The sequence below is a fragment of the Nuphar pumila genome, chromosome 6 (assembly GCF_984573655.1).
Source record: "Nuphar pumila chromosome 6, dmNupPumi1.hap1.1, whole genome shotgun sequence".
Lineage (NCBI taxonomy): Eukaryota > Viridiplantae > Streptophyta > Magnoliopsida > Nymphaeales > Nymphaeaceae > Nuphar > Nuphar pumila.
In genome coordinates this window covers 117,533,983-117,606,071 of record NC_143254.1, presented here as the reverse complement: position 1 = coordinate 117,606,071, position 72,089 = coordinate 117,533,983, and the positions used below count along the sequence as shown (strand labels likewise).

General features: G+C 36.9%; 4 protein-coding genes across 6 annotated transcripts; 2 read left to right on the top strand and 2 right to left on the bottom strand.

Moving 5' to 3' along the window:
* Positions 1–17,949: 17,949 nt before the first annotated feature.
* Positions 17,950–29,718, bottom strand: LOC149835874 (Ribosomal protein L14p/L23e family protein). Of its 2 annotated transcripts, none has more exons than XM_090010702.1 (4): positions 29,582–29,718; positions 29,164–29,241; positions 18,753–18,847; positions 17,950–18,567 (listed from the first exon to the last, which is right to left on the bottom strand). In XM_090010702.1, exons 2-4 carry the CDS (start codon positions 29,195–29,197, stop codon positions 18,193–18,195), a joined length of 504 nt encoding a protein of 167 aa, XP_089866828.1. In that variant the 5' UTR covers positions 29,198–29,241; positions 29,582–29,718; the 3' UTR covers positions 17,950–18,192. The 2 variants fall into 2 exon arrangements, with proteins under 2 accessions (XP_089866828.1, XP_089866829.1); XM_090010703.1 differs by having other exon boundaries at positions 17,950–18,564.
* A 4,717-nt stretch (positions 29,719–34,435) lies between these two features.
* LOC149835873 (histone H3.3) lies at positions 34,436–36,292 on the top strand. 2 transcript variants are annotated; one of them, XM_090008800.1, is made up of 5 exons: positions 34,436–34,532; positions 35,298–35,390; positions 35,481–35,557; positions 35,639–35,729; positions 35,851–36,292. In XM_090008800.1, the coding sequence occupies exons 2-5, from the start codon at positions 35,319–35,321 to the stop codon at positions 36,019–36,021; spliced, it is 411 nt and encodes a 136-aa protein (XP_089864926.1). In that variant the 5' UTR covers positions 34,436–34,532; positions 35,298–35,318; the 3' UTR covers positions 36,022–36,292. The 2 variants fall into 2 exon arrangements, with proteins under 2 accessions (XP_089864926.1, XP_089864927.1); XM_090008801.1 differs by lacking the exon at positions 34,436–34,532 and adding an exon at positions 34,601–34,615.
* An 11,236-nt stretch (positions 36,293–47,528) lies between these two features.
* LOC149835872 (cell growth defect protein) lies at positions 47,529–66,731 on the top strand. Its single transcript, XM_090008799.1, has 3 exons — positions 47,529–47,640; positions 66,012–66,200; positions 66,340–66,731. The coding sequence occupies exons 1-3, from the start codon at positions 47,542–47,544 to the stop codon at positions 66,421–66,423; spliced, it is 372 nt and encodes a 123-aa protein (XP_089864925.1). The 5' UTR covers positions 47,529–47,541; the 3' UTR covers positions 66,424–66,731.
* Positions 66,732–68,070: 1,339 nt separating this feature from the next.
* On the bottom strand, positions 68,071–69,619 carry LOC149835871 (uncharacterized). Its single transcript, XM_090008798.1, has 2 exons — positions 69,375–69,619; positions 68,071–68,740 (listed from the first exon to the last, which is right to left on the bottom strand). Exons 1-2 carry the CDS (start codon positions 69,531–69,533, stop codon positions 68,222–68,224), a joined length of 678 nt encoding a protein of 225 aa, XP_089864924.1. The 5' UTR covers positions 69,534–69,619; the 3' UTR covers positions 68,071–68,221.
* Between the last annotated feature and the right edge of the window lie 2,470 nt (positions 69,620–72,089).

Below are 72,089 nucleotides of genomic sequence, written 5' to 3'. Positions count from 1 at the left end.
GCAAAAGGGTCCTAACGATGTCAGGTATTTATGATTTTGGACAAGAAAATATCAAAAATTATAGGGTTTTAGAGAATCGTTCAAATCATCTGTATAATACGGTCCTTTTTCATTTTTTAACTCATCTATGGTTAGAGCAGGATAAGAAATCATGGTTCACGGCCTTTCTAGTGACCCTGCAAGAGCTCTATAAGTATATAATGATTAAATTGTTATTTTGCTCAAAAAGAGAATCAAATAAACTTGTGGTGTACATGAGAACCTAGAAAAAAAATTAATAGGGTTTCACATGTAACAAATACATGCTTTGGATACAATTATAACTTACTATGGGTTATCTTTTATAGACCTCATGAAATACCCTGAACTCATAAAACCTTGTAACTTTGTTTAAGTAGAAACCATATAATATTGAAAACTAAATCATCTATTCCTCATATGCATTGTATGGTGAAAAAAAAAGGATTGTACTCTCAATGAATATATCAATAACTTTAAAAACAACTGCCTGGCTCTATAAGGAAGCCAATTGAAGATAACAACAAAGTTTTTTGGTTGTTGAACTGTCTCGGTTCAAGCTATGAATCATTTGTGGCTGCTATGATCAAACCACCAAGACCACCATATAATGATATGGTTGCACTGCTACACAATCATGAAACTAGATGCAATGCGCATGCTGAAGAGGAAGGGGTGAATCATCACACGGCCTTTCTAGGCCAACGTGTAGGGAATAAAAAAATTTGATTCCCTAACAAGAATAGACAATTCAGCTCAAAGGGGTGTGAGTTTACTCAGGCCGGCCAATAAGCCAGTCGAAACCAGAATATTCCAAGATCAAAATCAGATCCTAGAAACAATCAATTTGGATATACGTCAAAGTCCAACAAGGATAAGGGTGTTATTTGTCAGATTTGCAATAAACCAACTGTTGGCATAGGTTTAATCAAACCTTCCTAGATGATGATATCCCTCGGGCCCTAGCTGCTATGAAGATCTTCAAAGGTCAAGATCACATCAGGTGCTTTTGTCTATGTTACTTCGAATCCAGGTAAACTCGATAAACTTTATAAATATTTAGGATCAGAAAAAATTATGATAGGTGATTAAAGCAAGTTGAACATCACACAGAGATGTGGTGATAAGTCTATATTTAGAAAATGTTCTTGTTGTCCTGGACATGAAAAAAATCTTATCTCTATATTAGTCAATTAACTTTAAATATGCCTTACATTGTTGAATTCTCATCTGATGGTTTTTTTATTAAGAATAAGAACAACAACAAGGTGATATTGACATGCAGTAGGACAGAATATCTCTACGAGTTCAGCCTTATAGTCAAGGAGGTTTTCTTCTCCACCAAGTTTAGGACGGCTAAAAAGGAGGTGTGGCATCAATGTCTTGGGCACCCTCACAAGAAGGTAGTGGATTTTTTGGTTAGAAACAATTTTATCTCTATAGTTAATAAGGCATCTATGTGTGTCAGTTGCCAATTGGGAAAGATGTGTAGACTTCCCTTCATTTGCATTGAACTGTTTGATAAGGTGCATTGTGACTTATGAGGACCAACTCCAGCTATTTTCTCACAAAAAATCCAATTTTATGTTGTGTTTGGGGATGAGTTCTCACGATATTCTTGGCATTATCCTTTGAGTCAAATGAGAATTGTTTTTCAAGTTTGTTGAATTTCATAAGTTGGTAAAAAAACAATTTGGCAAAAAATATAAAAATATTTCAAATCGATGAGGGTGGTGAACTCAATAGCAAAGAGCTTGAAAAATATGAAGGACAATGGAATTCGACATCAAAAAGCTTTTCCAAAGACTCCCAAACAAAACATGATGAAAAGGAAATATATCTAATTAGGCTTGACTATGATATTTCGTAGTGAAGTTCCAAAGTGATTTTGGGTAGAAGCCTTTGCCATAACATGTTGGTTGATAAACACACTTCCCGCACCAAATATTCAAATGAAGTCTCTGTTTGAGATGCTCTTTCAAAGAAACCAGATTATAGTAGTCTAAGAATGTTTGGGTGTAGAAGCTTTCCCTTCCTAAAATATTATATATAACAAAAATAAATTTAAGCCAAAATCTAAGACTTGTGTGTTTTGGGGTTATGATGTCATACATAAAAGGTACATGTGTTTCTATCCTTCAATTGGGTGTGTGTTCCTTTCTCGGCACATTTCTTTTGATGAATCTATTTTTCCTTATAGAAACAAGGGAAATTTTTTTTGGCAGCCAAAAATTGTGGGAAAATGATAAGTTTTTAAGAATAGGAAAATAAAACTGTGCCTGAAAAATATGTTGATTCCTTAGGACATGACACTCAGGATGTCCATACGGATGGACATAAGAGTGACCAAGCACAAGATGTGACTGTCTGAAACTCCCACATGGACCAACAAGATTATCAAAATGAGGTGTTGGAATCACCACATGAGTATGTCCCTACCAATAATCACATGACTAGTGATAACTCTCATGCCCCCATCACTAGATCGAAAGTTGGGATTGTAAAGCCCAATCCTAAGTACTTTATTGCCCTTAGTATTTCTCTTGAGCCAAGAGGAGTTAAAGAAGCCCTGAAAAATCCTGGTTGGGTTTAAGCCATGAAGGATGAACTAGAAGCTCTTAGTCAAAATGACATGTGGGACATTGTGCCTAGAACTATTGATATGAATGTGATTAGTACCAAATGGGTTTATAAAACAAAACTTAAGGGCGATGGTAGCTTGGAACGATTAAAGGCTAGATTGGTGGCAAGGGGGTTTAATCAAATCCCAAGAGTCGATTTCTTGAAAACTTTTTCTCCCGTCATTAAACCGGATGCTATCTGGATTGTTTTATCGATAGCCTTGATCAATAAATGAGAAATCTATCAATTTGATGTCAAAAATGCATTCTTGCATGGATATTTAAATCAAATTGTTTATATTGGACAACCACTAGGGTTCATTTATCCCACTAAGTCAACCTGAATGTGCAAGCTTAAATGTGCTCTTTACAGACTTAAGCCCGCCCCCAGAGCATGGTATGACAGATTCAAAAAAATTCTTGTCTCAAGGGTTCTATTCTAGTGCGGCCCATTCTTCACTCTTCATATGTCAGCATGCTAAGGGAATTTTTTTTTTTTTGAAAGGCAAGTTGGGATCAGGCAAACCTCTACAAGTTATACAACAATACCATTGGGTTTTTAACCTGCAACATTCTCCTATTATATATGAATGACAATTATCCTTGTTGGAAGTAATTCAAGACTGTTTCAAGATTTTATCTAGGTTGTTAGCAAAGAATTCAGTATGAATGATCTTGGACCGCTTTATTTCTTTCTTGGTGTTGAAGTGTATCAGTTTGCCCAGGTCTATTTCTCAATCAAAGGAGATAAATGCTTTGATCCAAACTTGTTTTCACTCCTATGGTCTCTAATCTGTGATCCACTTGAGAGACAAATCTGAATTTTTTGGATCCTACTCTATTTCGCAGTTTGGTAGGAGGCCTGCCATACTTAACTTTTACTAGGCCTAACATATCATTCAATGTTAACTGTCAGTCAGTTTATGTAAAAGCCTTTTGTCTTTCATTTTCAGTTAGTCAAGTGGATCCTTCGATATATTCATGGGACCATTGATTTGGGCATTTGTCTTTTGGCTCTGTCCTCCATTGAGTTATATGCTTTTTTAATGTTAACCGGGCAGGTTGTCCTCTTACTCAAAAATCTACTTCTGGGTATTGTACTTTTCTTGAAGCTAATTGCATTTAATGGAGTACCAAGAAACAAGCTTTTGTGACCCACTCCAATTCTAAAGCAGAATACAAAGCCACAGCCTTTACCACTGCATAGTTCATGTAAAAATGATTATGGTAGTGTTCCTTTCCGTTTTGATGGGCTGTTTTAGGTTTCATGTTGTGTCGAGTAACTTGTTTTTGTTTCATATATGGTGCCTTGTACAAATTGTTGATGCTTGAAAATCATTTTGTCACATGAATACTCCATTTTGATTTCCGTTATCCATCCCTTCTATGTTGATTTCATTGGATTGAAAATGTTACTAACCTTGCTTTTTTTAAGAATTTTAGGGTTGCTTGAAAGGCTTCATCTCTAATGGTGGAATTTTGATCACTTGATGTATGATTTTTGTCTTCTTTAATGTTGTTGGATTGACTATTGAGAATTACTTTGGAAGGGAATACAAGGTTTATGTATGAGGAAGAAGATTTCCCAAGAATGATGATAACCTGCACATGGATGAGCTTATGCTTGCCGAGTTATTAAAAACCTATTAATGTAGACTTATAACTTTCTAGAACTTTTGTTTACTTGATGTTCTTGGGCTTGGTTTTAAATTTTTAATTGACCACTTATGTGATGTAGACTCTCAATCTTGTTTCTTCATAATATTTATTGATGGATAGAGATCCTTGGTGGGTTCAACACTTTAGATATTGTCTTCTGCCAATTTTTTTCTCCTATATGTGGACTTTTTTATTATTAAATATATACAATGGCAGGTTTCACTTTATTCTTATATTTTAGCTATGAAGGACATCTTTTTTTATCAAGTCATTCCTCTATGAATTCATCAAAGGCAACAAGCCTACATAGTTGGAGCCTTTGTCACAAGGATACTCAAATTTGCTATAGTATCATGATCTCGTGTACTATTCATAGTTTAAATTCACTCGGGAATGGTGTGTCTCATGTCCATTTTATTGTGTCCTTGTAACATAGGTGGTGCTAACATTATATTAGTTATTGTGGATAGTTGTGGGGAATGTCGATTTTTAGCCATTGCCTGTTTGGTTTTTGTAAACGGTGCAATGGGAGCTCTATAAAGCTTGTCTGCCTCTCTCTTCCATTAATTAAGAAAAAAAGACTTTTCGTTTGTTGTACATTTCAATGCAAATATGGTGTCTATGTTGGATTTGTCTTCTTGTATTCTATGTTTTTAGGTGTTTTGCTGCAAAATTTGATGTTAGGTTGAGAAAACCCTTACTGAACCGTAGGAACTTTTTCCACATCATTGGGATATGCCCATTCCTAACTATATTATACCTATGGTTTGCTTGTTTCTTATTATACTTGCTTTTTATGTGTTTGAACCATGGTTGCCAGTTGAGGAAGCCGGAGCGGGAAGCGAGAGCGGGAAGCGGGAGCGGGAAGCGAGGCACTTTCAAAATTTTAGGAAGCGGGGAAGCGTGGGACTACTTAGGACCGATTCGGGAAGCGTCTCGGAAGCGACCTAGGAAGCGTCTCGGAAGCGACCTAGGAAGCGAGGGGGAAGCGAAAAAAATAAAAATAAAAAATAAAAAATACAAAAAATTGAAAAAACAGGGAAAGCGTGGGGGAAGCGTGGGGGAAGCGAGGGGGAAGCGTGATGGGAAGCGCGCTTCCCATTAAAGGGAAACGCGCTTCCCAAAAAAGGGGACGCTTCCCCCCACGCTTCGGAAGCGCGACGTTTCGCGCTTCGGGGAAGCGCGCTTCCCCTTTTAGCTAGGCGCTTCCGGTAACTCTGGTTTGAACACATTTTTAAGAATGGAAAGTGAGTTTTAACTATGTTATTTTATGTTGATGAACCCAAACAGTTGATGGTAGATTTTTTTAAATCCTTGGCCAGAATTTTTAGAGGTGCTCCCAAAGAGGTAACCTTGAGTAACACCCCCAAAATCTAACATTTTAAAACTTTCACATTTTGAAAAATTTGAAGTAATTTTTTTTATTACATTGATTGGTTAAAACTTTTTGAAAGTAATTAATCAACAGATTTATTAATGGCTATGTTCCAACTGTACCAAATGCTAGAGGCACTGCATGAGCGTAAGCGCGAGCATATTATTATGCTACAAGCATCAAGTCAAGTACGAGACCACCCATAATCAAACCCGATTAGACTTTATTACACACGAAGAGTCACAACAAAAAGCAATCTTAAGATCATATAGAAACAAATTATTCTCAAAACAGTTAGATCTTGGGTGAGTCACGAGGGAATAATTTACAAGTAAATCATGCAAAAAATTTCAAACCACAAGGAAATAAGGAAATGAACATTCATAGAGTTCTATCATTCCAAACATAAATGTTTATTAGTCTTTACAAGTCCTTTTAATGAAAAGCAAGAAAACAAAGACTGAGACTCCCAAAGACCGTAATAGCCAATAGTGAGCCACAAGGATGCCGTTCGACACGCTCTTCGCATCAATCATCTAAAATAATATATGTAAATATTGTTGGGCATTAATTCAACTTGCCCAATAGAAAACAAATACCCAACTTAAAAAAAAACAGATCAAATATTCAAAGGCATAAACATGATGTTTCATACAACATTAATTAAGTGATGGACAAGAATAAATGTCTCGTCCAAGCAAGCATACATAATACTCACAAACAACATCCCATCATGAGCATATCATTCGAAACATAAGCATAAACCTTAGGCATTCATAACACAAGCATATCTCATATTCATTCACATATAAGTGTAACTCTTTCTTAATCTAACATATGACATGTAGTTATCTCATATGCATGCATACATCTCACATTATATCATCATGTGACATTCCACTAGCATTTGAACTTACGCAAATGCCTATATATAAATAGCATTTATCAATAGTGTTATACTGATATGCATATGCATTCTTTGAGTTATAATTTAACATACTTGCATGTATCAGCATTCATCAAACATCATGCCCACACATACTAGCATACATCAATTGCATCATGCTCATATGCACTAGCATGTATTCTAACTGAACTACATGTTTTAATCATGCTACCAATGCGTATGATGCTAAGTTACTAATGCATTGTTCATTCTTGTATTATTTAAACTCATCTGATACAAAAGAGGGTTTAGTCACCTAGAAACAACCATTGAGATGTTCATTATACTATGTGTTTTAGTATTTCACTCGAAGGCTTAACTAGGCCTTACCCCGAGCTATCAATCTTGCAGTGCAGTAGTTGAGAGATGGAGTCCTCGTATCGGCTTCACTTGATACATTTTGGGGCTAAGATTCGGCATGCATCCCTAACTCTACAGAGTTGTGGTACTATCGCCTAAGACTCACAGGTAGACACGTCTCCTAACCTATGTGAAACAAGGACAAGAGGAGCCTCTAGCCCTCTATAAGTTTTCAATGTCCCACGAGGCTTGTACTGCCTACCCATTCTCAGGTAAAACTTGAGACACTAATGTCTAGTGAGATAAGGATGGACCCAGTCATCTCGAGAGCTCATGTCATTGATGCCTCATAATGGACCAATTGTCTAAGACTGTCTTTCATTAAGGTCATAGGTCACATTTATAGTGTCATTAATTCGTTTGATGACCATTTGCATCTTGCATTCAAAGATAGCTTAAGTTCACATATTTTTCACACACAATATACTCTTATGCATGATTCATTTCACCACTGATTCATGCTCTTACGCATGATACATGTCATAATTTATCCATGCTCTCATGCATGATGCATGATACAATTCTTTCATGTTCTTATGCATGATACATGTAAGTTTATCCATGCTCTTATGCATGATATAATTTATCTATGCTCTTATGTGTGATACATAGTATAATTTATCCATGCTCTTATGCATGATTCATTCATAACATATTCACTTTATACATCATGCTCTAATGCATGATATTCTTAATTCATACAACAATCATATGGTATTATATGGTATGCATGTCATATTTCTACACATGGCATGCTTCAACACTCATTCATTTTATTCAAGCATTACAAAATCATGGGTTTACCGCAAGCAGATGCACAGCCCGTAGCTTACGCATAATTTCAATTGAACTTGCAAAAGCACTCCATATTTTCTCTACACTATGTCATGCTTCGCATGACTTCAAACTTCAACAAGCAAAACACTTCTATTTTCATTCATTCATTCATGCAATGGCATGACTCCGAACTTCACAATTATAATTATAAAACCCGTACATCTCATTTATGCATTACATCACTCCAAACTCCATTCATGTTGCAAGATTCTTTTATCATGCTACTTACCATTGCATCATATTCATTTTGACATCCTTTCAATGTCATACAGATTTTCTTAAAGCAATGCATTATTCAATGCCCTATGGGCTTGTATGCTCATTCATACATCCATGAATTCATGTGTACCTGTCAAGAACACATCTAATCATACATAATCAATATCGATCATAATGTTTAGTCAGTCTCATATTGAAATCCAATTTTCAGATGTGAGCCTTCATGCACTCAAGTCTGAATTTCAGAGTTACGCAAGCACATACTAAAATCTGGATTTTTGTTGTGCACAAATACATTCAAAACAATACTTTACATATGCATCTAAACATATTAGGAACTAGCATTTAGATGTGCATAATAACATACTCAAATATAAATTATAGATATGTTCATTTGCGTACTCAAAACTGAAATTTAACTGTGCACTTTAACATATTCAAAACTGAAAATTAGATGTGTACACTAACACATTCAAAAATTAAATTTTATATGTGCACATAAACACATTCAAAACCAAATTATTGATGTGCACAGTCCCATTCAAAACTGAAATTTAAATGTGCACACTCATTTCAAAACTGAAATTAAACACATATACAACATGGTGAAAACGTTTTTCCAAAACATGTATGCATGTATTCCAAAACATGATTTATCAATATAGAAAACACTGTTGTGTATGCATTAAAGTTTCTTCAAAACCCCAATATATATACATCATGAACCTACATTAAAACTGAATTTACAAGCATGAGAATATTGCTAAAACATTCTCCAAAAATCTCAAATAAAAATTTTTTTTTTCTCATATAGACATTTCATTAAATACTTGGCATGTAGACACAAATCCCAATGCAAAACTAATCTCCAGCATACATAATGATCATAACAGAATTTTATATACATCATAAACCATTTAAATCATTTAACTAATCAACAATTTAAGCATATAAAAATCTACAACATTCATTTAACACATAAAACATCTAGTTAGACATAAATATCACTTAAATACACATTAGTAAACTAATTAGAGATGGATTAATACATGCTACAACCTTAAAACCCCTAATCATGGTTTCTACAAGTAGGATAGAGGTAATCCTACCTCAAAAATATGAAATTTCCAAAAAACTGATAAGAATAGTAGGTAAAACCACCAAAATCGATGGTGGTGGTGGTGGTGGTGCTCATAAAAAATTCTTCAAGAAAATCGGCGGTGGTGATGAGTGGGTGTGCAGCCACCTCCAAATTAACCTCCAAGGGGCGTCCAACACGAAATAGGGAAGAGACAAAGTCAGTTTTGGTGGCTTCTCTACCAAACTGGCAAGAGAAGTCGGTTTGGTGGCTCCTCCAACAAACTGATTTTGATTTCCCCTAAAAACAGAAGAAGAAGGTGAATAACAAGTGTTGGTCAGCCTCCACGAAAAAGGTGAGAGGAAGATGGAGATGGATAGGGTTCTCTAAAAAATAAGAAGAGAAGAAGAGGGTAGGTTTTGGTTTTCTCAAAGCAAGGATGAAGAAGGGTTTTCCTCAAAACAAAGAGAAGATAGGAGAGAGGTGATATGGCTGTTGGCTGGGGTCGGGGAATGAGTAAAGAGAAGAGAAGAGAAGGGGTCAGCTAGGGCTGGAATGAAAGGGAGAGAAGAGTCGGGTGCCCTTAGGGATGGTAGTGGAGTGGGGGGAAACGGGGCCCCGCCCCGTTTGGACTGGGATGGAGGTTAAAATCAAAACCCATACGGGGATGGAGGTCCGAATTTTGAGACAGGACGGGGGTGGAGACCTTGTCCCCCGCCCCGGTCCACTGCCATCCCTAGGTACCCTAAGTGAGTGGGCCCCACTCTTCATTTCTCTGACATGCGCCTAGCCCAAAACGTCATCAATATGGGTCGGTTCCCACTCCAAACCGGGTGGGAACCCAAGCCAATACACACACAAAAAACTAGAAATAACCCCAACAACAAAAAATAAAATAAATAACATGAAATAAATAAATAAAAGTCAATTTGAAAACCCAATAACAATCACATAAAAATCTAAGTATTAAGTCAAAAACCAATCATAAACACAATATTAAATTGGGTCCAAACCCATTTGGACACCAAATCCTTTATGTCTAAAAAATTTCAAACTTTGCTAAAATTTAAGATTTTCCATTCAAATCTATTTAAATCGTAACTAACCATTAAATTTAATTATTCAAGCTATGCCCAACGTAGGTAAAAAGCTCATTTTTATCAAATTTAAATTTCTTAAAATTTCACAGGTCTTACACTTAGAAATGCCAAATATAGAGAATTTGTGAATTTCCTAATTGCCTATTTAGCTATCTTTGATTGCCATCTCTCAAATAGGCCTTAATGAAATTATCTTTGTATTTTGAAAATGGTTAATGAAAATATGAAATTAGCATCACATTTTTCATTTCTCAAAAGGATCCCTACCTCTTTCAACGTTAGGATGGTCATGTCCTCCTAAAAGGTGCTTTTGGAAATAGATAATGAAAAGTTGAAACTTCCTTTGAAAATGCAAAAAGTTAGGATCGATTTGAATATAACACTACAATATAGTTGTCACAAACCAATCTCTTATGCATTGTTTGGTACGCAGGTGAAAGAGGGCACCCGATGTTTGTTTGGGGACCAATGTATATGCATAGTCTAAGGGAGAACGGACCTTGTCATTTGCAGTGGGCGTTGCGGGGTAGCATTGAGGGCACCACCTATATATCATGTGGGTGATGAAAAGGTATTCGACGTTCAGGTAGACGACGGGTGTTGGGCAAGAGTTGTGTGTGCATTGTCTTGTGCTATGCGAGAGTTGGAATATGGCAAGCGCAATGTTGAGCGCCATTGAGTGAAAAATACATTGGGTGTAGTAACAAATAGTATGTGTTGGACTATCAGTGGTGTACGGTGGTAGCATGTCATGCGATTGACAATGATATCTTGTTGGTATGACGGTATGTGACAGCATAGATGTGGATTACCGTTCGGTAAAGTGTTGGGCCAATAGCTTTGAGGATGTTGTCTTTGGATATTTGGTTAAGTACCTCTTTTCTTGGATGAGAAATATTTTCATGCATAGTGTAGATTTGTACGGGGTGCGTGTGGGTTAAGGCTAATTTTCTCAAAAACCATATTATGTGGTCACAACTGCATATGGTGATGCAGGGCTAGGCAAGTGAATGCCTAGGTGTAAGTAAATAATCTGGGTAGTGTTGCTTACTATGATGTACAACTATCAACTAGTCACAAGGTTGAGCAGTAATGAGAATAATTTTCCTTAATCCATTGATATACTAGCAGGTCTTTTGAGTGATGCCTTTAGGAGACCGCATCGCGGCCTTGGTAGTGTGACATTGTTGTTGAATTTAGGTTGTTGGTTTGGATGAGCGTGAGTGTCGCCCCTCCTCGAAACTTGAATGATGACTACTTCAATGCATTCATTGAGGAGTATTGTGGCACTGCGTATAAGGAAGATACGTAAAGTCGTGGCTTGGGCTAGGTCATTACGCATGAGGTGGCACATGAGGTCGAACATCTGTTAGGCAGTTGGGCATATAGGGTGGTGCGCAGTGATAATGATTGAATCGACAAATGTATAAAGGGTTTGTGTGAGGCCTAGGGTTGTTAGGCTGGCCATATTGGATTATCTGGCACAACACGGGCTTGCAAAAAGTTTAGCCCGTGACAACTGGCATAAGAGCAAAATGATTCATGGTGATGTTGTATGCGCTCTTGTGTGAGGAAGACACTTTGAGGTAGGTGGTGTTTACAAAATCTGCAATGGTGAAGTGAAGGTTGTTTTTTATTCATAATTCAGCTTTGGAACTGCCAGCTTGATGGATTGCAGTACACTGGAGGTTTGTGTCATGGCAAACGGGTGCTTGCGAATTTTGCAGCGTGAGATTGTTACAAGTGGTTTGGATCGAATGGAAAAGACTTGTATCTTCGATCGTGCTGCAAAGGAGCATCGATCCATACTTGCTTGAGGGAACTTTTGGACCATGGACATGCCATTTGGTTTCAAATGTTGTGGTGGTAGTGTAGGGAGTTGTGAAGCAGTCGGCTCTTGTGTAGGGACTCAAACGTGCTGGGATGGAGTGGAGTGCACGGGTTTAAGGAAAGACTTTATTGGAGTGATGCTGTGGACAAAGCAAATCGTAACACTCTGTTTGTTTGCACTCTTGTAATTGTTGGGAGATCTCTTGTTGAAGTGGTCAGTTGTGCTTCTTTCAAAGAATTGGTTGAGGTAGTCCTAGAGTTTTTAAGGCAGCAGAAGGTCGAGTAACAGAGCTTAGTTAAAAGGATGAGTCCTTGGTTGGCTTCTTGCCCTCGGTAGGGTTAACCTAAGTCGTGGGCGAGCGAGGCACCCAAGTAAAGTTGAGACTGCCCTATGTGGTGGGGTGAGGATTAATTTGGGCTAAAGAAGTAGCCGAAGATGGGATGAAGGCTCGAGCATCTGAGTTAGATTGAGAGTCGGAGGGCCCTAAGTGAAAGAAAAGTCAAAGTTCAGTCTAAGAGAAATTGGCAAAAGATTGTGAGACCCCTTCTCTCTACGTGGTTAAGAGTTTGACGGGACATTGAAGACTTGGGTGGGGGAGAGTATTGAAGACTGATTTTGTAGCACGACTGAATGTATGTGCAGAATGAAAAATTACTACGTCCAGGCATACGCGAGCACAAAATGGGACATGTTAGTGTGTGCATGTATTGCAGAGTTGGGTAAGTGATAGTGGGTTGAGGAAAAGCACTACAGTGGGTAAGGTCAAGGTTTAGTGATTCCTTTGGAGAAGGATACTCTTCGACTTGTAGGTGTTCACAAAATGCTACGAGAGTAAAAGAGGTAAGCATCGGTTTTGTTGGAATGTAAGGAACTAAGGTTTGGGGCATGAGCGTGGCAGTGGGCCACAAGAGAAAGTGGTGAACCGTTGTCAAAGTGACTTGAGGTGCGTCATGGTATGGGACATGGCAGGTTGAAAGTTGTAATGACAATGGGTTCAAGCCAAGGAAGGATGCACGATGAGTTGGAAGTCCATGTGCCTAGGAGTGGAACTGGACACATCTTTGTGGGAGCATAAGGCATGCCTAAGGTTCAGGGAGCTCGGTTATCACTTGTAATGTTGAGGGCAACATGAGTGAAGCTCGGTTGTCGCTTGTGGATGTTGAGGGCAACATGAGTTGAAGCTCGGTTATCGCTCGTGATGTTGAGGGCAGTGCGAGGTGAAGCTCAGTTGTCGCTCGTGGGTATTGAGCGCAGCACAAGGTGAAACTCGACTATTAGTCGTTGAGTTGAGGGCAATGTGAAGTGAACTCTTTGATTGACGCTCGTAGCTAGGCGCAGTGTGAGAAGGATTTCCTCGATTGTTCATCATGATGGCTCTTTGAGAAAACCAAAGACACTCCATGAAATGAAGTGTAGGCATACCCTCCATGGATCACTGCCAAGAGGGCATACCTCGTCCAGCATGGTCATTGTCGATGACTCTCGGGGTAAACCAAAGATACCCCAAGAAGTGACTTGTAGGCATACCCTCCACGGATCATTGTTGAGAGGATATATCTCATGCACCGTAGTCACTGCCGAGTGAAATTGATTGAACCTGAAATGACTGAGCTAGAGGAATAAACTTCACTTTTGTGGTGGGCAGTGTATGGGCTGCGTGTATGCTGAGTAAGTTGTAAAGTCGGAGCAAAAGAGGTACCCAAAGTTGGAAAAGTGTTGGTCATGCACAATGAGGCCGTACGTGCAAAGAGGGATCCAACGTAAGGTTGAATTTTGTGAAGCAAAGAGGGAAGAAGTAAAAGAGAACCAAAGATAAGTGCAAAGAAAAATTAACAATTTTGTTTTTACCCACACCAACATTGGCAAAGACGACAATGAGTTGAATGAGGGAGAGTGTCACATATCAAGCTCATATGCATTGTTTGGCACGCGGGTGAAAGAGGGCACCCGGTGTTTGAGGACCAATATGTATGCATAGTCTCAGGGCAAACGAACCTTGTCGTGTGCAATGGGAATTACGGGGTAGCATTGATGGCATAACCTGTCGTGCTGGTAATAAAAAGGCACTCAATGTTCAGGTAGATGATGAGTGTTGGGCAAGAGTTGTATGCGCACTGTCTTGTATTGTAAGAGAGTTGAAATATGACAAGCCCAAGAAAAATGCATTGGGTGTAGTAATGAGTGGTATGTGTTGGGCTACTAGTGGCGTATGGTGGTAGCATGTCATGCGATTGACAATGATATCATCGTTAGTATGATGGTACGTAGTGGCACAAACGTGGGGTATTGTTTGGTAAAGTGTTGGGTCAATAGCTTAGAGGATGTTGTCTTTGAAGATTTGGTTAAGTATCTCTCTACTTGAATGAGAAATATTCTCACATGTAATGTAGTTTCACATGGGGTTGCTGTTGGTTAGGGCTAATTCTTCCTTAGATGACATTATGTAGTCTCAACCGTGTGGTGATGCAAGACTAGGCGAGTGAATGCCTAAGTGTCAGTGAGTAATCTTGGTAGCATTACTTAATATGGCATATAGCTATCAACTGGCCGCAAGGTTGGGCGATCATGGGAATGATTTTTTCCTGTCTATTAAAATAGTTGCAGGTCTTCTGAGTGACGCCTTCAAGAGACAATGTCGCAGCCTTAGTGGCGTGACACTGTCGTTGAATTTGGGTTGTTGGTTTGAAGGAGCGTGAATGTCACCCCCTCCTCAAAACTTGAACAATGACTGCTTCTGTGCATTCGTTGAGTACTGTGGAACCGTGTGTATAATGCACAGAGCCATGACTTGAGCAAGGTCATCGCACATGAGGTGGTATATAAGGTCAAACATCCGTTAGGCAGTTGCAGTGCCAATGATCGAACCGGTAAACGTATAAAGAGTTTGTGCGAGGCCTATGGCCGTTAGGTTGGCCAGATTGGGTTATCTGACACCAGATGGGCTTGCGAAAAATATAGCCCGTGACAGTAGGGATGATGAAAGAAAATACCCAGATATTTGTCATTAATTGTGGTGGTAGGTGCCACTTGAAAACGAGTTCTCAATGAATTATTGTGTTTTGGGAAAGTGCATGGGTAGCATGAATTGAGAAAGTGATTCCAGCATCTTTAGAAGAAAGAGGGGAGAATTAAACAGGTAACTCGGCAAGAGAGTGCTTCTAAACTTGATTGATTGATACGCAATGGAATTGTTGCATGATTCGTGGGAGGGTAGTGATGAGCATTATAGACATTCATGAAAAGGGAGTAGTAGACATGAAAGTAGGTGAATGAAATGGTAGGCTGTGTTCAATAAATCCCAAGGGGTTGTCTTAGCTCCACATTAGACACAAAGACAACCAAGTCCATGATAATTAAACTTTAAACCCTTTGAATGTTGCAAGGTTCAACTTGGTCTAGCATGATCCAAAAGAGTACTAGAGTTGAATTAGCCAGTCTTATCTTATTGGTCTAGGCCTTTTGATCAGCCAAAGGTTTTTTTAATCAAGCTCCTTGTCAACTTTTGACTTGGATTGGGATATGGTTTTGACATGACTCAAACTGAGTCAGCTAAGCAGTGCATGCAAAGGCTTGGCTAAGATTAGGGCTGGGAAACAAGCAGAGCTGCTCCTGGCTCGGTTCATGTGCTGTTCATAAAAAGCTCGTCCAAACTCATAAAATAGGCTAGACTCGACAAGCTGAAAATGAACAATAGGTATTCGGCTCTGCTCAACTCATGCAAGCTCGTTAGATAGTAAGAATGCATTTTCAATCAATTTTACAAGTATTTTTTTGTAATCTTGTTTCCTTCCAGCTCTAAAATAATATGTTTCTTCTATAAACAAGTCAGCTATAACTCAAGCTCATTATGAGCTCGAACTCGGCTTGGCTCTGCACAAGAATGAGCCAAGCTTGGCTTGTTCAGCTCATTTTACCAGACCTAGTTGAGATGGCTGAGAGAGATCACAATGGTAGCCATGGACAGGTCAGTATATGTCCACCCTAATCAACCACCCTTAAACAGAAACAGCATATCAATCACCAGTATGGCAGTTTCATTCAGAATTTGCACTATAACCAAAGGTCCAAGCCACAAATTCATCCAAAGTACTGTGATAGAGGCAAAATAAGAATGATGTTTCGTTTAATCAAAAAACTGCTGGATCACATCATTTCCACCTAGGCATTCCATGCTCTGTAATACTGATACAAGTTGATTTTCATCTCATAAGTATGGGAAAGAAAAGTGCAGAAGAATCAAATTGGTCCACCTCTGTAGCATGCATATAGATGGAAAAGCATTATATGTGAGAGGGTTATCTTAAAACTTGTCAGATAAGAGAGAGGTATATGACAACAATCAGACTATAGACCAGAGTTACCGGAAGCGCCTAGGTAAGTGGGGAAGCGCGCTTCCCCGAAGCGCACTTTGGAAGCACGAAACGTTGCGCTTCCAAAAAGCACGGGGAAGGGCCACTTTTTAATGGGAAGCGTGCTTCCCTTTAATGAGAAACACGCTTCCCTTTTATAGGAAGTGCGCTTTCCATCACGCTTATCCGCTTTTTAGATTTTTTTGTATTTTTTATTTTATTTTTTTTTTGCTTCCCCCTCGCTTCCTAGATCGCTTCCAGTTTGCTTCCTAGGTCGCTTCCGAGACGATTCCCAGCTCGCTTCTAAGTGGTCCCACGCTTCCCGCTTCCTAAAATTTTGAAAGTGCCTCGCTTCCCACTCTCGCTTCCCGCACAAAAATATCACTAATTCCAGACAATGTGATTGCACTGTTGATCATTTGCTGCACAAATGAAGCCTCATTATGAAAAAACATAGGAAAAAGAGAAGGATTACAGATCTAGAAAGATGACAAAAATTGGATAAAAACTGCAGTCTATACTCTGGCAATGTTGAAACAATACTTGGGAGGCCCAATGCCAGAAATGTCAAAATTGATTTTGTTCGATCACTCAAACTAAGATGAATCAGAAAGAACGAAACTCAGGTTGTTTAACTCGAGCTCATTATGAGGCATCTGTGGAGGCATTGCAGCCACTGCAAATTGAATCTCTAATCTGGTTGCTGTATATTTCTTCTTGTCACTGATAAGCAATTGGAACTGCATGGACTTTATGCTTTTCGGATTTATTTCACTGATTGCATTAATGTTTGTTATTTTTGTTCCGGAAACCAAGGTGCTGCCGATTGAAGAGGTGGAGAAGATGTTAGAACAGAGGTCTGTCAACTTGTCATGATGCATGCAAAGACCACAACAGTTCAGGAAGGATGAGTTTTGATGGATGTATTGTAACTGCTAGCATGCATATAAATTTGTTAGTAGCTAGAAGGATCTATAGTCGGTACCTGGTAGCAGTTTAAATTTTCTAATAAAGGAACAGTATGTTAGAGGAAAAAAGTAAGAAAATGAAAAGAGAGAACCTATGATGAGTCTTAACATGATTATATATCAAATGGATAAATGGTTATTCCAAGCCACAACACATTACCACAGAAACAAAATTGGCTGCCTGCAACCCATATGTGCAGAACAAGTTCTCCAATAGTGTAACTGAAAAATACTCCAATTAATCAATGGTAATCAAAAGTTCCATTACATCAGTTGAAATGGTCGTCAAGACAAACTAACCCAATAGCATTTAATATATACTACAACCACGTTTTCTTTATCATGGAAAGTGAAGCTTTAAGCCACTATTGAGTACAATTAGCGACACTGAAACCCAGATATAGTGAAAAAGAGTTGGAACTTCTAATGACAAAAAACTATGAAATCTAGGAAATAGAGAATTCCCTATGAAAATGAAAAAACACTTCATAGGCCCAAGCAATTATGACATCCATCAAGCTTCGGGTTAATTTAAAATTTTAAATGGGCAATAGCATTGCAATTTTAAATGAGGGATGACACATCAGCGAAAGAGAATGAAATGGAAATGCTTTCTTCCAAACAAGCAAGTTGCTATAGTTCATGGAACTGCTCTGGAACTCCAGAAATTTAGAAAATAATGAGAAAAAAGTACATTAAAATTGTCAAAGAAACCTTTTGTTTCAACCTGATTCCTAGTAATTTGAGAAAAGTTTCCCCACTTAAAAAAGTCAACAGTCAACAGATAATCTTTCACCCTCAACCAACAAGGGAGAAAACACGAAATAGATTTCAAGCAATATGTTCTGCTAAGGTCAAAATTTTGACGTGCTTCATCTTCCTAAGCTCGTGAGGTACAGGACCAAAAACTCGAGTTCCAATAGGCTCACCTTGTTTGTTGACAAGGACAACTGCATTGTCATCAAACTTTATCTCACTACCATCACAACGTCCACGCTGCATGGCTGCACGAACAACAACACAATAGACAACCTCTCCTTTTTTGACCTTGCCACGGGGTTGGGCCTCCTTTACAGAAGCAATTATGGTGTCACCAAGCCTTGCCCCTCTTTTGCTCTTCAGAGCCTGTATGCACATCACACGCTTTGCTCCGGAGTTATCCACAACCTTAAGTTTTGTTCTCATCTGTATGAATGTCCTTTGCTGCTGAAAAAGGCCACATGGAACACAATTTCTATGAGCTAACCCTGCTAAATACGCATCAACAAAAGAAAGATAGTCCAACTGGAGTTGCTTAGAATGTTAATGCATCCCAAGCTTAGCTGATTTGATATATTAATTGATTATTACTGTAAACAGATCAGAAAAAGAAATGAAAACAAATTACAAACCTGTGACCAAAAAGGACACCTTGCTGTGACATTGGAATATGCACTCGCTATTCCTGTGCAATTGCTAGCAACACCGCTCAACAATGAGCGACCAACTGCCAGAATGAACATGAATATATGCTGAATTATGACCAAAGGCATCAGCAAGTGATCTAGCATAAAATTTACTTGGGTGTTTCGGACATCAAATCATATAACACACACACACACACACACACACACACACACACACAGAACAAGGTTTAACAATTTAGTAGACATAAATCCAATACTATAGAAACAATATAGAAGGAACAATGAAAGGCAGATGCAAAGCTGCACGTTGAACAGAAAAGTGCAATCACAATCAGCATCATAAAACATTCATCTCTCAGTTCATGCAACCAGTCGTCCGTGCTCCTGTTCAAATTGTTCGTGCACATCCAAAGCCTCCTCCAGCTTGTGCACCAGAACGACAATGGCCACAACACAGATCGAGGTGGACCCATGGATCCTTATGAATGATGAGTTCCGGTCAGAGCATCACGCAGATCTAGATGGGAGATGTCCAAAGCGCGTACAAGCCTATGATATCAAGTTAGATCTACCAGAGTTCACGGGCCGACTTGATGTCGATGCCTTCTTGAAGTGGTGTGTAGCAGTGGGGTGACAGTAGAACTACCATCATGTACCTGAGCATCGTAGAGTGACGCTAGCTGTGTCTTGCCTGCATGATTTGGCACTAATTTGGTGGCCAGTTATGCTCCAAACTCAAGAGGAACAAGGATTGGGAGTCATTGAGACGTTATGTCACACAGACACTCCATTTTTGTCTATGTATCGTATCCCCTATATACTAGTCATATTAGAAACTTCATAAATAATGGTGGTATCCCCGTATCCATAGTTGTATCCATGTGACATGGGTGGGACATGGGACGCGATGAAACAAGTTATACATGATCAACTTGTTTGGCATAACTATCCTGAATTGGTCTACAAACGGTATCTTCAAAACTTCGGCTCTGTGTGTGGTCTATAGTCAAGCATACAGAAGATTTCCATCATCTGAGCATGTGGAGTGGGTTACATGTGACCGAAGAACAGCATATGTCCAGGTATATTTTGGGCCTTCTGACTTCGATTTCTGATGATTTTAGTTGTGTCACAGTTTTCTCAGGGGCTGACAACAATATTCCTTGAATGTGGAGGACAAGCTAAAGTCAAAGAGTAATTCACGAGAATTGTTGTCCTCTTGATTGAATGACGCTTTCCCAACATGGGAGCAAATTCAGACCATGACGATGATAAGGACGTGAAAATACCACAATGGGGTCGAAGATAAGGGACGCGGATCCAAGATTGAAATTTTGGCACATTGTTGGCTGTTGATTTTTAAACCTCTTTAAAAACATATTACTTGCATAATCACATTATTCAAAACAAGTTTCCTACTAAACAAACCATGTAGATCACATTTGTAACATTTGATCCACAAAAAATTAGAAACTTTTTAAGAAAAAAGTGATTTCTACTCATTAGTAGCCAACATTTACCCATATATAATTTCATTGTTCATTGTGGCATGACAATATAGGATGTGTATATCATTGCTATTAACATGTATCACTATGTTGCTATGCTGTTCCTTGGTCACTATAGCACCACCTACCCAAAAGTGAATGTCACATTGCTGAAGGTTCTTTTAAGTGGTAAGACCAAAGTTGCCAAAGCAGGAACTGAAAACGAGAAGCAGTTTACGAAATCAGAATTGGGAAGCAGCTGTTTCAAATCTTTTGAGAGGATTCAGAAGTAGAAAGCAAGAATCAGTATGGAGAATCATTTAAAAGGCGATATGTGGAATCATGTAAAATATTGATATATAGGAGGTAAAAAGAAAACTTTTAAGAAGTGAATATCACAGTCAAAACTAATCAATAAATTAGAAAATGACTACATCACCTGATTAACAGAACAAGAAAAAAAGATACATTCAAAGAAGTACAAAATATTCAAAAAAAAAACTCAATAAGCTCACTTTGGTCACTAAACATTTAAATAATAAAGAGTTTGTGCAGTAACTCAAGCGTACTATATCACAAAATTACAAATCTAAGAAACTTCAACTAAGTCTAACAACATGTTATGTATTATATGATACTTTTGAACAACAAATAAATATGCTAAGGGTAGAAGTGCTCTTTAGATCTATAACAGTAAAATGATATCCAATGTCAATTTTAAGTAAAAAGACATTGATTCTTTTCATCTAAAAAGACTTATGAAGCAATTACAAACTACATTCATATTATCTCAAAATTTGCAAAAAAAGATTAACATCCAAATAGTGTCATACTTATGTCAACGTCATCATTTTACAAAGAATTCTAACATCTAGATAGTGTCATGACATTTTTTTTAATTTATAACCCGAAGAAACCGCACCCATCACGAAGACCTGGTCGCGCTGGCTCAGACTGCCATACCTATGGTCGTTGTGCCAGCAGCATAAAACTCTGAGGCTAGGACCCCTGCCCCCAAGGCCTATGCTACACAGTGGCTTGCGTAGAGGGGCGATACCTATGAGAATCAAACGTTGACTGCCCATCAAGCAGCCAAGGCCCCACCCCCACTACGCCAACCCCCTTGTGGCAGATAGTGTCATGACTTGGAATTGTGATTCTATAAATGAATCGGGATTCCCAAAGAATGGGGTTTCTGTACGTAGTTTTCACCTATAAACTGTATGCTCTCTCTCTCTCTCTCTCTCTCTCTCTCTCTCTATATATATATATATATATATATATATATATATATATATATATATATATATATGTGTGTGTGTGTGTGTGTGTGTGTTATCCAACATTAAATTAGCATTTTAACATTTCTTGTCTTTTCTTTGAGAGTTATTGGATCCTTTGTATGCGATGTGTCTTGGTGCACTTATTCCTTGATTGGTGTATTTATGAATTCACTTTTGAAGAATTAAGCATGATTCTTGTTTGCTTATTAAAGATTGTAAAAATTGTCATGGACATATTGTTGGGCATATGATTGCACTGTATTCATTCTAAGATTTCATCTTTTTTATTAGATTTTTTATTTTAAGCTTTGTCTTTTCAAATCTGTTTCTTTTATGAACTCACCTATTCGGATAATGATTTCCGTGAGTATTTATTGTCTTCTTATGGCATTTGTTGTATTCATCACAAAATTTTATATGATGCATCAATTTTCTTGGCCTTATTATTTTTTATTTAGAGATGTTGAAGTGTTTGCACCTTATTTTATGTACTGATTGTAACTCTGTTTATCTGTGATGGCTTTCTATTTTTGAAACTATGGTATTTCGAAAGATTGTTAAAATTGATAATTTTGTTGATAACATTAGTATGTTTTTATTACAAGCTTTCTTACCTTTTGTGTTTTCTCCTATTATGCCTCTTGTCTAAATGTCATTATATGTAGACGAGATATTTATTCACCTTCGTGTGTAATTTTAGCTCATTGTTGGCATTATACTCTTGATCTAGTTGCTGATACACTTGATTTTTTAGTATCATTATATGTAGACAAGAAATGTTTATTCACATTGTGCGTGATTTTAACCCATTGTTGGCATTATACTCTTGATATAGTCGTTGATACACTTGATTTTTTAGTTTCATTACATGTAGACAAGAGATGTTTATTCACATTGTATGTGATTTTAGCCCATTGTTGGCATTATACTCTTGATATAGTCATTGATACACTAGATTTTTTAGTGTCATTATATGTAGACAAGAGATGTTTATTCATACCTTCATATGTGATTTTAGCCCTTCCATGACATTATGAACTTGTTCTAATCGTTGATACACTTGTTTTTAAGTGTCATTATATGTAGACAAGAGATGTTTATACACGCGTTCGTATGTATCTTTAGCCCTTTAGTGGCATGATGATTATGTGCTTGTTCTAGTCGTTGATACACTTGATGTTTGAGGTTTCGAGGCCCAGGAGGTGATTGTTTGTGGTGGTCAAACTAGTGTTTTAATTTGCAAAATTCATTCATTATGATGTATGAGATTTTTAAAATCGCTTTATAATTTTTCTAAACTCATTTGCTCTTTTATGAGAAATGGTCGTTGAAATATTTTCATGCATTTTGCATTGTATATGTCTTAGGTACATGAGTTATTCTATGATTAATTGCTTTGCATAATTTGCATAAATTTAATTAATGTGTTTCTAAGCATTTCATTAGTAAAATCTCTTGTGTTGTATTGTGTACACCCATAGCGGCTATTGAAAGGCATTTGGTTGCTCTTGAGATTATTCTCACTTTGTATTCCTTTTTGATAAATTGGTGCTTGTACACTCCTATTGTATTTGTGTGGATTGCTTGTTTTTAAGCATTTGCCCTTGAAAGTTTGTTTATTGTTATCACTTGCAATTGGTTCATAAGTGACTTTTTTAGTTGCATGACTGATATTGCTTCCAAAAATGTAATTGATCTTTGTGTATTTGACTTCTCTTAATTAAATGATGGAAATCATTTCTTATATCTCCCGTTGTGTAAAAATATTTGGGGATTTAAACTCTTTTGTGGGTTATTTTTTCACGGCATTAATGATTGTTTGAAAAATTCATGTGTTAATGTGATAAATATATGTGTGTAGTGAATAATGCATGTTTTCATGAATGTTTAAAATAATTAATGAGCTAGGAGCTTATCTTTGAGATATTTTTTGCATGCATTTCTCCTTTTAATAATATGCAATTATGTCCTCTTACAAATTAAGAACTTTTGATTATCTATTAAGTTGTGTTTGTCAATGACTATCATGTTTGAAGTTAATGACTCTTCAAAATCAATTTTTACTTTAAATTATTTTGAAAATGTTAAATTGAATTATTAAATATTTTCTACATATTATATGTTTGTGTGTTTGGCCATTCTCTCTCTATAATTAAGTATAGTTATTTCGTGTTAGATTGTTCTTGTTTGATCTTCTTGCAGGTTTCTTTTCAAGCATTGGTGATATTGAAGATCCTCTGTGTAATGGAGCATATGATTGAACACCCTTTAAAGAAGCACCAAATGGATGAACTTTATGAAGTCTACGAAGACATTTTATGTAATGGAGTTCTTCTTTGTAATTTCAAACTTATCTCTGTAAGTTTGAGGGAGGGTGTTAAGATGGATGTAATCTTATATGTGTATATATAATAATCAACTTGGGTTGACTAAAGTAAACTAAGGTTGACTATATAACCATTGAAGAGGGTCCAACGGTTATATTTCTAGTCGTTGGATCCTTTCCAATGGCTAGAAAGGTTCTCTCCTTCTCCTTTTCTCTCCCTCTTCCCTATAAATAGTGTGCATTGTAAAGTGAGTGAGTGATGGGTAGTTCTAGATATTTTTTAATGTTCTTGAATGTATTTTGTAGTGAGGTATTTATGTATTTATTTTTTATGTATTTTATTGTTCATTATGAATAAAACCATTTATTCACAAAACTTGTATTAGTTTGTATCCTGTTAGTATTCAAATGTATTTCGGTTTGGCATTTGAACTACGATTTAGAATGTCTTGGGTTTCGTGCCATTTCGTTACACGTTGACCTTGTGGCGGATGTTAGCAGTTCGAGTCTGCTTATCTCCATCATGTGATCATAGTTAAAAGTATATGATAGCACCAAATTGTATTTTTCTGATTCGGTAGTTCGATCTATGATTTAGCATTTATGGACGTTGATATGATCCTTCAATTTAGCAACACCTTAGGATGGCAAAGCCTTAACGTTAACGGCAAGGTTCAAACGAGGAAAGGCTTACGATGGATACCTAGGCACCCAGAGATGAGGAAGGACGTAGCAACTGACGAACTGCCTTGAGGAGTTGAAAATAAGCATAGATTAGGAGATTTACCGAATAGGTCAACCTTTCAAGTTTATGTTGAATCCATGGCCAGGCAAGAGACAACTTGGTGAACTTAAACGTCCTAGTATCCAGAGGAATAGAAAACAAAAGTGATTCCCATAGCAACGGCAAACAAAATGAGGGCAGCCTAAACCGTGAAAATGAGGTTGTGGGAGAGCAATACATGCATCGTACTGCTAGGCGAAGAGGTGGAGTAATGCACCCTAGATGGCGAGAGTCCAATGGGCAAAAGCATCATTGGCTTACGCTTTGACATGAGTAGCACATGGGGCACGTGGAATCCTGTGTGAATCAGCAAGGACCATCTTGCAAGGCTAAATACTACTAGGTGACCGATAGCGAAGTAGTACCATAAGGAAAAGGTGATAAGAACCCTCATTAAGAAATGAAATAGAACATAAAACCGTGAGCTAACAAGCAGTTGGAGGATAATTTGATCTCTAACTGCATGTCTATTGAAGAATGAGTGGGTGACTCATAGGAAATAGCTTGGTTAAGGGAACCCACTGAAGCCATAGCAAAAGCGAGTCTTCATAGAGCAATAGTCATTGCTTATGAACCCGAACCTAGGTGATCTATCCATTACCAGGATGAAGCTTGGGTGAAACTAAGTGCACGACTGAACCGATAGATGTTGAAGAATTAGCGGATGAGTTGTGGTTAGGGGTGAAATGTCACTCGATTCGCCAGTAAGGGAATCCTGATTCCCATGGTTGAGTTTTTATTTTCATTGAAATTATAATTCCCAAGTTCCTCATTATTTACGGTATGATTTTGTCTAGTGCAACCACAAGCCGTTCATTTTCTTTTGTTAATCTCAAATAAATGCACGGATTTACATAGTATATAGAATATAAATGCACATGACTTTTGACTTTAGTCGTATTGTTTTGATTGCAAAAATATGTTTCTTTTATTTTTTTGAATTACCATGTCTAGTTTGATATGTTTTCAATATGCATGTTAGACTGGTGTTCTCTCTCTTAATTGCAGATGTTTGTTTTTTGTTTCATAATATAACTACATCTGTTCAAAACTTCAAATTGCTGAATTTTTAATAGAGGATAAATGGATTTGGATTGAAAGAAGATCCAAACTCATATATTATATAAAATATAGCATTGGCTTTCGGTTTAGATTACAACCTAATTCAAATTCATATGTGATATTTTATAGAACATATGGGTTTGGGTTTGGGTTGGGTATAATCCAAACCCAACTCATACCTTTTTTATATAAAAAGAAAGGGGCACCTTTCGTTCTTAACAAAACAAGAAAAGGGTGGGAGCCCCCTCTCTCTCCATCGCGTTCTTCTCCTCCTCTTTTTTTTTCTTCTTCTTCCTCCAGCTCCTCTCCCTCTTCTTTCTCCTCTCCTTCTCCTTCCTCTTCTGCTGCTTCGGATCAGCCAAGGTCAAACTAAAAAAAAAAATTGTTTTTGGGTCAGGTAAGCCTTGGGTTCGACCCCCTTGTACAAAACATATCTGACATGCGGAGTGGCACCCACACCTGTACCATGCATGTTCACAGGGATGCGTGAGCCCATCTGGCATACCCATGTGACATAGCTACATATAGACTCTTGGATCCAACTTTTTGATATGTAAAAATTTCAGAAATTTCAGAACCATTGATTTTTAGATCCTTATAAAATCCTATCAACACATCAAAAAAGTTTGATCTGGGATTCTATTTATAGGTATTCCACCATGGAGATCACATCTGTATGGTTAAATTTGCCAAAACAAAACAGCTACAAATGATTTTTGAATGAGGACAGGTGAGTGAACCATTTAGTGTGAGGATCCCCTGTCTCATATATATATATTCACTTGTATCGTTAAAGGTAATTTCTCGGTGAGGGTATTTCTTGGAGAGATTTTCAAAAGTTGATAAATCTCGGGAGTTTAAAAAATTAAAAAAATATAAATAACAACAAAAAAACTAAGAAAATACTAAGTTGTGCATTGTTTTTCTTCTAAAAATATGAAGAAACATGTTTTAAAGGTTTTAAAATATAAAAGAAACAAAAAAATAGGAAATGCAAACTTAGAATTTAAAAAAGAAAGAGTTTTTCAAAAAAATATCATGATATTTTGAAAATGTCGCAAGATATTACCTATAATATTGGCTACCGTAAAATATTGGTATTTGTCACGATATTTTCAAAATATTGCCAATATCGGTGATATATATATATATATATATATATATATATATATATATATATATAATGGTCCTACCCCTTTTCCCGTGAGATCCCGTTGGGACCCTCCAAAAGTCATACTTTCAAAATCCCCTGTTTATCTTTGTTAACTCAATAGAGAACAAGTATTTGATTAAGATTTTTATGCTCAGATATGTTGTTTAAAGAGGCAAAAAAATAAAATCAATTGTTGATATTATACTAAAAATTTATGATAAAAAATTTACATTTTTACATCATCAAATCAATTTAAAAGAAAGCCTGTTTCTTAGTAAATAAGCAATGATAAACATAACTGATGGTTGAGATCAAGCAAAAAATATTTGAAAGTATGATTTTTAGAGGGTCCTAACCAGACCTAACGAGAAAAGGTGCAGGACTCTCTCTCTCTCTCTCTCTCTCTCTCTCTCTCTCTCTCTCTCTCTCTCTCTCTCTCTCTCTCTCTCTCTCTCTCTCTCTCTGTATATATATATATGAGCATTTGGCACCCTTGTGGATAACGGCATTTTCAAAATAGTAGGAACCAACCCTTGGATCATTTTTTTTTTGACATAAAAATATGATTTTATGAGGGTTGAAAACTCAAAGTCGTTGATTCTTCATCCCTTGTAAAATCATACATGTTGGAATAACATGACCCAAGCACCAATTTCTACAAGATGATTCCTTACCCATCAATGTATATATATATATGGTCATCGCTAAGTGTGGACACCATACAATGCAGAAGAGGAATGGATGATTTAGTTTTCAATATTATATGGTTTCTACTTAATCTGAACCCCCAAACATGTTTATCATTACTCATTTGCTAAAAAAATGCTTTGGATCAAACTATTTCAATGAGAAAACTTGAATTTCTATTCAAAATCTGGATGCAGTATAAACCATTGAGTTTTAGATCCCTTTACAAACATGTATAAACAACAAAAATCTCTAATTTAGTACATAGTTTCCACTAAATAAACTATAGATAGAGATCAGATTTTTTAAGGTCTTATTTGCAAAACATGAGATGAAAATTTGAAAACTAAAACTTTTGAAATATGTGACATAGACTATACATCTGTTATAAACCTCATTACACATAAAGCTCATCAAACTTTCAAGTTACAACTCCAACAGAGCATTAGCATGAGAAACTTTGCTTCTCCAACATAGAGTGGCAATTACATCATGAAAGTGTGAATCAAAATCTACCCACCACTGGCTAATGGAGTTTCTTCAAGAAGGTATAAAAGTGCCAAGGAAAGAATAATGTGATAGCTTCTACCTTTGAAATGCTTAGGTCCCTTATTTGAGAAATCAAGTGTCATAAAGAGGAAGAGGACTTTTTGAAGACTTTTCTAACATATACGCAAAAGAAAAAAAGAAACGCAACTCACAGGGTGACCTGTTACTGACAGGCTGGGACTCTTAGAACAACTCAACATCGACTAGAAAACAATTAGATCTTCATTTCTCTAGTTGATCTAAATAAACAAGTCATGACACCTGCAATACCGTGGATCTCCGTGTTTACCAAAGTCAAAAAAAAAGGCATGTTCATCCACAAACCAAAAAATAACACAGAATTAAATCCAGGAAATTCTGCCCCTTTCACAAAACCAACCTCAACAGTTACTTTTAAAAAGAGCCTTATACACAACAATCACAATTATGATAAAGTCATAACAGATCCATTGATTCCATTAGGTGCTCTAAACAACCAACAAGGATAGACCTAATCTCAATGAAATATGACAATAGAGGCAACAAAAGCAAAATCCAGACTTGTGGTTTCTACCCAGTCTGAATCTTATCCATGCAATAAAGTAGAACTCCCACAGGCAGCTAGAGTAGAAATATCATATGTCAGAACACAGCTCATCTATGGTTTGATGGTGATGATATTAACCATATTATTAACAAAAGAAAATATAACAACTGTTGCATACAAAAGATGGCATGGAGCTTAATTATGAAATAAAAACACATTAATTTCTTTGGACAGGAACCATTCAAGCTATCATAAAACCATGTAACTTTGTTAGCAATACAACAATGAACAGTACAACACAATATAAAAAGATTACAAAAAGGGCATATTAGAGGTGTTTCTCTTGTTTCCATTTTTCTGGAAAAATTATAATGGGAGCTTCATCTACATAGGGCACCAGTAGGTACTAGATACTTGCTATGGGAACGCTAATAAAAATATAGTTGAAACCTGAAAAAATGCAAAGGACATGAAAGGAGAACCAGATAAATGAAGTTGTGCCTTTAAAAATGAAAGCATTAGAACAAATCACCATATACCAGTTGACCACGCATATGAAAGACGGGAACTCATTTCTGTAGTGGAGGACCTAGAAAATAAGACACCAATTGTTTTCCCTGCCAAAAGAGAAGAAAAGATCTCAACAGGCATGAAAAATCAATAAATTATGAAATGATGGCAGAGAGAGATGCAAGTAATGAACCAGGAAGTAGAAGGAGAGATAACATGCCCCTCCTCTGCCTCGGTTTACAGGGAGACGGAGAGAGGGCATGAGTGAAAAAAAGAGGCGGCACCCGAGTGGTGCCGCCACCTCTGAAAGAAAAAGAACAGCGGGAGAGGTGGAGGAGGGTGTTATGCCCTCCCTCCGGCTGCAACAGAGAAGAAGCAGGGGTGGGGGAAACCACCGTGGGTGGTTTCCAGTCACCATCACAGAGCTAGAGAGAGAGAGTCGCGTACCTCAAGGAGGTGGCGGCAGATCCGGCGAAAGGGAGCCCGGCGTGAGGGGGAAGAAGACGAGGAGGGAGGAGGAAGAGGAGCGGTGTTTGCAGAGGGGGGTCGGGGGACTCGGATGTACGGGGGAGTGAGGTGGGAGGGTTGCGGGAGAGTCGAGGGGGTGAACGGGGGGGTTTCCTCTTTTCGTAAAGAGAAACCCCTGCGGGGGGGTTAAACAAGGGGGCGGGGGGTGGGGGTTTGGGGTCCAGGTTGGATCCGATACTAAAACTTTTTTTTGTTAGTGTTATATATATATATATAAATATATATATATATATATATATTAGAAAGATAAAAGGGAATGGTCGTCCAACCACTATTCTTCAACTTCGATATATATATATATATATATGAAAATGAAAAAACTACTCAATAAGAAACATTTATCACATTTTTAATATTTTCCAAATTTTGGATCATAAACACATGTTCAACATAAATGATTACGCCACTGATTTTTTGAACCTTATAAAACATATCTATGCATCGGAATGATTCTTATATAAACACGCACGTAGATAAGGTCAAAATTTCAAAAATTCGACAAATGTTGTTATTGAGTAGGTTTGGAAGGTTTTTTTTATTAAAAAGTGAGTAGCTACTATATCGTTAGTTATTGCCACAGATCTTCGTCATCATTTGTATTTAAAAAATGCAATAGCCCTATCCCGGGCTGAGCCTTCATAATGGAGCATGAGTAATGCATAGCTTTACTGAGTGAAAGATACATCGAGTGTAGGAATGTGACTTGATCGGTAACATGCAGTTATAGCATGACATGTGATAGGCAACTATATCGTTGTTAGTGCATCGTTGTGTGGCGGTACAGACGTTGAGTATTGTTTGATTAAGCAATGCCAGTAGATCAGAGGATGTTACCTTTGGAAATTTGGTTAAGGACCTCTCAGCTTGCAGGATTTCTCACGTGTAGCGATTGAACACATGGAGGTATGTGTGGGTTAGGGCTAATTCCTCAAAGAATTACCGTATATGATTCCAACCGAGTATGGTCACTCGGGGCTAAGCGAGAAAATGTTTAAGTGCTAACGAATGAGTCTGTGTGGTGTTCTTTGCTATGGTGCTTAATCATCAATTGATTTTCGGACTGGGGGCCACAAGGTTTTCTTCCTTCAGTAGTGAGGTTTAGTGTAGCATGCGTATGGAGTCGCAATACGCTCCATGATACACAAGGTCAATGCAAAAATTTTGCCCCTTTTCAAAAATGATAATTGGTATGGCACCACTGTACATTAAGTGTCATGGACTATATTGAATACGCATTTAGAGATGCGCTTGATTAGCTTTCGCTAGGCAGTTGCGTATCAGGTGGTGCGCAATGCCAATGAAATGATTCAACACATGAAAAAGTGTTGGTACACGGCCTTTGGTCATTAGGCTGACTAACTTGGGCAGTCTGATGCGTTGTAGGTTTGTGAAGCATTCTATGATCATGACAAATTAGTTGCAAATGAGCGTCTGAAAGGCTTGCAGCGGTAAGGAAGGATTGTCACACTGGCTTATTGAAGAAATAGGCCCGTGACAAGCCCAACCCTAATACAATTTCTGTCGTTCCACTCCAGCTCCCTCTTGTTCCCTATCCCAGCTCCCTCCTTTTTCAGCTCTGTCCCTATCAAGTGTGTCCTTTCTCCTCTCTAAATCTCTCTCTGCAACCACTATGTGTGCCCTCTCCCTCTCCCACCCTCGCATCGCCGCCGCAACCATCCTCTCCCACCCGTTCGCCTCCCCCCCCCTAAGAACGGGTGTTTTTTATAATATGGATTTAAGACATGCACAATGTGTTATTGCTGGACTTTTTAGTTTTGGGGGTCATTTTCTCTTTGTTCTCTTTGATGGTGATTCTTAATTTGCTTCTACTGTATTATAAATCAGTATGTTGTGTGTGTTTCCTTTTTGGTTATCTTTTTCCTTTTTTTTTTTGTAAGGCTGTATAAAATGGGAACGTCTGAGATATTGTCTTGTTGGATAATCAGAGCATACTAGTCCAATTGGAGAGGAGAGGAATGAGATAAAAATTAATAGAATTTCAAGCATTTCTGTGTAATACATTTTCAGGAAGACAATACTTGTGGTTCCTTTCAAGACCGGAGAGAGAACTGTCTTGATTGAAGGAAATTGGGATAAACTAATGCTATAATAATATGATAAGATGGTGTTCTTGGATTATATTTGCAATATCTCTTCATTAACACACAACTTGGCACTTTTATAGGAGAACTAGCGGACCTACCAGGCGATCAACGAAGGGTGGCTGGACACCTGAGGAGGTACATGTATGCATTTATGGTCTAGATAACATGAAAGCCTTTTGCATTCTAGACGTAATGGCTGTTGTGCACAATATTGCCAACTGAGAGCTTGTTTTTGAGTTCTACACTCAGTTCATTCGTTTCAAATAACAGGATTTAGAAAAATTTCATCCATTCTAAATACTCTGTTGCAGGTGCACTGAGATTGGTAACAATGGTTAGTCACTAGTCTCTCGGCCTCGGCAAAAACATGTTCAGTTATGTTTGTTATGATTATCCATGCCATAAGCTGAATTAGCATTTTCTTTTGAAACTTTTACTTTCCTGATAGTTATGTTACTTTGTACCAAGTCTTTGTCTGAGTTTCACATTCATCTATCATCATCTTGAGTGGCAATGACTTAGACAATGAGCTATAGAGGATTTTTCCTCCTTGGTTTGTCATTTTGGTGTTGCCTGTCTGTAACTTGGTCTCTGTATTTAGCACACATTTCTTATATTTGCTTGTTTCACATGCAGTTATGCCAGTGTGGAACAAACTGCACATTTGAAGTTAGTCCTTGATCAGTATGATGGTTTCTTTGTTCAACTTCAGTTGATTTGCTTCTTGCTAATTAACTTGTCTTTTATAATGTTTTTGATTTGTGTGTTTCTTTTTATGTGGGTTAACAGGGTTTGAAGAATGCACTGGCCTCTGGAGCAGACAAAGATGAGGAAGACTCTGTAGGCCGGAGAGCAGAATCCATTATAAAATTTTATCATACAGTGATATATAATATTTTATAATCACCAAATGCGTTAGAATCAAACGGTTCAAGAGTTGATCCCTATAAAATCAAGTATATATATCACATAAAAAGCCCAAAAAACCTATTTAGCATACAGATTATCCTCAAATGGGTTTAGCAGGAACCTATCCTTGTTTTCTCTTTTCCCTCCCACCAAGAGCCTCCCTTCTTTCCAAATAACAGTCTAATGTATAATCATGCCTATTACCACAGTAAAGATGGAACGGGAGATGGGGTTAGCCTATTGTACCTAAAATTTGGCTTTTTTTTATCATGTGAAGCACCTAATGATTGGATTTACAGCTCATTGTTATTGGAAACTCATGGCCTACAAAACTTAATTATTTAGTAATGATTTGATTGGAACTTAACATGGCAGTATAGTTATTGATTACTCAAAGAACCCAACACAACTCATAATCATGCCAATGTATATATATATATATATATAGCTAGTTCATTATAAATTATGATAAATTCACTGATGCAAATTTTTTATAGTTATTGATCACTCAAAAGACCTAGCTCAAAACTCCGAACCGGCATGAATAGGGTTTGAGTCGTGTCAACGAGTATCTGTGCATTCCTGTTTTTTATATTTTTTTTTCCAAAATCATTCAGAGCAAGGAACGAAGACAAGGAACTATGGGCTTCGAGAAAGGACTTTGTCGATTCCCATGGGTGTCACCCGCTCTGCAGCATAAGCCCTGTGGTAGGTGTCCTAGCCTCAGAGTTTTGCGCAGCTGGTATTGAACCAGCGCAACCAAGTCTTTGTGCTGTGTGCCGTTTCTTTAGGTTATAAATAAAAAAAAAACAAATAATTGGGAAAAAACTAGAGGCGCCACGATGAGTTATGGTTTTTGTTTAAAGCTCATCGTTGGTGTTCATAATGTTTCCCCTATATTTTAGTTAGTCAGGGGTGTCAACGGGCCGGGTTTAGTTCAGACCCAAGTAGAACCAAACTTTGGCCAGGATTTCTTGGTATAGTATCGGGTTCAGACTCAGGACTTGGGTCTAATCAAATCCACTGTAAGAGAAACTATACTCGAACCACCAGACCCAGTAAAATAATACTTTTTATCATACCTTAAAAAATTACAGGTCTTTATCAAAACTCGGGTCGGGCCCGGGTCTGATATAAAAATTCACAAACTTGTATGTGGTGAATCATGAGCAACTCATATTGTTTCCCATCCCTACCAATAGCGGGGCGGTCCGACCGATGCCTACCTTGTATATTGAGTTGGGTATGGTTCTGTCTAAAACCCTGGGTTGGTTAGGCTCGGCCCAGACCTGAGACCCGCATGACAAATTGAACCTCGTCTGGAACCCGGTTCTAGTGTGGATCGTTGATGCAGCTAGCACTGACCCAAAACGCCTGGTCAAATTCACCGTAAGCTGGTGGGTCCGGGTTCAGCTGGGCGGCGTTTCAACCCACCACACGGTTTCTGTGGGAAGAGGAAAACACAAACACAAAACATGCAAAAAAGGGGCAAAAACACACACACGCAGTTCAACCGACGACTACGATAACTGGGAATGTGATTGATTGATTGGACGGTTAAGATCAAATATTACATGTTGTTGAATAGGGACTTTTTCTCTTTTACGTAATCACAAAAACATGCACTAAACAAAAAATAAAAAGGTAAAGCGGAAACTGAAAGCGTAGCATGTCGTCGATCCGCGTCATGAAAGAATTGACCAATCAGAAAGAAGCATAATGAGCACACGGATTCTGTGCTTCTTTGGCAGTTTCAAAACCGCTTTCTTTCTTCCATCTTAACGCGTGGGTAGGTTTTGTTTCTTCATTCTTTGTCTCTCTCCGTCTGGTTCGTCTCCTGGTTCGTTTATTCTCAGGTAGGGAGGAATCATAACCCTATCCCTAATCTCCCTTTCTCTCTCTCTCTTTCTCACTCGTAATCTCTCTCTTTGTGTTTGTGGTATGATGAGCGTTATCTTTGTTGCCTTTGTTTTTTCTTGATGAATGCTTTCTTTTTATTTTCCTCCTTTTTACAACTCCTGATTATCGATTAGATTAGCTTTTTCTCTGTTCTTTCGGATTAATGCCATTTTTGAATGGATAGTTTAATCTTTTCCTGGTCTAGGCGTGTATTTGCTGTTTATCTCTCTTATGTATTTGTTCTTTGCTCTCATTATTTTTTTTGTGTTTTTAAAGCTTTTATGGTTGGGATATATATTTCCAAAATTTTTAGTTTTGCAGCGTGTTGTGACGACCTGTTTGAGAAAATCTTAGAGTTGAGACATAGAATCTCTGGTTTACCTCTTCCCTTAAATTTAGAAGTTTTTTTGGTAACCCTCAATGGTTTCCTTTGACAAAATTCCTTTAGGGCTTGAGGTGTCCTTTTGGATTTTTGGTGTTTGCCTGCACACCTTTATGATCCATTTGGGGATTTATGCTGATCAATAAAAAATTTGCTCGGAGTTGGTGAGATCTTTGCAAAATACATTGTTTCTTTGAACGAAGGTTCAAGAAATCAATCATCTTTTTTGTTTTGTACTGCTTTTCGGTTTACTTGGTTCTCTGTCTGTTTTCATCTATTAATTGTTCTTAGTCCTGTATTCGGTGGCCTCTCTTACATTATGTCTTGCATGCGTTTGCAGCTATTTCTCTTCTGAGCTACGATGGCTCGTACGAAGCAGACCGCTCGCAAGTCCACCGGAGGAAAGGCTCCTCGCAAGCAGCTTGCAACTAAGGTGTCTCTCTCTCTCTCTCCATCTCCATCTCCATCTCGTAGTGAGTTTTTTGTATGTCTAATGCTGTTGTATTGTTGATGAAATTGACAGGCAGCGAGGAAATCTGCTCCAACAACCGGTGGAGTCAAGAAGCCCCATCGTTATCGTCCCGGAACTGTCGCTCTTCGGTATGTGCGCTTGCAAAACACACACACACACACACACACACTGTCAGTCTCTTGACCTTGTTATTTTTTTTATATTCTCAGAGAAATTCGTAAGTATCAGAAGAGTACTGAGCTGCTAATCCGAAAGCTTCCTTTCCAGAGGCTTGTGCGTGAGATTGCTCAAGATTTCAAGGTATGCATGCATCCTGAAAGACGGTTTGATCTTTGTGCTCTGCGTTTCTGGGCTCAAGTATTTGTCTATTGGGCAATTTGAACGATTCAAGCTCTGATATTCTCCCATCGTATTAATACAGACGGATTTGCGTTTCCAAAGCCATGCTGTTCTCGCTCTTCAAGAAGCCGCTGAGGCTTATCTTGTGGGTCTTTTTGAGGACACCAATCTGTGTGCCATTCACGCCAAGCGGGTCACGATCATGCCCAAAGACATTCAGTTGGCCCGGCGCATCCGTGGCGAGAGGGCTTAGTCTCTCTCTCTCTCTCTCTCACCTGGTGTTTTGCGGTTCGTCAAGCGGGTCTGTCAGCAGGATACTTGTGGATCTCCTTGTTGCGTCTTCCCTCAGTCTCGTCTCCATGCTGTGTTTCTCTCTTAGCTTCTAGTTTCTAGGAAATCTGGTATTCTTTATGTTCGTTTAGATATGACTTGTTAACAATGTTAATGCACATTACAACTGAACATGTTCATCTTTAGTTTGTACTCTCGTTTGGTAATGTTTTCGTAACGTGTTGAACAAGGAATACGTCCTCTAAATTGATGTGTTCGTGCCATTCCCGTTCAGGAGCGTGCAAAAATTCCTCTTTTGTTTGTGGCTATAGTTTGATCGGACCAAACATTAAATGAGGAGTGTGTTGTATAATCAAAGTTCGGTTCCTCTGATCAGGAGAGAGACGGGAATCTTGAACTCCTTAAGTTGCCAATTGTATATATATGCCTTTGGTTCAATCTTGATGACTCTGTGAGATTGCTCCTGATGTGTATACATGATTGGCTTTTGATTGTGCGACTCGTCTCCTATTAGTGTTCCTATGCGTTGTGCCTGTGTGATCTTGCCATCACTTCGGTTGATCACTCATGCATTTGGTTTTTGAAGTTGTTTATCTTATGTCTTGCGTGTTTGGTCCGTCTGCGCGCTTGCTTGTTGTATGATACGACCCGAACTCTGTTCTGTCATAATGTAATGTGTGTTTTGTTCCATTGTCTTGGGTTTTGTTGTGTGCTGGTAGTGCTATGCCTCTTTTTTTGACTGCCTACTGCCTGGAGCACGACATTAGGTCACACCCCGAAGAGTTTGGTGGAAAATTCGGTTCTGGAATATACGGATCAATTGAATAGTTTTCCTCAACCACGAGCGGTTTCTATGGGCCTTTATGCTTCCAGTATATTGTATTATATTTGACCCTTTTAATATCTAAAAACCTCGGGTGGTTTGTTTACCCGTGGCCGCGGGCCTACTGTATTAAGTAAACAGTGTATGGCTGTTGGGATTTTCCGACGTTGAGCCCGGCCCACGGGTATGAAGTGCCTCGGAAGCGTGGTATTTATTTAATTTTGTTTTTTGGTTAACCACAGTTCTGCATGAAACTGTATGATGTATGGGTTTTTGATGTATCAGAGGTGACTAAGATATCTGAACTCGGAGATACTACTGAGTAGGTCTCGCCTCCCTTTTGAATTTTATTCAAGTTTTAATTTTTTGAAAAGGAAATTACATTTGAGTTGATTTTTCTGACAACGGTGTTTGTATTTCATGCGGAGCCCGTAGAAATTGCCTTTGCTTCATTGAAACCAAAGCCTGTTCCTCTGCTTCCAACTTTTGTTCTTATGATTTTGAGTGTATTTGGTAGCTGTTGATGTAATTTAATGCCACCTACCCCTACAGTTGTTTGTGAAGCTTGTTTTGAGAGATGATAATGGTGTTCGGAGCACATTTGGGGTTTCAACTTTCAACATCAGCCTCATAAGGATTTAGTAAACTCCAGCCTTCTCTGGCCCCATTACCCCTCTATTTCCTCATCAACACTGGCTCTCAAACATGGCCTTAGTTATATGAATGAAGAAACCAAGAGACACAATAGATCAAACTTCCGGGGAGAGCAACTTGGGTACGCCCCTTGCGGACCTCGCTCCCAAGGCCTGTGTGACATTCGAAGGATTTGAAGGTAGTTGTCTCGAGACTTTATTGAGGAATAGTCCATTGTGCTCTTAGTTTTAATCCTCAAGTTTTTTATGCCACATCAAACCATATTTTTAGCTGTTGCATGCAAATTTTCATCGCAAGTACATGTTTGCAACACCTTTGATTTTGCAACTTTTACAGGTTTCTTGTGATTTTGAATCACATTTTATGACTTTCATCGGGGCGTTGCTAACTTGCAAAAATGGTACCAGTGTGTGATTCTCGTATGTGAATGTTGAAGCTTCAAAACTTTTACAAGCTTTACGCAAGTGCTGTATAAAACTTCCCCAATTATTAGATGCCCAACTGTGAATGTGTTAAAAGTAATGATATGATATGACATAACCACAATTTCTTACATGGTATATTTTTACATAATTTAAACTCACTATTTGAAATGAAAACATGAGAAAGTTAATGCTTCAGAATGTGAATCACATAAATTACTTTCACATGAACAGAACTTCTACAGCTGCAATCTATGTGCCCATTTTTTAGCTTTCTATTCATAACCAAGAAGTTGAAGCAGTGATTGTGAAGGAAATAGGGGTGTGGATTCGTGTCATGCGCATGATTTTTTATATGGCGATGGCAAGCCACGATGTCTGGCATCATAGGTTGGGCCACACACTAGTGACGATTGCACTCAAATAGAACATTAAACATTAACAAGGATGGTACTAAAGGATATTTTGTGATTGGGTTTTGCCCGTGGGAATGAAGAGAGGCCGGTGGGCGGGGGCCAGTGCCATGTGTCTGATTAAAGAGAATTATGAATTTTATGATAATTGAGTGTGATTTATAGCGAACTTTCATCTTATCCATAATTAGGGGGGTCAACGCGTCGGGTTTGGTTCGCACCCAGGTGAAATCAGACTTGGATCAGATTTTTGGGTATGGTATCGTGTCTGACCTGGGTCTACTGTAAGAGAAACCATACCTGGACTCGATAAGAACTACATGAACGAGACCCAGACCATGCCCTGTAAAATAATAATTTTTTTTTTATTTTTTTGCATTGAAAAATTACGTGTCTTAATAGGAACTCAGGTCCGGCCCAGGTCTGGTATAAAATTTTACAAACTATACCCAGGTCCATGTATTAATAGGACCTTCTGGTCCGGACCTGGCTCTTCTTCTTTGTCACCATACCCTGACCCCATAGGGTTTGACCTGGGTCGGGTCTGAGTGTCCCGTTGATACCCCTATCCATAATGCTTCGAAAGTTGACCTAAATATTATTATAAATAGAATTTTTCTAAGACACTTCTAGAATTTTGGTAATAATAAAAAACACACCTAGATCTTTTATATTGTCAAAAACACACCTAATTTTTTGTGCCATTAATTAAAAAAAATTATCACATCTAAAGTTTTGACAATAATAAAAAACACAGCTGGATCTTGTATATCGTCAAAAGCACAGCTAAAATTTTTGCACCATTAATTAAAAACAAATTTTCATCCAATTACAATTTATAATTGGTTCCTTTGTGGTATAACTTATGTGACATTGCAATTTCTTCAAAAACCCTTCCATTACAATTTATAATTCCCTGCACCCTTCCATTCTACTAAGAGTCCTAAACAAATATCAAAATAAGATTTCAAAATTAATTAATTAATATTAAATAATAAATAATTTTCTAGAAGCTTTCAAAAGTTGCCATATTAATTTATAACACTTTTTAACATTAAATAACTCCAATTTAAAGCTATCTAATGAATTTAAAGGTAGAAATTTGTTGGGCATGAATTTGGATTTGGATTTGGATCTGAATTCAAGATCCAAATCTATCTCTAAAAATCTAAATGGGTCTTGGGCTGGGATCAAATCCAGATTAATATGGGTCTTAGATATAATTCAGATCCATATTAATTTGGATCAAATCCATTTGATTCAGTTTGATCCAAATTCGGATCCAAACCAACAAACTACTCATTCTTTGAAAAAAATGCAATTTTTGGGCCAACCGTAGCCCGAATTCAGAAAAATAAAATATTGTTGTGCTCAAAATTCTAAGATGCATCAAACGATATATAACATGAAAATAAATTATAAATTTTGCCTAAAAATAACTCAAATTTTGCTCAAATTTAAAAGTAAAAAATAAAACTCTTCCTTACGTTTAAAGTGGCTCGTTTAGACCTTAGCAATGACACCTGGGTCAAGCCTAGACTCAAAAGCATCGACCAAAAAATCAAGAATCTACTGATTTTTATTTTATACTTAGCTAAATTTTTGAAAAATCTAAAATTTAACTAAGTATGAAAATACAGAATATTACAATACTAGATGGTTGAAAATGAGGGACAAAGCCCTTATTTATAGTTGTAGAGACGGATCTTGGACCTTGGTTCAACATTTGCTGAGCCACATAAATAAGATTTGGGTGTCATGCAGCGCCTGAATCTGAGTGGCTAGTGATTTGAGGTGACACAATTCTATTAATCAGGGTTTTTAGCTTAGGGGCTAAGGAACTAGTTTTGGAAGGCATATAGAGCAACTTTTGAGCATTTTGGCAAGTTTCAAGGTCTAAAACTCTTTCCAAACATGAACCAAACCCAAAATAAGATGTTCCAAGCTTGGGCACCACCTAGGGGGTCTGAGCGCTTACCTAGGTTGTCATCCCAACAAGGGCGCCAAACTAGGTTGTCATCCTTATTGAAGTGGGTCCTGATCCAAACTGGACTCATACATGAAACGACAACTAGACTAGTATGGGCAACAACTCAACCTGGATCCAGTCCGATGCACAGATGTCTAAATACAAACTCTGGCATATGATATTTCACTCTAGCTGCCTGTGGCAGATCTACTTTATTGCATGGATAAGATTGAGACTGTGTTGAAACCATAAAGCTGGATTTTGCTTTTATTGCCTCTATTGTCATATTTCATTGAGATTAGGTCTATCCTTGTCAGTTGCTTAGAGCACCTGATGGAATCAATGGAGCTGTTGTGACTATCGTATTGCGACCGTTGTGTATAAGACTCCTGCTAAAAGCAACTATTGAGGTTCATTTTGTGAAAGGGGCAGAATTTCTTGGATTTAATTGTGTTATTTTTTGGTTTGTGGATGAACATGCCTTTTCTCTGGATTTGGTAAACATGGAGATCCAGAGTATTGCAGGTGTCATGACCTGTTTATTTAGATCAACTAGACAAATGAAGGTCTAATTGTTTTCTAGTCGATGTTGAGTTGTTCTACGAGTCCCAGTTTGTCAACATGAGTTGAGTTTCTTTGTTTCTTTTGCATATATGTTAGAAAAGTCTTAAAAAATCCTCTTCCTCTTCATGAAAATTGATTTCTCAAATAACGGACCTAAGCATTTCAAAGGTAGAAGCAATCACACACTTTTATACCTTCTTAAAGAAACTCCATTAGCCAGTGGTGGGTAGATTTTGATTCACACTTTCCACTCTATGTTGGATAAGCAAAGTTTCTCAAGCTAATACTCTATTGGAGATTTATTAGAGTGCAATAGCAACTTGAAAGTTTGATGAGCGTTATGTGTAATGAGGTTTATACCAAATGTCTAGTCTATGTCACATATTTCGACAGTTTTAGTTTTCAAATTTTCATTTCATGTTTTTGCAAATAAGACCTTAAAAAATCTGTTCTCTATCTGTAGTTTATTTAGTGGAAACTATGTACTAAATTAGAGAATTTTGTTGATTATACATATTTGTAAAGGAATCTAAAATTTTAATGGTTTATACCAGAGTTGCCAGTCGAGGAAGCAAGAGCGGGAAGCGATTCGGGAAGCGGAAGCGAGAAGCGAGGCATTTTCAAAAATTTAAGAAGCGGAAAGCCTGGGATGACTTAGAAGCGAACTAGAAATCGTCTCAGAAGTGAAGGAAAATAGAAATAAGAGAAAAAATTAATAATTAAAATACAAAAAAAGGAAGAGGCGAGCTTCCCCTAAATTGGGAAGCGCGCTTTCCATTTTTTTGATAAGCTTCCTAGCGACGTTTCTTGCTTCCGAAACACATTTTGGAGAAGGGTGCTTTCCCACTCCCAAGGGCGCTTCTGGTAACTCTTATTTATATTGTATCCAAATTTTCAAATAGAAATTCAAGTTTTCTTATTGAAAAAGTTTGATTAAAAGCATGTTTAGACAACATTGAACAATACAACACAACATAAAAAGATTACTAAAAGGGCATATTAGAAGCATTTCTCTTGTTTCCATTTTTCTGGAGGAATCATAATAGGAGCTTCATCTACATAGGACGCTAGTAGATACTAGATACTTGCTATGGGAACACTAATAAAAATATATTTAAAACCTGAAAAAATGCAATGTCTTTAAAGATGAAAGCATTAGAACAAGTCACCATAAACGAGTTGACCAAAGCATATGAAAGACGAGCACTCATTTCTGTAGTAGAGGACCTAGAAAATAAGACACCGACTGTTTCCCCTACCTAAATAGAAGAAAAGATCTCAACAGGCATGAAAAATCAAGTAATATTGAAATGATGAGCGAGAGAGAGATGCAAATAATGAACCAGTAAGTAGAAAAAGTAATAACATGCAAACTCATGACACAAAATTTACAGTTAAATATCAAAAGAAAAATTCTTGTTGCTTTTATATTTCTATGTTATTCCATTTGATTTAATATGACCATATGGCCTTTCAACAACAATTGTTCATGTACGTAAACTGTGTCACATGGACACTTTAGTTAGCATGTGTCATATGGACACATTAGTGGCGGAGCCAATAATCTAAACTAGAAAGGGAAAAAATGCAAAAAAACCTAAAATCTAATTAAATATTCATGATATTTAAAAAAAACTAAATATAAAACCTAAATCTTAACAAACATCATTCATATGTATACTAATTAAAAAAAAAATTAAAATTCTAATTATAACTAAAATTAAGCATGTGAAATCAAGTTTAATATTGATTGAAAAGAAAAAACAAAAAGTACCTGAATTCTAGTTGAAAAAAATGCAAAAAACCTTAAAACATAATGAAATATTCATGGTTCATGTTATTTAAAAAAAACTAAATAAAAACCTTAAATCCTAAACAAACATCATTCACATGTATGTGCTAATTGAAAAAAAAAACAAAAATTCTTTCTAACTAAAATTGAGCATGTAGAATCATGCTTAATGTTGATTAAAAATAAAAATGCAAAAATACCTAACTAAATATTCATTTCATTTAAAAAACCAAAATCGAACACCTAAATGCAAATTGAAAAGAAATACTAAAAGCCTAAAACCTAATTAAATATTCATGCCATTAAAACAATAAATATAAACCTAAATCCTAACAAATATCATTCATATATATAATAATTAAAAAACAAAACCCTTAAAATTTTAAGTTTATAACTAAAACTAAACATATGAAATCAAGTTTAATGTTGATTGAAATGAAAAACATAGAAATACCTTAATGATAACTAGAAAGAGAAAAGTACAAAAAACTCTAAAAACCTAATGAAATATTCAGGGTTCATTCTATTTAAAAAATAAAAAGTAAATAAAAACCCCAAATCCAAAACAAACACCACACACACACACTTATGCAAATTAAAAAAAAACTAAAACCTAATTAAATATTTATGATATTAGAAAATCTAAATAAAAACACTCAATCCTAACAAATATCATTCATAGTTTCATACATAAGCTAATTAAAAGAAAAAAATAATAGAACCCCCAAAAAAATTTACTAGAATCAAACATGTGGTATCATGTCAAATGTTGATCAAAGAAAAATACAGAAATAACTAATAAATATCTATCTTATTAAAAAAATCCAAAATGCTAATTAAAAAAAATACAAAAAACTCTAAAACATAATTATTGATATGCAACTATTTAAGAAAAAGTAAATAAAAACCTAAATACTTCTTAACAAACATCATTATTAATTTTATATCCTAATTAAAAAACAAAATAAAAATTCTAAACAAATGTTAATTGGAAAAAATCACAAAAAATCCCTAACCCTAAAGAAGGCACAAGAAGAAGAAATTTGGTCATTTATTGTGCCAAAACATGAGCATGAATTTAGAGAGAGAGGACCTATGCAGTGGCACCATTGGAAAGCGAATAATCAAAGTCATCCTCTGGTCTGGTGGTGTTCTAAGAGAGAGGTGGGATCAAGGTCAAGAGAGAGAGAGAGGGGTGAGTCGCAATACAATAGAGAGAGTGTGAGGTGAGGTCGTGGGGCAGAGCACAAATCATGCCTTGGTCTTTGGTTAGGCCCAGTTGGTGTTCACTTTGACCCAAAGCACCTCTAATGTGTGCTTCGGGTCAGGGTGGCATTGCCCACCAAACCCAAAACCCCTTGGGAGAGCCCACCCAAGCCATAACGTGGCTCTGCCACCCTAATGTCGAAATGACACAATCATTGGACATGCCAGAACAAATTCATAAGCACAATAAAAACATATGTGAAACACTATCACTATGCCCTCAACTTCATTTGCTATCTTTTCATGCGAGTTGGTTTTTGTATGAAAAGATAACCGCATTGTACGACAAAAATGACATGTTTCCTGAAATGCCCCATAATTTTTGAAATCGTCGTCATGTCCAAAATTACAAATAGCACCAACTTTGTTAGGACCTTTTTACCCTTCTCATGTATGAAACTCACAAAGTTTGCATGATATATCGCTCCTCTCATGAAGCATTGCAAACTCCCACTTAATAGGAGGTTTGCACATTTTTTTTGTGGACACCACAAAGTTCAAATAATCATATTTGTGAACATTCTGTTAAACTCAAACCTTGAAACTTTCCAAATACCTAACTAAGTTTGCATATATAATACTAAGTTCGCATATATAATATGAATTCCGCTTAATCATATTTGTGAATATCCAATCAAACTCATACCTTGAAACTTCGCAAACACCTGACCAAGTTCATATATATAATATGAAATTTATATTAAAAATATGCAAATATTCTATTAAACTAAACCTCATAACCTCGTAGATATTCTACTTAATCCTCATATACATACCTCAACAAATTTGCATAAAAATATATGTGAACCTCATATTAAGCTGAACCTCATAACTTTGCAAATATTATAATAAAGTCGCATATAAATTCGTGAGATACCATGTGAACCTTCTTTCAGTAACAAGGAGATCCGCAAATATGTGGTTATCCGTGCAAATATTTAGCATGTGAACTTGTGTAACTTTGCATGCTTTCCGAATCATATATAAACTCATTTTTGTTCATTTTTTGTTTATGTATGGAAATAATCATATTTTTTATGTAGAACCCTCAACATTTTTCCTCTCCCCTTGCGACAAACCTAAGGTGCTTTTGGTGATGCATTCCAATAAGGTTGCAGTATCATCCTTCTCATCAACTTCCTCGGTTAGGTCGAAAGACATTTTCATACAAACAATATATATATATATATATATTTATATAGATGCATATTATTTTATTTTCTCTAGACTTTTTCCTTTTTTTTTAGATATGATCATTTAATATCCCTGTGTGTATTTGTGTTTGGTTGTTGTTGATGTTTTTTTTATGTTTCACTGTGTTTTATTTAATATTTGCCACCGGATTGACCCTTTAGTGTTTATTATGTTTAAGTTTTTTCATATATATATATATATGTTTATTTATGTTGTAGATGATTTATGTTTGTTTGATTATCCTTTAATTAATATTCATTATTTTTGTGTTGGTGTAATGAGACTAGGATTCATTATGCACATGCATTGAATAAGTGATAGCTAGTTTTCAGAGTGGTTGTTGTAGTATTTTTGTTGATTGAATATATTAAGTGTACATGGATGACCTTTTCTCACATGCTAGTTTTTTAGGATAAATGATATGTTGTGTGGTCTCGACAGTTAATGATGACCTTTGAAAGGGTTAAAATATACTACTGTAACATTGATCACTCTGCTTGGAGATTTATACTGGTCTCAAAAAATAGAATTTTAAAGATTTTATAGCTTTGATGCTTCATAAAACTAGATATGTAGAGGAGTCAATGATCCTTTGGTATAGTTCTCCAAAATTAGATAGCCAACATATATGGATAGAGAACCTGGATGATGATGACATAAAATCCATGTTATTTAGTGGTAACATTGATCTCTCTCTCTCTCTCTCTCTATATATATATATATATATATATATATATATATATATATATATATATATATATATATATATATTGTCATCCTGCCTTCGGCGTGCCTGAATTTAAGGGCCCACTTATCGATATATCACATACTAAGAGTTTGCATCATTTACTGGATTCAAATCAGATATTTGATCACATTCTATCAGTTCACACCCCTTTTGTGTGTGTGTGTGCATGCAAATTGTATGAAAATTGTATGCCATTGATTTTGAAACTTATAAAAATGCATTCATGTATAAGAATCAAATGCTCCAAGAACTTATTCCTATAAAAAACAATCATATAGATCACATTTTTATGGTTGGAATTTTGAAAAAATACCAAAAATTCAATAAAATTGCGGCGGTTTTGATTTTTACCTATAAAATATATATGAAATCTATTTATTACTACTTAATGAGTTTATATGAGCTATGTTGAGCAGAATATTTCATGTTCATATTTGGCTTGTTGTGCCACTTTTATGAGTCCAAAAGGAGCACTTTATGTGTAATGCCTCAAAATTTTAACTAAAAATACATTAACTCTAATTAAATATCCAGATCTGACCTATCATTAATTGGATCCAATTAACACTAATTAAACCCAATCCATTAATCTAATTCTATATTAGATCTGAATTATTGGTTTTAGATCCAAATCCATATTAGATTCAATTTATAGGGTCTAGATTCATAACCAATTATTCAGGATCCAATTATAATTTAAAATTTAATATTCACACACATATATTGGACATAAAGAATGCATCTTTATTTATTTTATATTTGAGAAAAATTGCAAGTGCTACATTTTGAGTCAAGCAATGAACGACTCGTCTCCTTTTCCAGCTCTATAGCAATGGATATTGAACCAGTTGGAAGTTGGAACATAATGCTGAGCAAGTCCATATCCATGTGAAACTAGACTAACTCATTGGATGGCTATTTTTTAAGTTTTTACAAGGACTGATAACTCGCCCAGATGGGCTTGGCTAGGTGGGTTGGCTTGAGGTATTAAAATTTGAAGGACGTTTTGTCCAATATTATGCTTTCTAAAAAGATATTTAAGACCCATTTTTTCTTTTTTTTTCATGAAACCCATATGTTAAATAGATTCTTGAAGTTTTGTTTTTGGTTAAAAATCCATGTAAAGTATCGTTTTCAAGCTTTCGTTTGACAAGGCGTGTTTTGCTTATACTATTATGCAATAGAGGCGGTTTCAGTAATTTTATCATGCATAATGTAGTAAACTGAAGTTACTCCACCTAAAATATCTATTTGATTGCTGGTCCTAAAATGCTTTTTAAGAAAACAATGGTCGTTTTTTTTTAAATGTCAGGCAAAAGGTTGTCTCTAAATGGAAATTTCCCTGGTTTCCCATCCACGCAAGAGTACACCCAGTTTCGACCTTGCAGTAAAAGATGCCCCCTGTGGGTTTTGAACTGTTGTCCACCCCTAATCTTGCACCACAAAAACTCAGTCGCAAACATAGACTTGATTGTGAGATCCAAGTGATATCTGGGTCGGACAGCGGACCCAAATTTTCAAAAGCCGGATATGATAATCGAGTCAATCATGACCAGAACCATATTCGACTTGTTTGCTTCTCATATAAATTGAAACAGTTTTTCAACCAACCATGAATATTGCGACTGTCAACAAAAATGGAGGGAAGGAGAGGAGGAGGAGGGTTCATGTGGGCGTTCTCTGCTGGTCTTTGTGCTGCTCTTGCTGCCGTTTCTGCCAAATCCTTCTCTTCTCTTGTAAGAGAAACCTCTCTCTCTCTCTCTCTCTCTCTCTCTCTCTCTCTCTCTCTCTCTCTCCGTGAGTTTAGAGCAAATTGCCATTAATTTCATTTGTTTTAGTTATTTTTAGACCGTGGGTGATGGGGAATTGCGTCCATTTCTAGGGAAAGATGCAGGAAGAATGCCTCAATCCTGATATTTGAATGGCTTATTGCTTGAATTTGAATCAAACATCTGAAAATTTTGTCAAATTGAATTGTGGAATCGAAATTTTTTGTCATATTGGGCGAATTTTTTATACCTTGTGAATGATGTTGTAGTCGGTACCTTTTGAATGTTTGAGTATATGAAAAACAAATGATACATTGTGACGGTTGTTTGGTAATTGGTATGGTTGACTTGTCCCAAGTAATATGCGAAAAATGTGATTAGATTGTTAACATCTAGGAATGTAGAATCCTTGTGTATGTGAAATCGTAAGTAGTTTGGTCTAAAGGTCCCTTTTCCCAATTTGGTTTGTGTATTATCAACAACTGAGGTGTCTGAACTTTGAAGATAAGTTTGGGGTTTCTGTCCGCAAGCATCTGTAAGCATATATCCAAGGTCACGCTAATACACAATGAATGGTTTATTCACTTGCTGAATGGAGACTGCATAATTATTGTAAACTACGTTTGTGACTTTTGCTCACGACCCATGCCCTAGCGTCCTTGATCATGTTCTCTAGAAGGACTTGTAGCATATGTCATGGAATCACACAGCTTGTAAACAAGAAGCAAGTTCATTTGATTCACTTCATGTGTGAACATTGACTGACTGGCGGCACCTTCTGTAATGCATGTTTTCTATTTCAGACCAGGAACTTTCGAAATCAACTCAAGCTTCTTTTTAGACTGTCTACAGTCCAGTTCAATCCGGCAGCTTGTAAGCTTTAGATCAGCTTCTCAAGACCTAATAGGTGCATCATATAACTTGTCACTTGAGTTCTCCGTGCTGAAAGTCTGAAACATCTTTTACATCCATCTACGATTACTCTCCTCTTTAGATAAGTGAAAGCATTATATGAACTGTTATCACCATCATGATTGACCAATCATTTGATTGAAGTTCAGCCATTGTTTCTATCTAATTTTGTAGCTATCAACCTAATATGTATATATACATATTAATTGGTATATTCTAACCACTTTAAAAAGTCATAGTTGCAGGTGTTTTTTGTTTAATCTGAACCTGTAGGTGTGTATCGTTGCTTGTTTACTAGAAGACTGCTATGCAACCTTTTTATTGTAAAGTTAACATGGGCTGTTGATTTTTGAAATCTCTCTCAAAACCCATCTATGCTTGAAAATCCCTAACATAAAATATCTCACTAAGTCAGCTATTTAGATTGCATTTGTAGGGCTAGATTAAGCAAAAAGGACATGAAACTATGACCTTTTGAGGCAGTTAGGATGGTCAGGATCAAGGTTGTAAAAAGCGTATTGCAACCCGTATCGGCCGGGATCAAAATAAGATATGTATCATATCGTATCATAAAAAATTGCATTTTCCACTAAAAAGCTCTGTAAAAATCTTTAAAAAATCCAAAAAAATCAAGAAAAAAAATCATAGAATACAAGAAAAATATATATTTATGCAATAAGATTAACTAAACATAGATATTGTCATTAAACATTCATGATTCAACTAAACATAGATGTCTCTCAGTCATGTTATAATCAACTAAATATAGATTTCGTTATACACAAGTTTTGTGACAAAAGATACAAAAAAAACACCAATCATCTTCACTATCAAACATCTCATGTTTTACATTAAAGATGACATCTTGTTGTGGGCATTGTGGTTCTTCATTTAGTTGTGCAGCCATTGCTCGGGCATGTACCAATGCTTGTGTTGCTCGCTTGCTCGCTTAAACTAATATTCATATTTCCAATTTCTTCTATATCAACATGTATCTTAGCTCGTGCCTCATCTGTAACCAATGGACATTGTAGCGTTCTTCCACCAACCATTGCAGTATGATCTTTCATGTGCTACAAGCTTTTGTGAACCAGTAAATGACAAAATCTACATCTCAAAGACACATGCCCTCTATGATCATCAAGAATCTCACAGTATCGCCACATTTGTTCATCAACATGTAGGGGACATCGAGCCATTAGTAAATCTAATCACCACAAGTAACAATCAGACCCTAATAGGGAAGAATACAAAATAAGACAAACAATTACATCAATGTCCCTACATGGGACGTCCCATGGTAAATTACATACATGCCCTTCATAAACTCTTTTAACTCGGATGATGTTTCTGCCCTTGGAAGACATCTTCACACATTCTAGCATATGTTGCATACACTTCTTTGGATCAAAGCAATGGTGATAATGAACCAAAAGCTGGTTATTATTTCACTGCATTTGCTTAATTCTTTCTGACCTAGAATACAATTCCTTCATGTGACTGTCAAGGACAACCTGGTTGCTGATATCCTAAGAAATTCCTATCTCTGTCATTATTCCCTCTAATGAGTTATCTGCTTCTAACCAAATAATGTGGCACAGAGAAAACATTGTGTACAATGTCAAGTGTCATCATCTTTTTCTTTTTTTTTGTTCCCTTTTTAGTTATCTTAAAATTGCATGGCCTTTTTTCTTTTCTTGAGGTGAAAAGCCAATTTCTTGCTTTATCGTCATCTAGCACCATCTCTCTAACTGTTGCAAGCTCACAGAGATATTCTCCCCTACATGTAATGTTGAGTAATTTCGAAAGGCACCCTTTGACTAGATCCTTGCATGATCCTGCACTTTGAAATTTATGCATGTTGTATGTAATAAGTCCACCTCTTGCCTCTTTGTACTCGATTGCTATCGTTTATGCCAGGATTTATGGTATAGGCGTGGCTTCTAACCTGCCAACAGGGACCTAAGCAACTGTAAGCTGCTCAGCAACAGCGTGCATTATAAGAACATCTCTCTTATTTTCCATTCAACAGCAGTCCTTGCTGCAGAAGTAGGCCAGATCCATTTATTTTTTTGCATCTGAATATGCATGTCATTGGACATTGTGATGCACTTCTTCCAAATCACTAGACCGCAAGTCATGTTAAATTTCTATTTAAAAGTTTCCATGTGTAAGGTCTATTTTTTCCCAAATGAAAGAGATTGGTGAGCAGTTGCACCTGAAGCCAATGCGCAAGGAGAGAATATGGCACAGACAAATGGGGAAGAAACCTGTTCAATTTCTACATGCACCAAACAAAGCTAATTCATCACTCAATGAATGAATGGACGCCCACAACTAGATTCCATTTTCTATAGGGAAGATAGGATAATATTATGTTATACCACTAAAAATTATTTTGTTCATCTACCATATCATCCCACAAAAATTATAACACTGACTATCTACAAACAGATGCATTCTCTGTCATGTATTCTAGCCAGTATGAGCCCCTGGTAATACACAATCCCTGGATGTATGTTTTCTTTGTTTGGCCTAAATGAGTACCTTTCACTGGGCCAAAAAACACCAAATTATGAAATTGGAGTCATCGAGAAAGAAACTACATCAACTCACTGGATGATGGATCGTAACCCGTATCGGTCGGGCCCAAAGTAAGATATGCATCGTATTGTAGCGTAGCGTATTGTGAAAAATCATAAATTTCACTAAAAAATTCTTTAAAAAACTAAAAAAATCTAAAAAACAAAAAATATATATAATACATGAACATAATTTATTTATGTAATAAGATTAACTAAACATAGATATGTTCTTAAACATTAAACAACCACATATTTGGTTTTGGAGCCACGCATCTAATCACCACAAATACAATCAGTTAAGACAAAATAATGAAACATTCAAAAGCCAAAAGGCTTTTATAACTCATTCCAAAGTTAAAGTTACATTTTTTAGTTATAGAATGTCATGCTAAGGGGAAAGACATACAAGCTAGAGTTCAGAAACATATAATAAAAGTCATCTTCAATGTCAAACTTCAACTCAATGATTTCCTTCGTTAATTGCATCATTCAGTGGCTTGAGATGATGATGAGTCATCTTTATCTTCTGAGTCAGGGAACACCTCTTGCAAGTTCTCTCCGACAAATGGTGCACGTACACGTGTCTTTCTTTTTCATCTTCTATAGGACTAGTAAGAAGCCCAACACGAATATTAGTAGGAGTACGATGTGTACATGATTTCATGTTGAAGTTGTTATGCCTTATAATATAACATTTACATCTATACAATCCACCATGCATTACAAAACTACAAGTTCCACTTCATTATTCCTTTCAAACACATATCCAAGTCATCCACCCTTCATCGACCTCTTAGAGCACCACCCTCCATTGACCTCCTTGAGCATGGATTACTAAATTTAATCACTATAAAAATGTAAAATAATGCTCAATAACACACTTAGGGATAAATTTGAGTTCTAAGGGCACAAAAAATGGGATTAAGGGTAAAAAAACTAAAAGAAAGATAATATCTTCTAAAAACATCAAAAAAGAAAGGAGCTTACCCTCCTTCAACTGCAATCATACACAAATGAAACAAAGAATGAAGATTCGTTATCTTATCTCACTTTCTTGAGTGAAAATGCACTCTTACTTGAGCAAACCGCAAAAGTTCTCTCTCTTTCACACAGATCGGTCCCCAAATCGCACTCACGACTCCTAGGGTGCATTAAATCCCTCTAATGGCCTTTACATAAATGAGGAAGTCTGCCCTCAAGAGGTCTTTAAAACCCAAAATTAAAAAACTATGATTTGGTCTTTTTTTAAGTGTGTTGACCATGTATCGTACGATATAGAGTTATATTGTACGATGCAGATATGATATACACTCATATCGCAATACGAGTGTATATCGTATCGTTATTTCCTATAGTAATGATATGTATCGTGTTGTATTGTACGATACGGTACGATACTTACAACATTGGTCTTACTCGTGAGTTCAACGGTATTTTCTATGCAAAATGCACAAGAAAAATGTTCTTTGCTCTGAATAGCTTTTTTTTTAAGGAAGATGAGTCCCTGAAAGCCAGATGGGCCCTTGTTATCTCTTGCAAATAATGGCATATTACCTTTCTTATGCTCCCACTGCAAGAGCCCACTTATGCATGACATAAACTATTCCCCAATTCGCAGGCTGTAAGTTAAATGTTCTGAAGTGCATGCTAAAAGATGATCCACCATACACCATTAGTACCCAATAATTCCCAACACTTACAGTTACTAGGAGCAACCACCAAAACGCTGAAGTGATCCATCAGTCTCCATTATCATGGTCCATCCGGAACAGAATGACAAATTTTCCAAATTGATGCTTACACTTTTTCCTAGAATCATCTGAAATTGTCAATCATTCTTGTAGAAGATGAATCGAGCCCTAGATAGAGAGAGAAAAGAGAGAGAGAGAGAGAGACGGTTGCACAAGAAAAAGAGAACTCGTTAAGTTATTAGGGCCTCTCTCTATGTTAAATAGAGAGAGGCTTAAAAGCATAATTACAATCAAGCCCCATTATAAAAGCAAAAATATAAATAGCATCTTAATATAAAAGAATTTTACTTAAAACCACCTATTCTCAACACTCCCCCTCAAGCTGGAGCATATATATCAATCATGCTCAGCTTGTCACAACATTTTGAGAAATTTGGTCTAGCAAGAGGTTTTGTAAACATATCTGCAACTTGGTCTTCCGACTTTAGATATTTTGTAGTGATATGACCAGCTTGAACCATATCCCTTATATAGTGGCAATCAACCTCAATGTGCTTTGTTCTCTCATGAAATACAGGATTGTTCGCTATATATGTTGCAGCTTTGTTATCGCACATCATGGTCATGGGAGAGGAAACCTTCACCTGAAGATCAAGAAGAACAGTACGAACCCACATCAATTCAGCAGTTGTTTGGGCCATAGCCCGATATTCTGATTCTGCACTCGACCTAGAAACCACATTTTGTTTCTTACTTCTCCAAGAGATCAAGTTGTCTCCCAGGAACACACAGAATCCTGTGGTAGATTTTCTATCCACTACAGATCCTGCATAGTCAGCATCAGAATAGGCCACTATCTCCAGAGTTCCACCTTTCCTGAACAATAACCCATTTCCAGGAGAAGATTTTAGATATCTGAGAATCATAATAGTTGCATCCCAGTGTACCTCAGTTGGTTTATCCATAAACTGACTAACTTTACTTACTGCTAAAGCAATATATGGCCTGGTCACAGTTACATACAGTAGTTTCCCTACTAGGGAGCGATAGCTTTTGCTATCAACCAGTTTTGACCCTTCTTCAAACAACTGAACTTTATGGTCCATGGGAATATTTGTTGGTTTAGCTCCCAACATTCATGTTTCCTTTAATAAGTCAATAACATACTTCCGTTGAGACAAAACCACCCCTTCACGGCTCTTGGCAACTTCTATATCCAGAAAATACCTCAGTGAACCTAAGTCTTTTGTAACAAAGTGTTTTTGAAGATGAGCCTTTGTGGCATCAATAGCTTTCACATCATCTCCTGTAAGAATGATGTCATCCACATATACCACCATAACAACTATGTCAGAGCTAGTTTTCTTTATAAATAGTGTATGAGCTGTTGGTGACCTATTAAAGCCAAAACGTGACATCACTTCAAACAACTTTTGAAACCATGCACGAGGACTTTGTTTCAAGCCATAAATTGCCTTTTTCAGTCTACACACCTTTTGACACTCCCCCTCAACCTCGAATCCTAGAGGTTGTTGCATGTAAACGGTCTCAGATAAGTCCCCATATATAAATGCATTTTTCACATCTAATTGGTACAAGCTCCAACCATGTTGAACAACTACTGAGAGAACAAGTCGAATGGTACCCATCCGTGCAACAGGAGAAAAAGTTTCAAAGAAATCAATACCATATGTCTGAGTATACCCTTTGGCTACTAATCTGGCCTTGTACCTTTCAATTTAACCATCAGATTTGTACTTTATAGTATATACCCATTTACATCCAACAATGCCAGCATCTGCTGGGGAGTCAACTAGATCCCATGTATGATGAGATATTAAAGCATCCATTTCTTCTTGCATAGCCAGCTTCCAGCGAGTATCAAGTTTTGTCTGCTGATAGTTCAGAGGAATAGTTTCAGCAGATAAAGCTGAAATAAAAGATTTCATCTGATTTCCAATTCTGGCATCGGAGACAAAATGAGATATGGGATATAAGGTACATTGTCGTGTCCCCTTGCGTAGAGCAATCGGCCTGTTATCATCATCATGAAGATCTCTATTGTCAGTAGAACTTACCTCAGGGGAAGAAGACGATGAAGGCTCTTGCGGAGGTGGATCTCTACGCACATATACCAATGGAGGAATCTGGAAGAGGATGAAGTTTGGTTCGGGAATGAGGGCACAGATTCCAAAGGAAAAGGAGGTATAGGTAATGGACAAGACTCAGTTGGATCAACTTGCAGCGGGGAACCGGTACTAGAGTAATATGGAGTGGATTCCAAGAAAGATACATCCGCACTAACATACTCTCGGCGAGAAGTAGGATCATAACATCGATATCCCTTTTGATTTTTGGGATAACCTATAAATATGTATTTTGTAGCTTGAGCAGCTAATTTATCACAGTTAGGGCCAAGTTTGTGTACAAAACAAACACATCCAAATACTTTGGGCGAGAGGGAGAAGAGGGGGGTATTGGGTTTTAGGATATGAATTGGAATTTGATCACCCACAGAAGAAGATGGCATGTGGTTGATCAGATAGCAAGCAGTTGTAATTGCATCTCCCCAGTATAACGCAGGAACATTGGACTGAATCATAATGGTCCTGGCAACATCAAGTAGGTGACGATGTTTTTGCTCAGCCACCCCATTTTGTTGAGATTAATAGGCACAAGAAGTTTGGGGTTGGATGCCATTATCTTGGTAAAACTGTAACAGACCTTTTGATTTAAACTCGAGAGCATTATCAGTGCGAACAATCTTGACACTAGATTCGAACTGAGTTTTATTTCAAGAATTAAAGATTTGATAATACTTGGAACGTCAGATCGTTCCTTTATTAAAAACACCCATGACAACTTCGAGAAATCATCAACAATAACTAAATAGTATCGACACTGAGTCCTAGTAGGAATCTTACTAGGACCCCATACATCTGCATGAAGAAGTTCAAAGACTTTATTACTAGACTGACTCGAAGGAAACAAACTTCGATGATGCTTGCCCAGTTGACATGCTTCACACTGAAATGATATGGTGGAAGGAATCTGAGGAAAGACCGAACGGAGCTTTGATAATGAAGGATGACCAAGACGACGATGCCACTGAACAAGACTGAATGAATGTTCCACTGCAGCATGACCAGTACCCATTGGATGATGTAGGTAGTAAATTCTCTTTTCTTCATAGCCTCCACCAATCTTCTTCCCCGGCAGCAAATCCTGGAAATGACAACCCATTGGATCAAATATTACTCTACAGTTTTGTTCTTTTATAAGGCAACTAACAGAGAGTAAACTTTGAGGAAATTTTGGAGCATGAAGAGCATTTTTCAACTGTAATGAGGAGGATATAGAAATATTTCCCTGACCAACAACCGGGGAGGTGCTCCCATCGGCTAATGAGACTCCAAGCTGAGCCTTAATATCCTTTAGATCTGAAAAAACAAGTGAATTTCCACACAAATGTTTGGATGCACCAGAATCAATAATCCACTTACTGTGAGTCGGATGAAGAGGATTTCCAGTTGAATAGGCAACACCAGCTACAGGAGGGGTGAAACTCAAAGGACGAAGAGCTATCAGCTCATCATATTCAGCACGACTGAGGGTGATACTACTGTCACTTGCAGAGATATTTTTCTATGCCTTTGTTGCCTCGAGAGTAGTAACATGTGTTTTAGGAGCATATGACTTTGATGAAGAGGAGGTTGGTCGGCCATGCTTATCCCAACAACGATCTTCTAAATGTCCAGATTTTCCACAGAATGTACATTGAAGCTTTCCTCTACCTCCCACACCTCATCCGCGACCTCGTCCTCTGATATTTTGAAGATCTCCACGTCCATAACCAGATGAGACAACTAAGGCAGATGACTGAGTCACAGGCTGAGACTGTGGAAGTGAGATCGCAAGTCTGCTCAGACGATTATATGCCTCAGCAAGAGTAGGTACATCTGAACCAGTCAACATTTGGACTTTTGCAACGGAGAATTCTGAAGATAAACCTGTAAGAAACCGAGCAACCATAGTTTGTTCTTGATGATCCTTTTGTTTCGAACAACAGAGGTGTCTGTGAGCATTAAGTCTTTCAAACGCAGCTTTTACGGAGGCATAGTACTGGGCCAAGGTTTGATCTCCCTGCTGTAAATTATATATTTCCTGTTCAACTTGTAGGATACGACTCACATTAGTCTCTTGTGAGTATGTATCTCGAAGATTGTCCCACATCTGTTTGGCTGTATTATAGTAAATTAAACCATCTGCAATATGGGGTTCGACACTATTTATAATCCATGACATAACTATGTCATTATCTTCATCCCAGGTAACATATTTTCCCACCTTTTCAGTGGGTTCGTCTTCCAACAAGATATGTTTTCTACGATATCCAGATACCGACATCATAAATGTTCTGGACCACCTGGCATATTTAGTGTCATTCAACCTAATAGACGAGCTGTACGAAAATGGATTGGCAAATGCCTTATATTCTTCAATATTTTCCAATTTTGAATCACATTTCGAAGTTTCATCCATACTTTTGGTTCCGCAAAAACTGAAGACTCCAATCAAAACAGGGGAAAACGTGTGTTACACTCACACACCAACTGATATTACAATCAGTAGTTATTCACATACGAACCAAAAAAAAACCCCACGACAGTAGTGAGCAGCAGCCCACAAACAGGAAAAAAAAATTCAGAAAAACTGAAGACTCCAATCAAAACAGGGGAAAACGTGTGTTACACTCACACACCAACTGATATTACAATCAGTAGTTGTTCACATACGAACCAAAAAAAAAACCCACGATAGTAGTGAGCAGCAGCCCACAAACAGGAAAAAAAAATTCAGCACGTCAGTGAATCACGACCACATAACTTCTGCATACGCAGAACCTGTTTCATAACAAGGGCAGCTCCCCAGACATGTACAGCTTGACAATCAGTCATTTTTCAATCACGAGCAACACCACTACGAGTTGGATTGGTGCTTCAGTGCAGACTGTACCCATTTCCACGATATCAAGATCTCACGCGATAAAAAAAAAACAGGGCCCCAAACAGATGCAGAATCACCAACAGCAAGCAAACATTTGCAGAATCATGGCAGGAACTACCAACTCAGCAGTAGGTATTCGCGAGAAAAAAAAACGAGGAGCTACGAAACCCACAGCAAGCATCCACGACCAGCAGCATGCCCAGATCTATCATCAGATCTAAAAAAAAAATTAATCGCTGACCTGATTGGAAAAAGATATTCATTGGATCGAAGTTTGATCACAATCAAGAAAGCCTCCACGATCGACTGTGCTTTGATCACACTCGATCACGATCGGCTAGGCTTTGATACCATGTAGAAGATGAACTGAGCCCTAGATAGAGAGAGAAAAGAGAGAGAGAGAGAGAGAGAGAGAGAGAGAGAGACGGCTGCACAAGAAAAAGAGAACTCGTTAAGTTATTAGGGCCTCTCTCTATGTTAAATAGAGAGAGGCTTAAAAGCATAATTACAATCAAGCCCCATTATAAAAGCAAAAATACAAATAGCATCTTAATATAAAAGAACTTTACTTAAAACCACCTATTCTCAACAATTCTGACCACATATTAGGGCCTTCTGCCTCTTGGAATGTATCATGCCTAGTATGTGGTATTTTAGGGACCAATTTGGGATTTGATTTCTGTCCGCCATCATGTCTTCACCTGTGGCTGACAAGTACCACTTTTCATATTCAAAACGTAGTTCAATCAAATCCACCCTTCTATGTCAGGACCCCTCTTGTGGAATGAAATCTTGACCAGGGTCTACTTAGAAGTGTACATATTCTCTTCCATCTTGGCTTTGTTCTGCATAAGGTTTCTTGTTGACCTGTTGAAAAAATTTCCTTAATTAATATTATAAGGAACAAATAGTTAATCTAGTATTCTGTTTTATTGGGCCAAATGGACATCTTTCATGAAGTGGCATATTGAGATATTTTATGGAAAGCTCCCTGAACTTAGTAATTGAAACTACACAGTATCTTTGTGTTGTTATTTAAAGAAAATAACAACACAGTATCTTTGTGTTGTTCTGCATAAGGTTTCTTGTTGACCTGTTGAAAAAAATTCCTTAATTAATATTATAAGGAACAAATAGTTAATCTAGTATTCTGTTTTATTGGGCCAAATGGATATCTTTCATGAAGAACAAAGTTATGTTTATATTGATAATTAAACCAATTACAACCTTAAAGACTTTAAAATAGCCACGTTCTAGATACTTAGATTATACCTTCAACAAATATGTGCACATCATCTGCATATAATAGACGATTCCATCGTCTTAAAGTGATAAGTAAAGTTTTTCCTCACTGGGTTTGTATAAGTGGGGAGACAATCCATTGTCTTAAAGCACTCCTTTTGTCTAAAATACTTCTCTTGAACCATTAGCGCAGATCATGATACAAAACTGAAGCTCTCCCGTCTCTATTTACATATAAGAGAAAATCACAGTCCCTGTTCAACCTTATTAAGGATGGCTTTCAATGGAAATACCTATTGGCTTACCAGTTCTGATAGTTTTGAGCATCTTATTAGTGAAGATGCTGTCCACATTCAATAGTAGGATAGGCATTTCTTCCAATGAAAGTGACTCTATTTACCATATAAGAGAAAATCATAATCCCTGTTCAACCTATTAAGGATAATTTCAATAGAAATACTTAGTCTTACCAGTTCTAATAATTTTGAGGGTCTTATCAGTGAAAAATGTTGCTGTCCACATTTGATAGCATGACAAGTTGGAAGAACTTTGATAACAAAGTTGGAGGAACTGATTTATCTCTCCGTCAAGACCTTAAATGTGATTTCATACGCAAAAGATTTCACTGCCCGCTGTGTTTTGAAGCTGAAACTAACATTGATTTGTCAACTCTTTAGGCATACCCATTCATATGAAATTGCCGAAAGAAGCTTGTAACAATTCTGGTGTTTTGTGTATCAAAAACATCTGCTGATGTTTTATGTCTTGAGCTGCCACGTGTCATATCTTTAAAATGGGATATCTTTCATTTTGCTGCAAAATTTAGGTGATTTAGACCTGTTCAAACTGGTTAGAATTGTCTAATTGTATTTTCATCTACATTGTTGAGAAATTCAGCAATTCAAAGATTTGTTCTTCAGGGTCTTCTCAAAACTATGTCTGGATACAGATACAGATGAGGGAGCGGGACACAATGCGGATATGATTGGTACAATACAATAATTTTAAAAGATTAAGACACGGAGACACGGTCATGCATAGATAAATGTATGTATGTGTGCATAAAACAACAATTCTAAATCACTATAATTAGGACCATCAAATAATAAAACCAAGTTGAAATTGACATGAATTGTAATTGTTGACAAATTTTAAAAGAAAAAGACTCAATTGAATACAAAATAACTAAATAAGATCATAAAAGAAAATAGATAAAGATAATGATACAATGTTGATTGTATGAGAAACTAGTTTGACTATATCCATGAAGTGGTGTGTCCATGAAGTGTCTGAACGCCGTGTCGTGTCGGTACGGGATACACATGCTAAGTGCCCATGTGACATAGACTCAAATACAATGAAGACATAGAATCCTCTTCTTCTTCTTTTTGAGTTGAGACTGTCTATTGTCAGACTGAGGAATATGATCAGGGACTTGGGGCAGTCCAAATATGGTTGTCAGCAATGGTGTCTGCAGTGCAGGACCAAGTCATCAGCAGTCTTCATGATGGTTAAATACATTGTATATATATAACTGATATACATATATTTATACAATATACATATATCAAGGGGTATTTTGGTTATTTTATGTATTGTAATAATTACAGTCCAACAGGGACTGTATAGTCTTTTTTGTTTTTTGTTTTTCTTATTTATTTTTATAATGTAAATCAGTTTTGAATGTTGGGAAGAAGTCCAACCACCGTTGGACTGCCTCCCTTCTCTCCCTTTTTGACTCCCATGTATTGCTCTATAAATAGAGCTTCTTGTAGATGTTTAAGTGTGCTTTTTACAAGCATATTTGGTGTTATTATAAATATATTTTATTTCACTTTGTGTTCTTGTGAACTTTGTGCTTTTGTATCTCTTTTATGAGATTGTAATCGGTTCATTAGAGGTCATATTGTGTTTGTGCACTTGTGTGGCCCTTTGTTAGCATTGTGATTGTGCACATCTTATTTCATTTCATGGGGCTCTTGTAGTGTTGAAAATCATCTTGGGTGTGCTCTCTTTGTGGTGGTGGTCTTCAAGCTTTGCTCTTCAATCTCAACCCAATTCCTTCACCGTTAGCATGGGTGAAAGAGAATCCGCCTCCATCATCTCCTACAAGCTCAACGAGAGCAACTACTTGATGCGAGCTACCACAATGGAAAACCATATAAAGAGGGAAAAGCTTTAAGGTTTTGTTAGTGGAACCACTAATGAACCCTAACTAAAGCCAACGAGAAGATAAGGAGATGAAATCAAAGCTCTTTCTAAAGAAGAAAATGAGAAGGCTTTGCAAGAATATTAAGACAAAATGGAGGATTGGGAAGCTAATAACTCAAATACTCTCATGGTTCATAACTACCATGAAGTTCAAGATTGCTACTAATATCATCAAGTTAAAAAAACATGCAATTAATGGATCTTCTTATAGAGCATATTCATTCAAAAGGATATGGCTAGACTATATTATCTTCAAGACAAGGTATGTACTACCGAGCAAGGAGATAAAAGTGTAAGGGATTTTTCTTTTATGGTCTCTTATCCCCTATTTGGGATGAATTGGCTATGTTGGAATTGAAATTAGAATGTTCGGCAATTAAGATGAGAAAACAAGTTGAAAGAGAAAATCGTTTCTTTCTTATATGGTATTCGACTGAAATTTGAGCAAGTTAGGTCCTCTTTACTTCGTAGGACTTCGGCTCCTTCTATAAGTGAGGCCCTTATTCAAATATGTTAAGAAGAAACTAGACTTTGAATGCACAAGTCTAGTGATGAGGTGTTTGTCGTATCAAAACCCGAAAACTTTGTAAAAACTTATAAACTTCTTCACTTTGATAAAAAATTTAATGGAGAACATAATGGAAGAATACATAATCGGGGAGGATACAATGGAAGAGGATACAGGGGAGGTAAAATTACTTGTCATTATTGTAAAGAACCGGGACACATAAGACCGGATTGTCCCAAAGTCAAAAAAGTGGCCACGGTAAGTGAAGAACATCATGAATCAATGAAAGAGGGCAACTTCAATGATTATAATTGCCCAAATTGTGGATGTCGTTTCACAAATACTAAAATTCACTCCCTCTACGTCTGGTGTCGTCGTCTCTTCTTCTTCCCCTTCGAGTAAGTCCTCTTGGATTTTGGATTCAGGCGCTTCTTTTTATATGACTCATAATGAGTTCATACTATCTGATTGCACTAATTCATGTTTTTCATGTGTCAACCACCGATGGTACTTCTTTAAAAGATAAAAGTATAGGAAATCTTAATAATGATTCAAAAAAGTTTTTTATTTCAAATGTTAGGGTTATTCCAAAACTTGATTAAAACCTTTTTTGAGTTTCTCATCTAAGAATTATTAGGTTTAGGATTTCCAGTCAGGGATGCTGATTGGGCAAGGCCATAGAAGAGGAGTCCTTTACTATATGGACTCTTTATGTCTACCTAAAAACTCTTTTTTGTAATCATATCCAAGAAATTAATTTGGATCTTTAGCATAAAAGATTAGAACATCCAAGTATATCCAAACTATCCTTTTTTCCGTTTTTTTTTTAAATTGTAATGAAAAGAAATTTGTATGTGAAGATTGTATACTTGAAAAAATACAAATGATGCCTTTTGAATCTAGAACTTCTTTGACTAATGAAATTTTAGAATTAGTGCATTCGGATGCATGGAGTCTCACTCCCGTTATGTCAAAAGGTGGTTATTCATACTATGTTACATTCATAAATTATTTTATTAGACACACTTAGATCTATTTCTGTAGGCTCAAATCCGAAGTTTTTTCATGTTTTAAAATTTTTCATAATCTTGTTAAAAATCAATTTGAAACAAATATTAAGATCTTCTGCTTCGACTTAGGGGAGAGTTTCTTTTAAATGATTTTCAATCCTATCTAAAAACCCATGGTATTTTGCATAAAAAATATTGTCCTAAGACCCCCCAACAAAATAGAAATTCTGAAAGAAAACATCGTCATATTATTGAAGCTACTAGTACCCTACTTATTTCAAAAGAAGTTTTGGGTTGAAGTCACCCTCATCGCAGTTTATTTAATAAATAGAATGTCTTCTCAAATTTTAGAAAACAAATCTCTAATTGAAAAACTCTTTAAGATTACTCCCGATTTGAAAAGATTAAGGGTTTTGATGTAAATGTTTTGTGCTTCTTGAAAAATACAACAAACTTTCTCCTAAAGCTATTAATTGTGTTTTTTTTATGCCGAAAATAAAAAAGGCTATCGATGCTATCATTCTAAAAATGATCAACTTTATATATTTAAAAACATAACATTTCTTGAAAAAGAAAAGAGATTTGATCTTGAAAAATCTAAAGAAGAATGTAAGTATGCCTTCTTGTTTAACTTATTGCCTAAGTCCAACATTAAAAATGATGATAATAAAGTTAGCGATAATGTTGAGTCAAATGATGAACCAAGTGAAAAAGAGAATCAACTCATAACCTTATACAATACTCTAGACGAGATAATGGAAAGCATCCATGTGCTTTTGAGAAATATAGTCAACCAACAAATATAGAAGAATCTAGTGTTAGAAGATCTGAACGAATATATTGACCTCCAAATAGGTTTGTCTCCTATGAATATTTTTTCTCAAATTATAGGGCATGTCTTCTAGCAATTCACTCATATCATGAGTCATCTAACTATAGAGAAGCTTAAGACATAAAACAATTGGCAGAAGCTATGAAAATAGAATTAAATAATTCCATAAAACTCATACTTGGGAAGTTCAATATCTTTCTAAGAGAAAGAAGACAATATGTAGATGGGTATTTAAGGTCAAAACAAAGAGTGACGGATCTCTAAAAATATATAAAGCAAGGTTAGTTGTGAAAAGGTATTATCAGGAATATGGTATAGATTATGAGAAAACATTTGCCCCAGTAGCTCGCATGTCCACAGTTAGGACTCTAGTTGCAATAGCATCCATTAGGAATTGACCTATATATCAAATCAATGTTAAGAACACTTTCTTAAATAAAAATTTAAATGAAGAAGTTTTCATGGATCTTCTTCCTGGTCTGACTATTAAAAATGGTATGTTTATTTGTCTTCAAAAGGCTTTATATGGGCTTAAACAAGCTTTTAAAGCATCGTATGATCAGTTTAGTTGAACTATGATAAATTTTGGATTTAAATCATGTTATATTGACACTACTCTTTTTATAAGATCGACAGGTACTTCGTTTATCATTTTACTCTTGTATGTTGATGATATTATCATCACTGGAAATTATTAGAAGGAAATTGAAAAAATTAAAATTATGCTTAAGAATTTTTTTGATATAATTGACATTGATTTTTTAGATATTTTTTAGGTATTGTAGTAGCATATTCATTAAGCGAATATATTTTGTTTCAAATAAAGTTTGCAGTTGATATCATTGCGCGTTCGCGAATCACAGTCAGAAAATATGCTGACACTCCTGAAGTGATAAATGTCAAAATGAGAGCTGAAGGAGTTTTATTAGATGATCCAACTCTTTATAGGCAACTTATTGGATCACTAATGTACTTATCTATTACTAGATCAGATATTTCATATACAGTACATACTGCAAGTCAGTTTTAGCATGTACCTACGTCAGTTCACATGAGTGTCGTGTTAAGAATAGTTTGATACATCAAGAAGACTATATCTAAAGGGTTATTCTTATCATCTTTAAATCTTATTACTTATACTGATTTTGATTGGGAAAGAGATCTCAATAACTGACACTCAACTATAGGTTTTTGTGTGTTTGTAAGTGATTTTTTCATTTATTGAAAATACAAAAAGCAACAGAAAATATCTTTGTTCTCCACTGAAGCTGAATATAGAGTGATGACTACAACAACAATTGAGGTCGTGTAAATGAGATCTTTACTTTCAAACATGGGTGTTAATGTTTCAGAACTTTCACAGTTGTTCTACAATAACAAAAGTGTCATATATATATCCAACAATCATACATTTCATGAACGAACAAAATATATTGAGATGGATTGTCATTATGTTCGAGATGAATACTTGCAAGGAACGATTACTTTACCATATGTTCAATCCGAGTTTCAAATTGCAGACTTCTTCACCAAAGCTCTTCCTCTACCACGATTTATAATTCTTCTTAACAAACTTTAAGTGATCTCACTGTAGGAGGGAGTATTAAAATACATTGTATATATATACATATATTTATACAATATACATATATCAGAGGTATTTTGGTCATTTTATTTATTATAATAAATACATTCCAACCGAAACTGTATAGTCTTTTTTGTTTTTCTTATTTATTTTTATAATGTAAATCAGTTTTGACTGTTGGGAAGAAGGCCAACTGGTTGTTGGACTGCCCTTTTTTACTCCATGTATTTCTCTATAAATAGAGCTTATTGTAGATGTTTAAGTGTGATTTTTACAAGCATATTTGGTGTGATTATAAATACATTTTATTTCACTTTGTGTTCTTGTGAACTTTGTGATTTTGTCTCTCTATTATGAGATTGTAAGCGGTCCATTAGAAGTCATATTGTGTTTGTATAGCCCTTTATTGGCATTGTGATTGTGCACATCTTATTTTATTTCACATGACAGCACTAGACCAGCTTAGTCCTTGGTCATTGAAGCCCTATCAGATGGAGTTGCTGATGCTCTCATCAAGCTCACTACTGAATCAAGCAAAACAAGATTCATCTGCTTTTAGTCCAACTTGGTTGTGGCTAAGGTGACATGAAATGAGTTGATCAGTTCATCTCAATCCAAACTGGGCAGTCTCCATTTCTGGCTTGCTACCCTCAAACGCAGAACCACACCAAGTCCTTCGTTTGTGAAACAGCTCGTGTGCATGCTTTTCTTATCATGTTAAGTACAACAATTGACATTCCTACGGCTTTCTGCAGGTTGATTGGAGGTGGCAGTTGCTCAAGTATGGCCTGGTCATATTCTTCAATTTGATCATGTGGGGCTGCCATGTTAACAGCCTGAAGCTTCTGTCATCACTGCAAGCTACAGTCACAAACTTCGCCACCAACTTCCTCGCTTCCGGAATAGCAGGCTTTGTCCTTTTCAAGGAGTCGCTCTCTTCCCAGGTACCCCATTTTCGCTTGTTGGTTTATCTGTGCCAATTGACTGTGAGTTAGTGGGTGAATCTCACTGATTAAATGCATATATTCCCATGAACATCATCTATTTGATTTACTGATCTTGATTGGCAATTGATCTCTACAGTGGTTTGCTGGTGCTTTTAGCATTCTACTTGGGGTGTTTGTCCTCAGCAAGTCAAGCATAGAACAGAAAGCAAGCGCAGATTGAACGTATCATTGTGCTCTTTGCTTCAACTCATGGACATTTCCCTTGAGGTTTCCCGTTGCTGAGCATGCTTGAACTTCAGGCCTAAGATAAATTCAACTCTTTGATTCTATGAGTGATGCTGAGCATCATGATTTTGGACCAGAAGTCCTCTGCTTCATATCAAGGTTTCCTGATTGGACATATTCTGAATTCCAGATTTGGACCGAGTGTTGAAGACTTTTTTTTTCATTCTATGAATACAAAGCAGAGTTGACTTAAAAAGCTATTATGTGGATCTTTTGGTAAAAAGTTGCTTTCCTTTCTATAAATACAGATCCGAATGTCCAAAACCTGGGTCCAGGTACTTAACATGGATCCGGACCCCCTAGGGTCTCAAGAACCGGTTCAAGATCTTTGTATCCCACTATCCTTTCCCCTCCACTCGCAATTCCAGACCTTTCTCTCCTGTGCAACACCATCAAAGCGCGAGTCCAGGTCCAACGCCCTCGGATTCCGTATCACGTCTCGCGTTCGAAATCCCACGGGCTCTGTCAGAGAGAGAGAGAGGGAGGCGCTTTGGCGGAACCCACGAAGGAGCTATTGTCACTCTCATCATGGCCAAGCCCTGTGTATGAGCCATGTCAAGACCACGTGGCCTTTTTGACAGATGGGCCATGGTTAGAAGCCCCATCATATACAACCCACTAGGCCCGAAAGATGAGCCAGGCACATCTGCCCTGTTCCAGATGGAACCCGTTTTTTTAGGGGTTATTTACAAAATTATTAATTGGGTTTTTTCTATCATCGAACTCATACCAATAAAAAAACTTATAATTCAAAAACATACTCGGTTATATTTTTAGACATCCATATTGATAAACCAAGATAATTATCGTCCATTTAACCATTATTAATAATTAGTAAATTATAGAGAATTACGAATTTTGCCCTCATAAAATTCTCATTCATTTTGCCCTCATAAAATTCTCATTCATTTTGCCCATCTCTTTTTCGATAACTCTTTCTTCCATTTTTGACCACCGAGGTGTGGTAAGCGGGGTCCTGTGCCAAGCTGAAGGCCCAGGTTCGAATCCATCTGACACATGGGGCTTAAGAGATCTGGTAGGAGTATGACTAACCCCAGCGCTTGACTTTCAAAAAATAAAATCTTCTTCCATTTTAGAGGGGTTGCGCCTTGTCCTTAGTGTTTTCATCATTCTGCTTCTAACATCAGCGCAACACGCCAAAAACATATAATCTGGTAGGGGGGGTCCGCCTAACCCCAGATGGGTTATCAACAAAAATTAATAAAAAAAAATCATAAGATCGGATCTCATCCGACGAAGCCACGAGGCCCATCTGGTTACAACCTACATCGTCCAAACACAAGCGGCAAAAGCCAGCGCACCCTCCACTCACACACAACCTAAAATACCGAAATGCACCAAGACTCTGACACTCCCCTTTACATCATCCGAACAAAAATCAGGAGCAAGATATTTGAAGCAAATCTTCCAATCCCCAACCCGGGGACAGAGGCTGCCGCACCAGCGCGGTCAAGATCTTTTCAAAAATGGTGTCCGTGTCTTCACCGACTCTGTAGGGCACAAACGTCATTAGAGAAAAGAAAATTACACGTTCATTCGACAAGAGTTCTGGAAAAAGGAATAGAAGAAGAGAGCTCCGTTCAATCTCACAAAAGAAACCATGAATTTACAAGGAGGATGAGACAAAACACTACAATTTTCGGATATTTCTAAAAAAAAAACTTTCCAGATATTTTCCCGTTTTTTGTTAGATCTAATTTTTTCTCCGGCGATTATGCTGCCTTCCTCGCCTTCTTAGCGGCCGGAGATTTGGCCGACTTGATGGACTTGGGTTTCGGAGCGGCGATCTTCTTCTTGGGGGTCTTCTTCGAGGCGGGCTTCTTAGCCGGCTTGGCCGCAGCGGCCGGAGCCTTCTTGGTCGCGGCCTTGAGCTTGGGCTTGGGCTTGGCCGCAGCGGCCGGAGCCTTCTTGGTGGCAGTCTTGAGCTTGGCCGCAGCGACCGGAGCCTTCTTGGTCGCGGCCCTGAGCTTGGGCTTGGCCGCAGCCTGCTTGGAGGGTTTTTTGGCCGGAGCAGGAGCCTTCTTCTTGGGTAGATCGACAACGGCGAGCTTGAAGGAGGCCTTGACCTTGATGAGCTTCCCCTTGGCAACGGCGTTCTTGAGCTGCAGGCCGAGCATCTTCTTGTAGTTGGCAGGGAGGGCGTCCTTGTGATTAGACTCCATGTACTTAGCAATGGCGTAGGCGCTCGACCCGTTCTTCTCCTTCAGAGCGGAGATAGATTCCTTGATCATCTGGTCGCCACCAAAAAAAGATAAAACGGAGGATCAGAACCACGAATTATGGCTTCTCAAATAATTTCACCAAATTAAATTGAATTGATTTCGGAAAGATGGGAAAACATATTTCCGATCGCGAAATAAGAGACTCCTCCTAATATGAGGAAGACGAAATGCTTGCATTCGCAGAAGTCAGAACGGAGTCGATAATAAACCCTAGCTTTTCGAGCAAATTCGGTGAAGAAGAGATCGAAAAACAAGAAATGAAGATACAACAGACTAAACGGTTCCGATCAAAAAAGAAGACATGTTTTTTTTCCACGAATGAACAAAGGGATCGCTGTCACGCTCCGATTCTCACCATACGTAGAGAGAGCACAAAAGCATTTCAAAACAAGCCGAATCACACCAACATCAAAACAAATTCGAGACTATGATCGATAAAAACTATTAATCCTTTAAAATACATCGATACAAAAAAATATGTTAACATAAATGAAATCAACAAAATCCTGTAACCAAAAAAAAAACTCAGTTCCGACTTCGCCTAAAGCAAAATGAAGAAAGATCACCGAAAAAACCACCCAAAAACGATCAAAGAGAAACCGCAGAGACTTAAACTCATCATTCTCCAAGAATCAGCGCAAACCTGGAAGTACGGAGGGTGAGAGGGAGCAGACTTGGCCTCCCTTGGCTTCTTCTCCTTGGGCACCTTGGCCTTCTTCTCCTTGGCCGGCTTTGCGGCCACCGCCGGTGCATCGGCCACCGGAGCATCGACCGCCACGGCCGGAGCTTCTGTCTCAGACATTCTCAAGCAACGCAAAAGAGAAGGGGCGAAAACGAAGACGACGACTCGAAGGAGGAGAGAATTCCGAAATTCCGAATCTTCGCGCTGTGGATTCGAACGACAGGCAGGGGGGGTTTTAAGTACTAGAGGGGGCCAGGTGGGAAGAGGCGAGAGACGGCCTCTGATTGGCTAATTCATTCATCACACGGATCGTGGACGCTCACTCAATTGTTCTTCTCCGTACATCTGGGTTCATCCCAGCCGTCCAATCCATTTGTTTTTTTTTTTCAAATTCCCGTTTCCGTTGTTTCTGTTTATCGGATTGGCTTTTCGCATTGGTTGATGACTCCATTGGGTCTCTCCTTCTACCTCCTTTGTGCTTCCGTGAAGAGTTTGAAAGGCTCTAGTGAGCAGCCTGGTGGCTCTTTTCATGTAGGGTTTCATTTGTGATAAATATAAGAAAGCCAGGATTTTCGTGGGCTAAGTTCTGGGTGATTTTCTTGGGGTTTTGCTGCACTCTTAAGCCTTTATGTTGCGAAGACTCAAGAGGGTTGTGTGTGTTTTGTTGGTTTTCATAAGCAAAAAAAGGATGTTACATATAACAATCCTAACCGTCCAATGGCATGCATCTTGATCATCTGCATTCTCACTCATTCGTACTTGTGAATTATGATCCTAGCAAGTTGTTGAATGGCGAGGATTGACATATACAACCTTCTTCCCTTTTCTTTTCTTTCTTGTTTTCTGTTGCAATAGAGCATGATCAAATAGTGGGGATGGCAATGTGGGGTCTGATGTTGTAGAATGCATTTGTACAAAGATTTTACACAGTTGATTTATTAGGAACATTATACACATATAAAGCATAGTCTCAAATTGCATTCTTATTTTGAAAATACTGTGAATTTAATGTGATATTTTGGATGGTCATTATTTTGTCATTAAAAACACGATAATCTAAAAAAATGCTTATTTTTAATATATTGCATTTTAAAGCATTAATTTTGTGCTAAAAATGTATTCTTAACCAAGTTTTATGTCATATATATATATATATATAGAGAGAGAGAGAGAGTAATGGGTAGGTGCTAAATAAACTATGTTAAACGATTTGTGCTAAATGAGTTTTTCAGGGGGGTTTTAATTTTATTTTTAAATTCTGACCATATAGATGTGACTATGTACTTAATTTTATAGGGATTAGCTCTTGAAGTGTTTGATTCTGACACATGGGTAAGTTTTTATAAGGTTCAAAAAATCAACTGGTCAAAATCTTTGTAAATTTTTTAGGCTTCAAATGTAAATTTTTTATTAAAAACCATGCCCAACACATTTATGGGGTCAGAACTGGAAAAAAATATTGAAAGAGCAAAAAAAACATTTGGCATATTTCATTTAGCACCTACCCATTAGTCTATATGTATGAGTAATGGGTATGTGCTAAATGAAATATGTTAAAATGATACTTGCTAAATGAGATTTTCAAGTTTTTTTGTTTTATTTTTAAATTCTGATCGTATAGATGTGATCTATGTACTTGATTTTATAGGGATTAGCTCTTTGAAGTGTTTGATTCTGACACATGAGTGAGTTTTTATAAGGTTCAAAAAATTATCAGTTCAAAATCTTTGTAAACTTTCGAGGCTCCATATATATATATATATATATATATATATATATATATATATATATATATATATATATAAAGTATGTAACATATTTTATATACTGACATTTTTATAAGATTGCACCAATGAACACCATAACTTTTATAATGCCAAAATATCGTGAGATTTTTCAAATAATGAATGGACATGGATGTGTTTGGATAAATATTGGCTACTATCAAAGGAACATGCTACTATATAAATTGTTGTTTTCTTCATTAGCTTTTTGACCTTTTTTTAATGGAAAATGACATGTTTTTCATAATGTCTCATAATTTTTTAAATTGGTCTCGTGCCAAAAGTCTCAAAAGCTTGACTTTTTTAGGACCTTTTTACCCTCTACACACGCGTACCTCCTAAGGTTTGCACAATATATAGGCATGTCATCATACTTAAAAGTATTTTTGCATAATGTTTTCGCGGACCTCACGAAGTTCGCATAATCAAATTTGTGAACCTCCTATAAATAAAATTTATGTACCTTCACAAATATCATACTATCTTCACATATATAATACGACATTCGTGAGCTACCATGTGAATCTCCTTTAACTAATTGATCCTCAACAAAGTTTGCAAATGTATGAGGACATTCACATATTTTTGTTTGTAAATGTCCTCAACCTTCATACCTAGTCGATCTCTGCAAATAAGGTACTACCTTTGCATATATAATACAACATTCATAAGCTACCATGCAAATCTTTTTTAAGTAAACGGTCCCCAGGGAGGTTCACAAATGTGTAAGGACATTTGCATATTAATGTTTGTGAATGTCTTTGACCTTCACACTCTGGTTGATCTCCACAAATAAGGTATAATCTTTATATATACAGTACAACAATCGTGAGCTACCATGTGAATCTCTTTTAAGTAAATGATCTCTAAAAAGGTCCACAAATACCGTACG

What these genes read in the sequence shown, in the direction of transcription:
- LOC149835874 (XM_090010702.1), bottom strand. Translation starts at nt 29,197, where the DNA reads ATGAGTTCCCGTCTTTCATATGCGTGGTCAACTG. An exon ending in TTCATATGCGTGGTCAACTG is followed by an intron (nt 18,848 to 29,163) that starts GTATATGGTGAT and finishes TCATTCTGGCAG; the next exon opens with TTGGTCGCTCATTGTTGAGC. An exon ending in GGTGTCCTTTTTGGTCACAG is followed by an intron (nt 18,568 to 18,752) that starts GTTTGTAATTTG and finishes GGCCTTTTTCAG; the next exon opens with CAGCAAAGGACATTCATACA.
- LOC149835873 (XM_090008800.1), top strand. Translation starts at nt 35,319, where the DNA reads ATGGCTCGTACGAAGCAGACCGCTCGCAAGTCCACCGGAGGAAAGGCT. An exon ending in CCCGGAACTGTCGCTCTTCG is followed by an intron (nt 35,558 to 35,638) that starts GTATGTGCGCTT and finishes TTATATTCTCAG; the next exon opens with AGAAATTCGTAAGTATCAGA. An exon ending in AGATTGCTCAAGATTTCAAG is followed by an intron (nt 35,730 to 35,850) that starts GTATGCATGCAT and finishes GTATTAATACAG; the next exon opens with ACGGATTTGCGTTTCCAAAG.
- LOC149835872 (XM_090008799.1), top strand. Translation starts at nt 47,542, where the DNA reads ATGGAGGGAAGGAGAGGAGGAGGAGGGTTCATGTGGGCGTTCTCTGCT. An exon ending in CCAAATCCTTCTCTTCTCTT is followed by an intron (nt 47,641 to 66,011) that starts GTAAGAGAAACC and finishes GGCTTTCTGCAG; the next exon opens with GTTGATTGGAGGTGGCAGTT. An exon ending in AGGAGTCGCTCTCTTCCCAG is followed by an intron (nt 66,201 to 66,339) that starts GTACCCCATTTT and finishes TGATCTCTACAG; the next exon opens with TGGTTTGCTGGTGCTTTTAG.
- LOC149835871 (XM_090008798.1), bottom strand. Translation starts at nt 69,533, where the DNA reads ATGTCTGAGACAGAAGCTCCGGCCGTGGCGGTCGATGCTCCGGTGGCC. An exon ending in CTCACCCTCCGTACTTCCAG is followed by an intron (nt 68,741 to 69,374) that starts GTTTGCGCTGAT and finishes GGTGGCGACCAG; the next exon opens with ATGATCAAGGAATCTATCTC.